Source organism: Bufo bufo, chromosome 5 (genome assembly GCF_905171765.1).
Source record: "Bufo bufo chromosome 5, aBufBuf1.1, whole genome shotgun sequence".
In the NCBI taxonomy this organism is placed as follows: Eukaryota; Metazoa; Chordata; class Amphibia; order Anura; family Bufonidae; genus Bufo; species Bufo bufo.
Window position 1 is genome coordinate 297,121,519 of NC_053393.1, and position 72,089 is coordinate 297,193,607.

A 72,089-nucleotide genomic window follows, 5' to 3' on the forward strand; every position below is an offset into this window, starting at 1 on the left:
TCCACTGATAGATGGATCGGATCCGCAAAACGCATACGGACGTCTGAATGAAGCCTTACAGGGGCGTGATCAATGACTGTGGTTATCACCCCATATAGACTCCCTGATCACCCCCCTGTCATTGATTACACCCCTGTCATTGATCAACCCCCTGTAAAGCTCCATTCAGATGTCCGCATGATTTTTACGGATCCAATGATAGATGGATCGGATCCGCAAAACGCATACGGACGTCTGAATGAAGCCTTACAGGGGCGTGATCAATGACTGTTGTGATCACCCCATATAGACTCCCTGATCACCCCCCTGTCATTGATCACCCCCCCCCCCTGTCATGCTGCATTCAGATGTTCATATGATTTTTACGGATCCACGGATACATGGATCGGATCCGCAAAACACATACGGACATCTGAATGGAGCCTTACAGGGGGGTGATCACCCCATATAGACTCTCTGATCACCCCCCTGTCATTGATCACCACCCCTGTCATTGATCACCCCCCCTGTCATTGATCACCCCCCTGTCATTGATCACCCTCTGTAAGGCTCCATTCAGACATTTATTTGGCCTAAGTTAGCGGAATTATTATTTTTTTTTCTTACAAAGTCTCATATTCCACTAACTTGTGTCAAAAAATAAAATCTCACATGAACTCACCATACCTCTCACGGAATCCAAATGCGTAAAATTTTTTAGACATTTATATTCCAGACTTCTTCTCACGCTTTAGGGCCCCTAGAATGCCAGGGCAGTATAAATACCCCACATGTGACCCCATTTCGGAAAGAAGACACCCCCAGGTATTCCGTGAGGGGCATATTGAGTCCATGAAAGATTGAAATTTTTGTCCCAAGTTAGCGGAAAGGGAGACTTTATGAGAAAAAAAATATATATATCAATTTCCGCTAACTTGTGCCAAAAAAAAAAAATTTCTATGAACTCGCCATACCCCTCATTGAATACCTTGGGGTGTCTTCTTTCCAAAATGGGGTCACATGTGGGGTATTTATACTGCCCTGGCATTCTAGGGGCCCCAAAGCGTGAGAAGAAGTCTGGTATCCAAATGTCTCAAAATACCCTCCTAAAAGGAATTTGGGCACCTTTGCCCACCTAGGCTGCAAAAAAGTGTCACACATCTGGTATCGCCGTACTCAGGAGAAGTTGGGGAATGTGTTTTGGGGTGTCATTTTACATATACCCATGCTGGGTGAGATAAATATCTTGGTCAAATGCCAACTTTGTATAAAAAAATGGGAAAAGTTGTCTTTTGCCAAGATATTTCTCTCACCCAGCATGGGTATATGTAAAATTACACCCCAAAACACATTGCCCAACTTCTCCTGAGTACGGAGATACCAGATGTGTGACACTTTTTTGCAGCCTAGGTGGGCAAAGGGGCCCATATTCCAAAGAGCACCTTTCGGATTTCACAGGTCATTTACCTACTTACCACACATTAGGGCCCCTGGAAAATGCCAGGGCAGTATAACTACCCCACAAGTGACCCCATTTTGGAAAGAAGACACCCCAAGGTATTCCGTGAGGGGCATGGCGAGTTCCTAGAATTTTTTATTTTTTGTCACAAGTTAGTGGAAAATGATGATTTTTTTTTATTTTTTTTTCATACAAAGTCTCATATTCCACTAACTTGTGACAAAAAATAAAAACTTCCATGAACTCACTATGCCCATCAGCGAATACCTTGGGGTCTCTTCTTTCCAAAATGGGGTCACTTGTGGGGTAGTTATACTGCCCTGGCATTCTAGGGGCCCAAATGTGTGGTAAGGAGTTTGAAATCAAATTCTGTAAAAAATGACCAGTTAAATCCGAAAGGTGCTCTTTGGAATATGGGCCCCTTTGCCCACCTAGGCTGCAAAAAGTGTCACACATCTGGTATCTCTGTATTCAGGAGATGTTGAGGAATGTGTTTTAGGGTGTCTTTTTACATATACCCATGCTGGGTGAGAGAAATATCTTGGTCAAATGCCAACTTTGTATAAAAAAATGGGAAAAGTTGTCTTTTGCCAAGATATTTCTCTCACCCAGCATGGGTATATGTAAAATGACACCCCAACACACATTCCCCAACTTCTCCTGAGTACGGAGATACCAGATGTGTGACACTTTTTTGCAGCCTAGGTGGGCAAAGGGGCCCATATTCCAAAGAGCACCTTTCGGATTTCACAGGTCATTTACCTACTTACCACACATTAGGGCCCCTGGAAAATGCCAGGGCAGTATAACTACCCCACAAGTGACCCCATTTTGGAAAGAAGACACCCCAAGGTATTCCGTGAGGGGCATGGCGAGTTCCTAGAATTTTTTATTTTTTGTCACAAGTTAGTGGAAAATGATGATTTTTTTTTTTTTTTTTTTTTCATACAAAGTCTCATATTCCACTAACTTGTGACAAAAAAAAAAAAACTTCCATGAACTCACTATGCCCATCAGCGAATACCTTGGGGTCTCTTCTTTCCAAAATGGGGTCACTTGTTGGGTAGTTATACTGCCCTGGCATTCTAGGGGCCCAAATGTGTGGTAAGGAGTTTGAAATCAAATTCTGTAAAAAATGACCAGTGAAATCCGAAAGGTGCTCTTTGGAATATGGGCCCCTTTGCCCACCTAGGCTGCAAAAAAGTGTCACACATCTGGTATCTCCGTACTCAGGAGAAGTTGGGGAATGTGTTTTGGGGTGTCATTTTACATATACCCATGCAGGGTGAGAGAAATATCTTGGCAAAAGACAACTTTTCCCATTTTTTTTATACAAAGTTGGCATTTGACCAAGATATTTATCTCACCCAGCATGGGTATATGTAAAAAGACACCCCAAAACACATTCCTCAACTTCTCCTGAATACGGAGATACCAGATGTGTGACACTTTTTTGCAGCCTAGGTGGGCAAAGGGGCCCATATTCCAAAGAGCACCTTTTGGATTTCACAGGTCATTTTTTACAGAATTTGATTTCAAACTCCTTACCACACATTTGGGCCCCTAGAATGCCAGGGCAGTATAACTACCCTACAAGTGACCCCATTTTGGAAAGAAGAGACCCCAAGGTATTCTCTGATGGGCATAGTGAGTTCATGGAAGTTTTTATTTTTTGTCACAAGTTAGTGGAATATGAGACTTTGTATGAAAAAAAAATAAATAAATCATCATTTTCCACTAACTTGTGACAAAAAAAAAAAAATTCTAGGAACTCGCCATGCCCCTCACGGAATACCTTGGGGTGTCTTCTTTCCAAAATGGGGTCACTTGTGGGGTAGTTATACTGCCCTGGCATTTTCCAGGGGCCCTAATGTGTGGTAAGTAGGTAAATGACCTGTGAAATCCAAAAGGTGCTCTTTGGAATATGGGCCCCTTTGCCCACCTAGGCTGCAAAAAAGTGTCACACATCTGGTATCTCCGTACTCAGGAGAAGTTGGGGAATGTGTTTTGGGGTGTCATTTTACATATACCCATGCTGGGTGAGAGAAATATCTTGGCAAAAGACAACTTTTCCCATTTTTTTATACAAAGTTGGCATTTGACCAAGATATTTCTCTCACCCAGCATGGGTATATGTAAAAAGACACCCCAAAACACATTCCTCAACTTCTCCTGAATACAGAGATACCAGATGTGTGACACTTTTTTGCAGCCTAGGTGGGCAAAGGGGCCCATATTCCAAAGAGCACCTTTCGGATTTCACTGGTCATTTTTTACAGAATTTGATTTCAAACTCCTTACCACACATTTGGGCCCCTAGAATGCCAGGGCAGTATAACTACCCAACAAGTGACCCCATTTTGGAAAGAAGAGACCCCAAGGTATTTCGTGATGGGCATAGTGAGTTCATAGAACTTTTTATTTTTTGTCACAAGTTAGTGGAATATGAGACTTTGTAAGAAAAAAGAAAAAATCATCATTTTCCGCTAACTTGTGACAAAAAATAAAAAGTTCTATGAACTCACTATGCCCATCAGCGAATACCTTAGGGTGTGTACTTTCCGAAATGGGGTCATTTGTGGGGTGTTTGTACTGTCTGGCCATTGTAGAACCTCAGGAAACATGACAGGTGCTCAGAAAGTCAGAGCTGCTTCAAAAAGCGGAAATTCACATTTTTGTACCATAGTTTGTAAACGCTATAACTTTTACCCAAACCATTTTTTTTTTACCCAAACATTTTTTTTTTATCAAAGACATGTAGAACAATAAATTTAGAGCAAAATTTATATATGGATCTCGTTTTTTTTGCAAAATTTTACAACTGAAAGTGAAAAATGTCATTTTTTTGCAAAAAAATCGATAAATTTCGATTAATAACAAAAAAAGTAAAAATGTCAGCAGCAATTAAATACCACCAAATGAAAGCTCTATTAGTGAGAAGAAAAGGAGGTAAAATTCATTTGGGTGGTAAGTTGCATGACCGAGCAATAAACGGTGAAAGTAGTGTAGGTCAGAAGTGTAAAAAGTGGCCTGGTCTTTCAGGGTGTTTAAGCACTGGGGGCTGAGGTGGTTAAAAATATGGTTTTGGAAATTTTGCTGAAAATTTGAAAAATAGCTTCTAAACTTCTAAGCCTTCTAACGTCTTAAAAAAATTAAATGACATTTACAAAATCATGTCAACATAAAGCAGACATATGGGGAATGTTGATTGATAACCATTTTATGAGGTATTACTACCTGTCTTAAAAGTAGACAAATTCAAATTTTGAAAATTGTGAATTTTTCCAATTTTTTGGTAAATTTTGGATTATTTTTATAAATAAAGGTGAAATATATCCACTAGGGTTGAGCAAACCTGAACTCGGACTTTTCCACTGAAGTTCGGGTTTGATGTTCAGGTGATTTAATTATTTTCTGTTATAACATGTTATAACGGAAAATAATAGCATTCTTAAGACTGATCGCGCAGGCTTGATCGCGCACGTCTTCTTTCTTCAGGACCTGCAAAAGGACCTGTGCGATCAAGGCTGCGCGATCAAGTGGATGAGGTGAGTTTTTTTTATTGTTTTAACCCCTCAATGTCCATTTTATTTAGCATTCTTTCTTAAGAATGCTATTATTTTATGTTATAACCATGTTATAACTGAAAATAATAAAGTGAAGTTCAGGTACCCAGTGACTTAAATGGGGCCCGGGTTCAGGGTGAACCCGAACTTTGACCTGAAGTTCGGCTGAACCCGGCGAACCCGAACTTCACCGGGTTTGCTCATCCCTAATATTGACTCAAATTTACCACTGTCATGAAGTACAATGTGTCACGAGAAAACAATCTCAGAATGGCTTGGATAAGTACCGTATTTTTCGCCCCGTAAGTCACATTTTTTCCCAAAAAAATGATGGAAGCGCTCAGTAGTAATGGAGGACCGGGAAGCGATGAAGGCTCTGTACTCACCGTTTCCTAGTCCTCGGCTGTCGACTGTGCAGTGGCTGCACACAGCGTGAGGGCGCTCTGTGACCTCACGCTGTGCATGCCAGTTCACAGCACAGCCGACAGCAGGAGGAAGAGGATCGCGCTGGAGGAGAGTGGCGGCATTTGGGAGCAGGAGAGGTAAGTGTTTTTTTGTTTTTGTTTTGTGTTCTGTGACTGATGAGATGAGGCTGAAATATCTCAATGGAGGCTGAAACATGGCAATGGATGCTGATATAGGGGCTGAAATATGGCCATGGGGGCTGATATAAGGGCTGAAATATGGCAGTGTAATTCACATTGGGGTCTGAGCTGAGGTATGATTGGGAGTCTAATCTGAGGATTTATTGGGGTCTTATTAACATTGGGGATCTGATTGGGGCTGTAATTAGTGATGAGCGGGAGGTGCCATATTCAATTTCTCGATATTTCGCGAATATTAGATTGAATATTCGTATTATATTCGTCGAAATCGAATATTCATAATTATTTCATTTATCGCGAATAATATGCGATTAAATTATTATTATTATTTTAGGCAACGTTCCTAAGACTATGGCTAGGCTAATATGTGTATTTTACGAATATTCTTAATATTGCTCTAACTTAGTCTTTTAGAATATTCGTAATATTCTAAAAGACGAAGTTAGAGCAATATTACGAATTTTCGGAAAATACACATATAGATTGTAATTTAGCTAATATAGTGCTATAATCCTTTTTTTTCTCCAATTTTTTTTGCCTCTTCTGAACTTCAGTTTTGGAAAATATGTACACTATTAAAAAAATTACTATAGCAGTATATTAGCTAAATTACAATCTATATGTGTATTTTACGAATATTCTTAATATTGCTCTAACTTCGTCTTTTAGAATATTCGTAATATTCTAAAAGACGGAGTTAGAGAAATATTACGAATATTCTAAAAGACGAAGTTAGAGCAATATTAAGAATATTTGTAAAATACACATATAGATTGTAATTTAGCTAATATACTGCTAAAGTAATTTTTTTAATAGTGTACATATTTTCCAAAACTGAAGTTCAGAAGAGGCAAAAAAAATTTGACAAAAAAAAAAGGATTATAGCACTATATTAGCTACATTACAATCTGTGTGTATTTTACAAATATTCTTAATATTGCTCTAACTTCGTCTTTTAGAATATTTGTAATATTGCTCTAACTCCGTCTTTTAGAATATTACGAATATTCTAAAATACGAAGTTAGAGCAATATTACGAATATTCTAAAATACGAAGTTAGAGCAATAATATTCCACTTTGGCATACTGCTCCCCGACAAGCGTCCCCGTCACCATGGGAACGCCTGTGGGTTAGAATATACCATCGGATCTGAGGTTTTACGATCTCAGGGAAAACTCAAATCCAATGGTATTTTCTAACCCACAGGCGTTCCCATGGTGACGGGGACGCTTGTCGGGGTGTTTGTTGTATGCTGAAGTTGATTAAATAACGATTTTGTCATGCGCTCGGGCACACATATTAACCATTACGATTTTTCTGTTGTAATATTCGTGAACTCGAATATTATAACCGAGATTATTGGTTTTGATTAGAATAGGACGAATATTCTAAAATTGAATATACAGCAATATATTCTTTATTTCGAATATTCCGGTCCATCTGAAAACGTGATTCCTTCCAGCTTCAATTCAGTTGCTTGTGGGCCAATGGCTCATTGACCCACGAGCAAGAAGCAGGGAGGAATCATATTTTCAGATAAAAAAAAAATATATGAATATTCGATTTCGCGAATATATGGAACTATATTCTAAATATTCGCGAAATCTCGAAATTGCGATATTCGAGATAAAAATTCGAAATTCAAATATTCGCGCTCAACACTAGCTGTAATCTGAGGTCTTATTAACATTGGGGGTCTGACTGGTGGTATGACCTGAGGTCTAATGAAAAAACATTTTTTTCTTATTGTCCTCCTCTAAAATCTATGTGCGTCTTATGGGCCGGTGCATCTTATAGGGCAAAAAAATACGGTAAATGCGTTTCAAAGTTATTACCACATAAAGTGACACAAGTCAGATTTGCAAAAAATCGGGAATATATGGTGAAAAGTGGCTTGGTACTGAAGGGGTTAAAGATTGAGGATCCCTGTGGACATATAACTTTCCTCTGGTCTCATTAGTTCAGCGCGTTCAGCCTTCTATCCCTCAGCTGCCAGCACGCGATGTGAACGTGTCAAACCAGCGCGCTCAGCCATGTATCTCTAGGCTGTCAGCGTGCAATGTACATGTGTATGAGAGCCCGCTAGGCCCGGGGTACATGGACTGCCAGTGCGCCTGTGTCTCTGTGATGCCAGAGAGGCAAGCAAAGTTGTACAAACTGCGCATGTGTCACGGTGGGGAATGGGGGAAACCCCACCGTGCGGTGTCAATGGGTAAAAGGGGATCAGCCTGGCCAAAAGGAGTAATAAGGAAGCAGGTCACCTCCTACAGCATCCCTAATCCTTTCCCTGACTCCTCACCATATGAGCGGACCCCGATGGTAGGACGGCTCATACTTTGGATTCCTAGAGACCCTGAGTCGCCCTGGTAATCCCTCACCAAGGAGCCGGGAAGAGACGACCTGTTCATCCCAATAATGGAGGAACAGGAGTCTCTATCTGAGGCTAGGCTGCAAGGAGAGGGGAACAAATACAACATATGGAGTTGGCAGGTAAGCGAAACCCATAACACACTTACCTGCCACAGACACACTGACTGGAACCCATGCACAAGTGCTGCTGTCCACACCAACATTAAAGGACACAGCACAAACCACAACGACACAGGAACCCAGGATATCCATAGCTGCAATAAACGTGAGACAGGGGAAAGTCTAGAAAACATGCTGAACACCAAACATCACCAGCCATGTAACACCACACAAGACATACAACACCCTGAACATAACACACACAAACGAAAAGATAGGAAGAGAAAGAGACACCATAATAACATCAATGACCACAAGGGTGGCCCTCACTGGGCAGATGTTAAAAGCAAGGAACAGTGAACCTCCCGCATACACCAAGACTGGAAGAACACTGAGCTTCAAACATCCAGCAGAGGCTAAATTACCCAAGCAGCCACACCCATGCACACAAAACACTAGGAAGGGAGTTAACCCTTCCAACACCAGACAGAGGAAGGAAGCCACTTAAAGGGGAAGTGCACACACAAGCATATCAAACCACACGTTACCACCGACAACAGCATGCGTGGCAACCATGTCATGGCAATCACCCAAAAGGCCGAGACACTGCCACCGCATGCTCTCACAACAACACGTTGCCGCGGGCAACCGCAAGTGTGGCAACAGTGTCACAGAGCAAACCAAAGGCCGTGACAGCATGCACCTGTTCACCAACACCGACACTGGGCTCAGCACAGCCTGTACAGTGTTGGTAGACATGTCCAGCAATAAATCTTCAGATCAATTCCAGTGAAATTCTTGTCCATGGAGATAACCAGTACATCATTAACATCAATTCTTGACTATAGATTAACCACTTCCAGACGGGGACATTTTCCCCCTTCCTGACCAGGCCTAATTTTGCAAATCTGACATGTGTCTCTTTATGTGGTAATGAATTTGGAATGTGTTTACTTATCCAAGCCATTCAAAAATTGTTTTCTCATGACACATTGTACTTCATGTTAATGTTAAATATGTAAATGGTAAAAATGGTCACTATGTTTTACCTTTATAAAAAATCCAAAAGTTAACGAAAATTTCAAAAAATTCACTGTTTTCTAAATTTGAATCTCTCGGCTTTTAAGACAGATACTGATACCTCATAAAATATTCATTAACATTCCCCATATGTCTACTTTATGTTGGCATAATTTTGGTATTGTAATTCAATTTTTTTAGTACGTTAGAAGTAGATGAGCTAATCGAAGCTGACGAAGTGGACTTCGATCCAAATTTCAGGAAAAATTTGATTTGCAACAAATGCAAATTTCCTCGCACTTCGTGGTACTGAATCACAATTTTTTTCCTAAAATGGAGGATACACGTGTGAGGACTGAGGACATGGGGCAAGGAACTCTGGGAAGGCAGGATCACCCAGATTGACATGCATGCATGCAGCCAATAAGCAGCCAGCCAGCCATGTGATGTCACAGCCCTATAAATACGGCAGACATTTTAGATTCTGCCATTTTCCAGCATTCTGAGTACACGGACAGACGTGAGAAGGCGCTAGTGACAGCAATAGGAAAAATATCATTGCAAACAAAGAAACTAAAAAAAACTATTTATAAGTGCAGGGAAAGGATAGGGAGGAATTATTTCATAGCATCTTAGCACAGAGAGACACGTCAGAAGGCACTAGGGACAGTGCTAGAAAAGCGATTTACAAGTGCAGGGAAAGATTATTTGGGGATACAAATAGCCATTATACAGCTCTGTCATTCCATCAATTTGTTCTTGGGGTGCAAGTGCTACGTTGAAAAGCCTTTAGTGGCTCATATCTGTGGAAAAAGAAAAATACACTGCTCAAAAAAATTAAGGGAACACTTAAACAACACAATGTAACTCCAAGTCAATCACACTTCTGTGAAATCAAACTGTCCACTTAGGAAGCAACACTGAGTGACAATCAATTTCACATGCTGTTGTGCAAATGGGATAGACAACAGGTGGAAATTATAGGCAATTAGCAAGACACCCCCAATAAAGGAGTGATTCTGCAGGTGGTGACCACAGACCTCTTCTCAGTTCCTATGCTTCCTGGCTGATGTTTTGGTCACTTTTGAATGCTGGCGGTGCTTTCACTCTAGTGGTAGCATGAGACGGAGTCTACAAACCACACAAGTGGCTCAGGTAGTGCAGCTTATCCAGGATGGCACATCAATGCGAGCTGTGGCAAGAAGGTTTGCTGTGTCTGTCAGCGTAGTGTCCAGAGCATGGAGGCGCTACCAGGAGACAGGCCAGTACATCAGGAGACGTGGAGGAGGCCATAGGAGGGCAACAACCCAGCAGCAGGACCGCTACCTCCACCTTTGTGCAAGGAGGAACAGGAGGAGCACTGCCAGAGCCCTGCAAAATGACCTCCAGCAGGCCACAAATGTGCATGCTCAAACGGTCAGAAACAGACTCCATTAGGGGGAGATGAGGGCCCGACGTCCACAGGTGGGGGTTGTGCTTACAGCCCAACACTGTGCAGGACGTTTGGCATTTGCCAGAAAACACCAAGATTGAAAAATTCGCCACTGGCGCCCTGTGCTCTTCACAGATGAAAGCAGGTTCACACTGAGCACATGTGACAGACGTGACAGAGTCTTGAGACGCTGTAGAGAACGTTCTGCTGCCTGCAACATCCTCCAGCATGACCGGTTTGGCATTGGGTCAGTAATGGTGTGGGGTGGCATTTCTTTGGAGGGCCGCACAGCCCTCCATGTGCTCGCCAGAGGTAGCCTGACTGCCATTAGGTACCGAGATGAGATCCTCAGACCCCTTGTGAGACCATATGCTGGTGCGGTTGGCACTGGGTTCCTTCTAATGCAAGACAATGCTAGACCTCATGTGGCTGGAGTGTGTCAGCAGTTCCTGCAAGACAAAGGCATTGATGCTATGGACTGGCCCGCCCGTTCCCCAGACCTGAATCCAATTGAGCACATCTGGGACATCATGTCTCGCTCTATCCACCAACGTCACGTTGCACCACAGACTGTCCAGGATGCTTTAGTCCAGGTCTGGGAGGAGATTCCTCAGGAGACCGTCCGCCACCTCATCAGGAGCATGCACAGGCGTTGTAGGGAGGTCATACAGGCACGTGGAGGCCACACACACTACTGAGCCTCATTTTGACTTGTTTTAAGGACATTACATCAAAGTTGGATAAGCCTGTAGTGTGTTTTTCCACTTTAATTTTGAGTGTGACTCCAAATCCAGACCTCCATGGGTGGAAAAATTTGATTTCCATTTTTTAATTTTCGTGTGATTTTGTTGTCAGCACATTCAACTATGTAAAGAACAAAGTATTTCAGAAGAATATTTAATTAATTCAGATCTAGGATGTGTTATTTTTGTGTTCCCTTTATTTTTTTGAGCAGTGTATATACGCAGTTCACTTCTGCAGTTATATGTGGTGAAAGCGTCCGGTGGCGTATTTTAGTACAAAAATAAAAATATACATGCAGTTCACTGTTGCAATTATTTTCGGTAAAAGCGTTTAGTGGCCTATTTCAGTACAAAAAGAAAAATATATAGACACTTCGCTGGTGCAGTATTTGTGGCAAAAGCATTTAGTGGCCTATTTCAGTACAGAAAGAAAAATATATTCTCAGTTCACTTCTGCAGTTACGTGTGTTGAAAGCGTTTAGTGGCCTATTTCAGTACAGAAAGAAAAATATATACGCACTTCACTGGTGCAGTTATTTGTGGCAAAAGTGTTTAGTGGCCTATTTCAGTACAGAAAGGAAAATATATATGTAGGGATGAGCGAACCCGAACTGTATAGTTCGGGTTCGTACCGAATTTTGGGGTGTCCGTGACACGGACCCGAACCTGAACATTTTCGTAAAAGTCTGGGTTCGGGTTCGGTGTTCGGCGCTTTCTTGGCGCTTTTTGAAAGGCTGCAAAGCAGCCAATCAACAAGCGTCATACTACTTGCCCCAAGAGGCCTTCACAGCCTTGCCTACTATTGGCATGGCTGTGATTGGCCAGTGCAGCATGTGACCCAGCCTCTATATAAGCTTGGGTCACGTAGCGCTGCACGTCACTCTGCTGATTCAAACATAGGGAGAGGTTGCTGCTGCGACGTTAGGGCGAGATTAGGCAGATTAACTCCTCCAAAAGACTTAATTTAGTGATCGATCTCCAGCTGTGGATCATTGAAGTGCTGATATTGAATTACTCACAAGTGCATTTAACCATCAATAGTGTGGTTATTTTTTGCTATATCCTACATCAGCTGCAGGCTGAGCCTGTGTCACCCAAGTGCATTTAACCATCAACGGTGTGGTTATTTTTTGGCCATATACTACATCAGGTGCAGGCTAAGCCTGTGTCACCCAAGTGCATTTAACCATCAACAGTGGTTATTTTTTGGCCATATACTACATCAGGTGCAGGCTGAGCCTGTGTCACCCAAGTGCATTTAACCATCAATAGTGTGGTTATTTTTTGGCCATATACTACATCAGGGGCAAGTTGAGCCTGTCACCCAGCGCCTAAAAAATAGCCCTGACATTTATATTCCTCCAAATCAGTACTGTTTTAGCTGTTCTATCCCAAAAAGGGTATATTAGATTCAAGGTGCTGATAGTGTCATTCTGAAAAACTTAACACACACGCTACAGTGCAGATACAAGTCTAATTCTGTGATTAAAGGTATACCTGTCACCCAGAGCCTAAAAAATAGCCCTGACATTTATATTCCTCCAAATCAGTACTGTTTTAGCTGGTCAAGTTATTTGTAATGACCGTAAAAGCACAGTTTTTGTTCTGGGTTGAAAAAGTATTCCCAAATTTGCCATTTTCTAAATTAGTAGTTTCTGCTATATTAGGCCTACTTTAAATCTATCCCAAAAAGGGTATATTAGATTCAAGGTGCTGATAGTGTCATTCTGAAAAACTTAACACACACGCTACAGTGCAGATACAAGTCTAATTCTGTGATTAAAGGTATACCTGTCTCCCAGCGCCTAAAAAATAGCCCTGACATTTATATTCCTCCAAATCAGTACTGTTTTAGCTGGTCAAGTTATTTGTAGTGACCGTAAAAGCACAGTTTTTGTTCTGGGTTTAAAAAGTATTCCCAAATTTGCCATTTTCTAAATTAGTAGTTTCTGCTATATCAGGCCTACTTTAAATCTATCCCAAAAAGGGTATATTAGATTCAAGGTGCTGATAGTGTCATTCTGAAAAACTTAACACACACGCTACAGTGCAGATACAAGTCTAATTCTGTGATTAAAGGTATACCTGTCACACAGCGCCTAAAAAATAGCCCTGACATTTATATTCCTCTAAATCAGTACTGTTTTAGTTGGTCAAATTATTTGTAGTGACCGTAAAAGCAGAGTTTTTGTTCTGGGTCGAATAACTATTCCCAAATTTGCCATTTTCAAAATTGTGGTGAACGGGAACAATGAGGAAAACATCTAGTAAGGGACGCGGACGTGGACATGGTCGTGGTGGTGTTAGTGGACCCTCTGGTGCTGGGAGAGGACGTGGCCGTTCTGCCACAGCCGCACTTCCTAGTGTACCAACTACCCAGTAGCCGCCAGAATTTACAGGGATATTTGGTGGGGCCCAATGCCGTTCTAAGGATGGTAAGGCCTGAGCAGATACAGGCATTAGTCAATTGGGTGGCCGACAGTGCATCCAGCACGTTCACATTATCTCCCACCCAGTCTTCTGCAGAAAGCGCACAGATGGCGCATGAAAACCAAGCCCATCAGTCTGTCACACCACCCCCATGCATATCAGGGAAACTGTCTGAGCCTCAAGTTATGCAGCAGTCTCTTATGCTGTTTGAAGACTCTGCTGCCAGGGTTTCCCAAGGGCATCCACCTAGCCCTTCCCCAGGGGTGGAAGAGACAGAATGCACTAACGCACAACCACTTATGTTTCCTGATGATGAGGACATGGGAATACCACCTCAGCACGTCTCTGATGATGATGAAACACAGGTGCCAACTGCTGCGTCTTTCTGCAGTGTGCAGACTGAACAGGAGGTCAGGGATCAAGACTGGGTGGAAGACGATGCAGGGGACGATGAGGTCCTAGACCCCACATGGAATGAAGGTCGTGCCACTGACTTTTAGAGTTCGGAGGAAGAGGCAGTGGTGAGACCGAGCCAACAGCGTAGCAAAAGAGGGAGCAGTGGGCAAAATCAGAACACCCGCCGCCAAGAGACTCCGTCTGCTACTGACCGCCGCCATCTGGGACCGAGCACCCCAAAGGCAGCTTCAAGGAGTTCCCTGGTATGGCACTTCTTCAAACAATGTGCTGACGACAAGACCCGAGTGGTTGCACGCTGTGCCATCAGAGCCTGAAGCGAGGCATTAACGTTCTGAACCTTAGCACAACCTGCATGACCAGGCACCTGCATGCAAAGCATGAACTGCAGTGGAGTAAACACCTTAAAAACAAGGAAGTCACTCAGGCTCCCCCTGCTACCTCTTCTGCTGCTGCCGCCGCCTCGGCCTCTTCCTCCGCCTCTGGAGGAACGTTGGCACCTGCCGCCCAGCAAACATGGGATGTACCACCAACACCACCACCTGCGTCACCAAGCATCTCAACCATGTCACACGGCAGCGTTCAGCTCTCCATCTCACAAACATTTGAGAGAAAGCGTAAATTCCCACCTAGCCACCCTCGATCCCTGGCCCTGAATGCCAGCATTTCTAAACTACTGGCCTATGAAATGCTGTCATTTAGGCTGGTGGACACAGACAGCTTCAAACAGCTCATGTCGCTTGCTGTCGCACAGTATGTTGTTCCCAGCCGCCACTACTTCTCCAAGAGAGCCGTGCCTTTCCTGCACAACCAAGTGTCCGATAAAATCAAGTGTGCACTGCGCAACGCCATCTGTGGCAAGGTCCACCTAACCACAGATACGTGGACCAGTAAGCACGGCCAGGGACGCTATATCTCCCTAACTGCACACTGGGTAAATGTAGTGGCGGCTGGGCCCCAGGCGGAGAGCTGTTTGGCGCACGTCCTTCCGCCGCCAAGGATCGCAGGGCAACATTCTTTGCCTCCTGTCTCCTCCTCCTCCTACTCAGCTTCCTCCTTCTCTTCTTCCACCTGCTCATCCAGTCAGCCACACACCTTCACCACCAACTTCAGCACAGCCCGGGGTAAACGTCAGCAGGCCATTCAGAAACTCAGGCCCCACACCGCACAGGAGTTGTGGCGGGGTATAGAACAACAGACCGACGAGTGGTTGCTGCCGGTGAGCCTCAAGCCCGGCCTAGTGGTGTGCGATAATGGGCGAAATCTCGTTGCAGCTCTGGGACTAGCCGGTTTGACGCACATCCCTTGCCTGGCACATGTGCTGAATTTGGTGGTGCAGAAGTTCATTCGCAACTACCCGACATGTCAGAGCTGCTGCATAAAGTGCGGGCCGTCTGTTCGCGCTTCCGGCGTTCACACCCTGCCGCTGCTCGCCTGTCTGCTCTACAGCGTAACTTCGGCCTTCCCGCTCACCGCCTCATATGCGACGTGCCCACCAGGTGGAACTCCACCTTGCACATGCTGGACAGACTGTGCGAGCAGCAGCAGGCCATAGTGGAGTTTCAGCTGCAGCACGCACGGGTCAGTCGCACTGCGGAACAGCACCACTTCACCACCAATGACTGGGCCTCCATGCGAGACCTGTGTGCCCTGTTGCGCTGTTTCGAGTACCACCAACATGGCCAGTGGCAATGTCGCCGTTATCAGCGTTACAATACCACTTCTATGTCTACTTGAGAAAACACTTAGGACGATGATGGAAGAGGAGGTGGCCCGGGAGGAGGAAGAGGAGGAAGAGGGGTCATTTTTAGCACTTTCAGGCCAGTCTCTTCGAAGTGACTCAGAGGGAGTTTTTTTGCAACAGCAGAGGCCAGGTACAAATGTGGCCAGACAGGGCCCACTACTGGAGGACGAGGATGAGGAGGAGGTGGAGGAGGATGAGGATGAAGCATGTTCACAGCGGGGTGGCACCCAAAGCAGCTCGGGCCCATCACTGGTGCGTTGACGAAACACAGGACGATGACGATACGCCTCCCACAGAGGACAGCTTGTCCTTACCTCTGGGCAGCCTGGCACACATGAGCGACTACATGCTGCAGTGCCTGCGCAATGACAGCAGAGTTGCCCACATTTTAACGTGTGCGGACTACTGGGTTGCCACCCTGCTGGATCCCCGGTACAAAGACAATGTGCCCACCTTACTTCCTACACTGGAGCGTGATAGGAAGATGCGCGAGTACAAACGCACGTTGGTAGACGCGCTACTGAGAGCATTCCCAAATGTCACAGGGGAACCAGTGGAAGCCCAAGGCGAAGGCAGAGGAGGAGCAAGAGGTTGCCAATGCAGCTGTGTCATGCACACCCCTCCACATACTGACTGATGGTTCGGCCCCATTCAACTTCTGGGTCTCCAAATTGTCCACGTGGCCAGAGCTAGCCTTTTATGCCTTGGAGGTGCTGGCCTGCCCGGCGGCCAGAGTTTTGTCTGAACGTGTATTCAGCACGGCAGGGGGCGTCATTACAGACAAATGCAGCCGCCTGTCTACAGCCAATGTGGACAAGCTGACGTTCATAAAAATGAACCAGGCATGGATCCCACATGACCTGTCCAACTCTTTTGCAGATTAGACATTAACTACCTCCCCTTAACAATATATTATTGTACTCCAGGGCACTTCCTCATTCAATCCTATTTTTATTTTCATTTTACCTTTATATTGCGGAGCAACCCAAAGTTGAATGAACCTCTCCTCTGTCTGGGTGCCGGGGCCTAAATATGTGACAGTGGCCTGTTCCAGTGGTGGGTGACGTGAAGCCTGATTCTCTGCTATAACATGAAGACTGATTCTGTGCTGACATGAAGCCAGATTCTCTGTTACGGGACCTCTCTCCTCTGTCTGGGTGCCAGGGCCTAAATGTGTGACAGTGGCCTCTTCAGTGGTGGGTGACGTGAAGCCTGATTCTCTGCTATGACATGAAGACTGATTCTGTGCTGACATAAAGCCAGATTCTCTGTTACGGGACCTCTCTCCTCTGTCTGGGTGCCAGGGCCTAAATGTGTGACAGTGGCCTCTTCCAGTGGTGGGTGACGTGAAGCCTGATTCTCTGCTATGACATGAAGACTGATTCTGTGCTGACATGAAGCCAGATTCTCTGTTACGGGACCTCTCTCCTCTGTCTGGGTGCCAGGGCCTAAATGTGTGACAGTGGCCTCTTCCAGTGGTGGGTGACGTGAAGCCTGATTCTCTGCTATGACATGAAGACTGATTCTGTGCTGACATGAAGCCAGATTCTCTGTTACGGGACCTCTCTCCTCTGTCTGGGTGCCAGGGCCGAAATGTGTGACAGTGGCCTGTTCCAGTGGTGGGTGACGTGAAGCCTGATTCTCTGCTATGACATGAAGACTGATTCTGTGCTGATATGAAGCCAGATTCTCTGTTACGGGACCTCTCTCCTCTGTCTGGGTGCCGGGGCCTAAATATGTGACAGTGGCCTGTTCCAGTGGTGGGTGACGTGAAGCCTGATTTTCTGCTATGACATGAAGACTGATTCTCTGCTGACATGAAGCCAGATTCTCTGCTATGGCATGAAGAGACTGATTCTCTGCTGACATAAAGCCAGATTCTCTGCTATGGCATGAAGAGACTGATTCTCTGCTGACGTGAAGCCAGATTCTCTGCTATGGGACCTCTGTCCAATTGATATTGGTTAATTTTTTTTTTTTTTTTTTTTTTTTAAATTCATTTCCCTATCCACATTTGTTTGCAGGGGATTTACCTACATGTTGCTGCCTTTTGCAGCCCTCTAGCTCTTTCCTGGGCTGTTTTACAGCCTTTTTAGTGCCGAAAAGTTCGGGTCCCCATTGACTTTAATGGGGTTCGGGACGAAGTTCGGGTCGGGTTCGCATCCCGAACCCGAACATTTCCGGGAAGTTCGGCCGAACTTCTCAAACCCGAACATCCAGGTGTTCGCTCAACTCTATATATATGCACTTCACTAGTGCAGTTATTTCTGGTAAAAGCATTTTGAGGCCTATTTGAGTACAAAAAGAGAAAAATATTCTCAGTTCAATTCTGTAGGAATATGTAAAGAAGAAAAATATAATTTGTGACGGCTCACCTAGTAGCTAACGTGGAACGGGTGCTCCAGCCAGTATAGACACACCCTGTCTATGGAGTAGATAATAGTATAAAGTAATAGATTCATTGTGCACACCTCATATGGAATATCGCATATATATCAGGAATTGTTTGGATAAGTACTCAATATTTATTGTACATAAATTAAAAAGGGTTATATAAATACACTTGATAGCTGAACAATGTGTTGACAGAATATCTTCTTATTTAAGAACTATGATAAAAATTCAATCCTAACGTGATGTTTGATGTGATCTGTAAACTATCTGTAAAAATATCAAAATGCACAAATATTATATAACAATATGCACAAATAATATATATAAAATATTGTAGGTGAGTATGTGTGATTCACACTAAAAACCATTTCAAAAATATATTATAAAAATCAATAATCGAAACGTGACCTATAAGCAAAATATCTAAAGTGAATTTACACTCATTGAAATATGTAATAAATATAATAAATGGTGAGAAGAGCTATAAAGTGCATATGTAGTAGGAAAAGCACAATGGAAGTACAGTCGTGGCCAAAAGTTTTGAGAATGACACAAGTATTAGTTTTCACAAAGTTTGCTGCTAAACTGCTTTTAGATCTTTGTTTCAGTTGTATCTTTGATGTAGTGAAATATAATTACACGCACTTCATACGTTTCAAAGGCTTTTATCGACAATTACATAACATTTATGCAAAGAGCCAGTATTTGCAGTGTTGGCCCTTCTTTTTCAGGACCTCTGCAATTCGACTGGGCATGCTCTCAATCAACTTCTGGGCCAATTCCTGACTGATAGCAACCCACTCTTTCATAATCACTTCTTGGAGTTTGTCAGAATTTGTGGGTTTTTGTTTGTCCACCCGCCTCTTGAGGATTGACCACAAGTTCTCAATGGGATTAAGATCTGGGGAGTTTCCAGGCCATGAACCCAAAATGTCAACGTTCTGGTCCCCGAGCCACTTAGTTATCACTTTTGCCTTATGGCATGGTGCTCCATCGTGCTGGAAAATGCATTGTTCTTCACCAAACTGTTGTTGGATTGTTGGAAGAAGTTGCTGTTTTGGTACCATTCTTTATTCATGGCTGTGTTTTTTAGCAAAATTGTGAGTGAGCCCACTCCCTTGGATGAGAAGCAACCCCACACATGAATGGTCTCAGGATGCATTACTGTTGGCATGACACAGGACTGATGGTAGCGCTCACCTTTTCTTCTCCGGACAAGCCTTTCTCCAGATGCCCCAAACAATCGGAAAGAGGCTTCATCTGAGAATATGACTTTGCCCCAGTCCTCAGCAGTACATTCACCATACTTTCTGCAGAAGATCAATCTGTCCCTGATGTTTTTTTTGGAGAGAAGTGGCTTCTTTGCTGCCCTTCTTGACACCAGGCCATCTTCCAAAACTCTTCGCCTCACTGTGCGTGCAGATGCGCTCACACCTGCCTGCTGCCATTCCTGAGCAAGCTCTGCACTGGTGGCACTCCGATTCCGCAGATGAATCCTCTTTAGGAGACGATCCTGGCGCTTGCTGGACTTTCTTGGACGCCCTGAAGCCTTCTTAACAAGAATTGAACCTCTTTCCTTGAAGTTCTTGATGATCCTATAAATTGTTGATTGAGGTGCAATCTTAGTAGCCACAATATCCTTGCCTGTGAAGCCATTTTTATGCAACGCAATGATGGCTGCACGCGTTTCTTTGCAGGTCACCATGGTTAACAATGGAAGAACAATAATTTCAAGCATCACCCTCCTTTTAACATGTCAAGTCTGCCATTTTAACCCAATCAGCCTGACATAATGATCTCCAGCCTTGTGCTCGTCAACATTCTCACCTGAGTTAACAAGACGATTACTGAAATGATCTCAGCAGGTCCTTTAATGACAGCAATAAAATGCAGTGGAAAGGTTTTTTGGGATTAAGTTAATTTTCATGGCAAAGAAGGACTATGCAATTCATCTGATCACTCTTCATAACATTCTGGAGTATATGCAAATTGCTATTATAAAAACTTAAGCAGCAACTTTTCCAATTTCCAATATTTATGTAATTCTCAAAACTTTTGGCCACGACTGTATATTTCTATGGTGAGCAGTGCCCAGAGAATCTACAGTTAGGCACACTACGCCACAATGGGCAATAACATTCGATCCACCAATATTAGAATCTTCAAGGAGGAACCATATATTCAAAAAGGTCCTCAAATTCAGTCACCACAATAGTCAAATGAAGAGATTAATAGTCCACCGTTTTGCGGCAATGTGTCACCTGAGGTGAACTATATTATATTGGACATTTTTGTACCCAACAGTATTGTAATTTTGATCCAGCAGTGCTGTTGTTGAGAAATAGTTCCTTCAGAAAGACAGCACTAATCAAAAAGCACTGATAAAAAAAAGCACTGATAAAAAACTGCACTATAGTGTAGCGAGGGTTAATTCATTCAACCGACTTATCCAGCTTTGTTAAGGTTTCAATATGTTGCGGTTAATTGCTTCTAAATAGATTGCTGTATATCTTTCAGATATTTTGCAATTGTATCAGTATATCAGGAATTGTGGCCTGCTGTACTCCTTAAATATAGATGCCGTTCTACGGTCTCATGATCACAGTCAAATGGACAGGCCACTTAGTTCACCTAGAGGTTAATATATTATAACTGCTACTCACGATTAGTTGGCCCTGATTGTAGATTGTAGTATAGGCGGCTTGGTACTTCCACTCTGTAACTGCAGGCTAATATTTGTTTGTCTCTGTGGCAGCGGCGTCCCACGTGCTCACAGAGGCGGCAGTGTTTAAATCTTTCAGAGTGTGGAATAGCTGCAAAGTCCGAAGGTGTCGGTTTGTTTCATACAGCTGTAAGTGCAGTAAGTCGGATTGGGACAGATGCACAGTGGCGCAATATTAATAGTTTTTAGTTCGTGACGCCAATTGCAATGTGCGCAGGTTATAGTCGCAGGGCCCTTTAAGATGTTATAACTCACGTACCAGTTGAGGAATCCAGAGGGGGATAATGTCTCTGTGTAATGTCAACGGTGTCTCCTACCTGGGTACGGCTGGACTCCTGTATCCTCGCTCACATGCAATAAATTGAGTGTGGTCAGTAAGAGTGTGCTCAAAGAAGAGGGGAGCTAAACACTGGAATGAACATTCCAGTCTAGCTATGCTAAACTGAACTAAACACATTGCTGCCACCTGCTGGTGTACATTGAAATTACAGCATAATATGAACAGGCATAGAAAATACATATAATGGAAAATGCAATGTTAGACTAACAAGATGACAATACATATGCACCTGACATATTGTAGCAGAGAGAAAGAGTTTAGTGACATACTCCAGGATGTTACATAAGTAGCAGAGAGTGATGCATCAAATGAATACTTGGAGCACTCGAAGACCTTGGGGATCCTGTATCAATATAGCATTAGGCTGGGGGTTATCTTTACACCAGACATACTTTTCAGAGATCTCTGTCTCCTTCCTCAGTGGTTCAACCAACCACTGAGAAGGGTATTTTAAGTATAAGTGTATTTTTATTACATTTTTATCATTTTACCATATGTTCATTGTAATCATTGGTCCAATAAGAAAATTCACCCCTGTTTTTGAGCTCTTTTTGAATTGTGTGGGTGAGTTACAGGGTATAAAAGAGGCACATGGATGCTCATAAAATTACCACTGAGAAAGGAGTAAGACCAAAATTGTACTCCGAAACGCGTTTGGTTCGTTCAAAGAAAACTGTAAGAAATACTGCCGGCAGCAAACATCTTGGAAAGACCAGCCTGATATGGAAATCAAGCAAAACCATCGTTAACAGATACCAAGCAACCAGGAAGTGAGACACAGAGGTGATCCAGCGATAATATACCCTGAACCTTCGGTTAATGAAAGCAATACACGCCGACAACATGGCGGTAAATTGGAAACCTTGGAACACGTGCAAGGTCGAAAATAATCGTGAGTACTTCATGAACATTGTTTTATCGTATCTACAAAAACTGCACGTAAGGCCGAAAAAACGCGAGAGGCCAAGAAAATCGTGAGTACTCTACGAACTCTGTTCTATTGTGTCTATATTAAATCTTGGCATTAGAAAGTCTGCATGAATAATATACATGAACTTATGCATCATAAAAATCGTGAGCACCTCATAAATACTGTCCCACTGGGTCTATATTGAATTTTCTGAACAAGAAGGTTTGCATAAACGCAATACGCGAACATTCGATATACTTATGAATATACAAGACTGGCCGTTTAAATAAATGTGTACACTGAACTTTTGATTCAGCAAGTTCTCAAGCCACTATAACAGAACTGTGTAGCCTTTTGCAAGTTATCCAGCTACCTCTGCTTGCCTTAAAGGGGCCACACCTCTGTTCACCTTAAAGGAGCCATTCACATACAATTTGTAACATTGATGAACCATTAGCCATACAGGGAGTGCAGAATTATTAGGCAAGTTGTATTTTTGAGGATTAATTTTATTATTGAACAACAACCATGTTCTCAACGAACCCAAAAAACTCATTAATATCAAAGCTGAATATTTTTGGAAGTAGTTTTTAGTTTGTTTTTAGTTTTAGCTATTTAGGGGGATATCTGTGTGTGCAGGTGACTATTACTGTGCATAATTATTAGGCAACTTAACAAAAAACAAATATATACCCATTTCAATTATTTATTTTTACCAGTGAAAACAATATAACATCTCAACATTCACAAATATACATTTCTGACATTCAAAAACAAAACAAAAACAAATCAGTGACCAATATAGCCACCTTTCTTTGCAAGGACACTCAAAAGCCTGCCATCCATGGATTCTGTCAGTGTTTTGATCTGTTCACCATCAACATTGCGTGCAGCAGCAACCACAGCCTCCCAGACACTGTTCAGAGAGGTGTACTGTTTTCCCTCCTTGTAAATCTCACATTTGATGATGGACCACAGTTCTCAATGGGGTTCAGATCAGGTGAACAAGGAGGCCATGTCATTAGATTTTCTTCTTTATACTCTTTCTTGCCAGCCACGCTGTGGAGTACTTGGACGCGTGTAATGGAGCATTGTCCCTGCATGAAAATCATGTTTTTCTTGAAGGATGCAGACTTCTTCCTGTACCACTACTTGAAGAAGGTGTCTTACAGAAACTGGCAGTAGGACTGGGAGTTGAGCTTGACTCCATCCTCAACCCGAAAAGGCCCACAAGCTCATCTTGATGATACCAGCCCAATCCAGTACTCCACCTCCACCTTGCTGGCGTCTGAGTCGGACTGGAGCTCTCTGCCCTTTACCAATCCAGCCACGGGCCCATACATCTGGCCCATCAAGACTCACTCTCATTTCATCAGTCCATAAAACCTTAGAAAAATCAGTCTTGAGATATTTCTTGGCCCAGTCTTGACGTTTCAGCTTGTGTGTCTTGTTCAGTGGTGGTCGTCTTTCAGCCTTTCTTACCTTGACCATGTCTCTGAGTATTGCACACCTTGTGCTTTTGGGCACTCCAGTGATGTTCCAGCTCTGAAATATGGCCAACTGGTGGCAAGTGGCATCTTGGCAGCTGCACGCTTGACTTTTCTCAGTTCATGGGCAGTTTATTTTGCGCCTTGGTTTTCCACACGCTTCTTGCGACCTGTTGACTATTTTGAATGAAACGCTTGATTGTTCGATGATCACGCTTCAGAAGCTTTGCAATTTTAAGAGTGCTGCATCCCTCTGCAAGATATCTCTATTTTTGACTTTTCTGAGCCTGTCAAGTCCTTCTTTGACCCATTTTGCCAAAGGAAAGGAAGTTGCCTAATAATTATGCACACCTGATATAGGGTGTTGATGTCATTAGACCACACCCTTCTCATTACAGAGATGCACATCACCTAATATGCTTAATTGGTAGTAGGCTTTCGAGCCTATACAGCTTGGAGTAAGACAACATGCATAAAGAGGATGATGTGGTCAAAATACTCATTTGCCTAATAATTCTGTACATAGTGTATATGCGAATTAGCGTTTTATATACAGTACAGACCAAAAGTTTGGACACACCTACTCATTCAAAGAGTTTTCTTTATTCATGACTATGAAGGCATCAAAACTATGAATTAACACATGTGGAATTATATACATAACAAACAAGTGTGAAACAACTGAAAAATGTCATATTCTAGGTTCTTCAAAGTAGCCACCTTTTGCTTTGATTACTGCTTGCACACTCTTGGCATTCTCTTGATGAGCTTAAAGAGGTAGTCCCCTGAAATGGTCTTCCAACAGTTTTGAAGGAGTTCCCATAGATGCTTAGCACTTGTTGGCCCTTTTGCCTTCACTCTGCTGTCCAGCTCACCCCAAACCATCTCGATTGGGTTCAGGTCTGGTGACTGTGGAGGCCAGGTCATCTGGCGCAGCACCCCATCACTCTCCTCATGGTCAAATAGCCCTTACTTTCAAAGTTTTCCCAATTTTTCGGCTGACTGACTGACCTTCATTTCTTAAATTAATGATGGCCACTCATTTTTCTTTACTTAGCTGCTTTTTTCTTGCCATAATACAAATTCTAACAGTCTATTCAGTAGGACTATCAGCTGTGTATCCACCTGACTTCTCCTCAACGCCACTGATGGTCCCAACCCCATTTATAAGGCAATAAATTTCACTTATTAAACCTGACAGGGCACACCTGTGAAGTGAAAACCATTTCAGGGGACTACCTCTTGAAGCTCATCAAGAGAATGCCAAGAGTGTGCAAAGCAGTAATCAAAGCAAAAGGTGGCTACTTTGAAGAACCTAGAATATGACATATTTTCAGTTGTTTCACACTTGTTTGTTATGTATATAATTCCACATGTGTTAATTCATAGTTTTTATGCCTTCAGTGTGAATCTACAATTTTCATAGTCATGAAAATGAAGAAAACTCTTTGAATGAGAAGGTGTGTCCAAACTTTTGGTCTGTACTGTGTGAGTCTCAGGACTAATGTATGTACAATGTTTTAAATATTGAGTATTGGCCAATACATACTGTGTTATTTTTATGTATAGGGAATTTGAACATAAATACACTTTAAATACTGTTGCATCTGCGTGACCCCTGTATTTGTGAGTGCCAATCTAATCATCCAATACATTTTATCTGGTAAACGGGGGTTTACATGAGATTGTGCACCTAACCAGACTTCCTTTTATTCAGTAGAGCCATCCTTATTTGATTAAAACTATTTGATTAGACCCCCATCTTAGGGTGAGCTCACTGAGTAGATAGGAATAATGGATATATGGAGTCACGCAGAAAATAAAAGATTAACTATGGAAACTTTCTCCTTTGGTGCCTTAGCCTCAGAGGAAACACCATGTATGGAATCAATGACTGATCTATTCAGGGAGACTGAATCATTACTCATTAAGCAACTAAAACAAAGATGGGAGATAAAATCCCTTCAACAATATATAGCACAAAAGCGAATTCCAAAAGGCCTTCGCCTTATAAAGACACCGACTCAGGACCTTATTACTCCGGAATTTGAGAATGATTGGAATAATTTTCTGAGTGAGCAGTCATTGGTTCTGATTAACATGATAGTGAGACGCAGATCCCAGATGCTAGAACAAATAGCAGGTAAATTGGACTCCTTAAAGGAGAGGATTGACACACTATCAAAAACGGAAGATTTTGAGAACTGGCAAAGGATATTATGTAGGAGTCTTGATAGAATGGAACAGGAAATTATAAAAAGAAAGAAAAAACTTAACACCAGACCTACTGATAATATCAGAGATGAGTATCCAAATAGCACGGTAATTACAGTAGGTGGTAAACAACATTCAGGTCAGACAAAAAAGCATGAAATACCAATTAAAAACAGATATGAAGCTTTAATAGAGGAGCCTTTTTTAGACAAAACTCCACCGCACCACAAAACCAGGAACAGAACAGCGACACACAGATCAGCGAGCCGACACGCCCTCTGAGGCCAAGCAATCATTATGTACAACACACAGAGGACACACACAGATACAATCTCAGGGACAGACCACCCAGAGACAACAAGAGCACAAGTTCACGGATCACAGATATATGTCACAAATACAACAGAGTCACACACACACACACAACAGAAACGTCATCACAGAACACAGAGACACGAAGAAAGAGAATGAAGGGGAGGGTGATATAAAAATAAGAAGGGACAGATATTAGCATCAGAGAATGATTCTATCGTAAATCTAAGCACAGTATCACTTACACCAGCACAAAAGTCAATCTTGAATAAAGGGTTAAAATTTGCCCCAACCAAGAAACTTAATAAGTTTGATGTATACATAGGGTGGAGAAATATATGCGTCAATTATTTCTAAAAGATACTATATTAAAAATCCAGTCATTAACCAGGAGGATAAATTAAGAAGTACTCCTTACCAACACACAGACCTGAAATTAAGATCCACAAAATATCCAAAACAGGAGTTAAGTGAGGAAATGACAACCTTTAGGAAAAATGTTGAAAATTACATCCGCAGGTTGAAACTTAAAGAAAAACATAAATATAACCTGACGTATAAAGAGGAGGCCATTAAACAACTGAATCGGAAGAGAATATAGTGATACACCCCGCCGATAAGGAGGGGCGATCGTTATTCTCGATAAAAATAAATATGTGGAGGAATGCCGGAGACAATTGGGGGATCCTAATACTTATAAGAAATTAACTAAGGATCCAACCCAACAATATCAACAAGAATTAATCAATTTGTGCAATAGGGGTTTGGACAGTGGAATCCTGAACGAACAGGAATACGGATACATAACCACAACTCAACAAAGACTACCTGTCTTTTATTGTATCCCCAAATTGCACAAAAACCCGGTGGATCCTCCGGGCCGCCCAATTGTCTCCGGCATTGGGTCATTATCTTCTAACTTATCCTGTTATATAGATAAATTACTCCAACCAACAGTTCAGAAACAGAAATCCTATTTAAAAGGTACTACACAGGCAATAGAAATTTTGGAGAGTCTGAGTTATGATCCAACATGGACAATTTGTACCCTAGACGTACAGTCATTATACACTGTAATCAATTATATCCAGGGTGTAACAGCAATGAAATTCATGCTGTCAGAAGAAAGTAGATTACCAATGGAGCAGATCGATTTTTTGGGAGACAGTGTAGGGTATATTTTTAGACCATAATTATATGTTTTTTGAATCTGAATATTACCTACAAATTCAGGGCACAGCCATGGGCACCAGGTTCGCCCCAAGTTATGCTAATTTTATTTATGGCATATTGGGAATATCAGAACATCGAACCCCTGCTTGGGGCGGACCTGGTGCTCTGGCTTCGTTACATCGACTATGTAATTTTCATATGGAGAAAGATAGACAATCCTTGGACAAATTTCTGGAAATGATTAATGTCAATGATTGAATATACAATTTACTGCTCATATGTGAAACATCCATAGAATTTCTGGATCTACAGGTAACTCCGAAAGATCAGCAAATAATCTGTAATACTTATTATAACCCCTTCACGCAACATCACGTACATGTACGTGGGGAATGTGGTTCCTCACCGCATCCCCACGTGCATGTACGTGATCGGCTTTCACTGTCAGCGCAGGGAGCGAAGCGCTGAAGGTTCAGTGAAGCCGCGTGCTGGGGTTGCTAGGCAACCAGAGAAGCTGAAGGAACAGCATCGGAGCTCTGACCCGCCCGCGATCGCTGTGATTAGTCCATTACTGCAGAGGGACCAATCGCAGCACATCGGGGCAGGTAAGGGGGGGTTAGGGAGGGACTATGCTTTTCCTTCTGATCGCCCCAATTCCTGTCAGGGAAGCGATCAGAGAAGGAGATAATGTGAAAATCTTCCCGATCTATGACGAGTATACTCGTCATGGAGCACTGCTACTTAGCGCGCCATGATGAGTATACACGTCATGGCATTCAACTATCGCGATCGCTGCAAACCGCAGGTCAATTCAGACCTGCGGTTTGTAGCGCTTTCTGCAGTTTCTGATCCCCGCGGTCCCTGACTGAAACTTTAGTATGTCCAAAATAAAGATTTTTCACCCCCCTGCACCCCTGAATGATATTATGTGGGCGGTGGTGCAGGGGGGGTGTCGCAGGGCGGTGCGGTAAGGTGCGGGAGGTGGGCGGTGCGGCAGGCGGGATCGCGATCCCCCGCCCGCCTCCCCTTGAATGATCGTTGGCGTCTAGTGGGTATACCAGGGTGCCAGCACATTGCTGGCACCTGGTGGTATAAACGGCTGACATCAGCGATGTCAGCGTTTAACCCTTTCCATACAGCGGTCCGTACGGACCGCTGTATGGAAAAGGTTATCAGTCAGGGAGCTCCTTCCCTCCCATCGGGGGGCTGCTGTGCCTTTGCAGCCCCCCGATGGGAGAGGGAGAGAGCCCCAGAGAGCCCCCCTCAGCCCTGTGCTTACCCTTCCCCGTCTGCACAGTTCTGACCAGTACTGAGCAGACAGGGAAGGTCCCAATGGCAACAGGACGCCTCTCAGGCGTCCTGCTGTCCATGTGCTGAACAGATCTGTGCTAAAAGGCATAGATCTGTTCAGACAAGTGTAAAATACAGTACAGTACAATATATATTGTACTGTACTGTATTATACAGACATCAGACCCACTGGATCTTCAAGAACCAAGTGGTCTGGGTAAAAAAAAAAGTGAAAAAAAGTGAAAAAAGTTTCAAAAAAACACATTTATCACTGAATAAAAAATAAATAAAAAAAATACACTACACATATTAGTTATCGCCGCGTCCGTAACGACCTGATCTATAAAACGGTCATGTTACTTTCCCGCACGGTGAACGCCATAAAAATAAAAAAATAAAAACTATGAGGAAATTGAAATTTTGCCCACCTTACTTCCCAAAAAAGGTAATAAAAGTGATCAAAAAAGTCGCATGTATGCCAAAAAAGTACCAATCAAACCGTCACCTCATTCCGCAAAAATGAGCCCTTACATGAGACAATGGCCCAAAAAATTAAAAAAACTATGGGTCTCAGACTATGGAGACACTAAAAACATGATTTTTTTTTGTTTCAAAAATGATATTATTGTGTAAAACCCTCATAAATTATAAAAAGGTAGACATATTAGGTATTGCCATGTCCGTAAGAACTGTTCTATAAAAATACTACATGACCTAACCCCTCAGGTGAAACACTGTAAAAAAAATTAAATAAAAACGGTGTCAAAAAAGCTATTTTTTTGTTACCTTACATCACAAAAAGTGTAATAGCAAGCGATCAAAAAGTCATATGCACCCCAAAATAGTACCAATCTAACCGTCATCTCATCCCGCAAAAATGATACCCAACCTGAGACAATCGCCAAAAAACTGAAAAAACTATGGCTCTCAGACTATGGAGACACTAAAAGATGTTTTTTTTTGTGTCAAAAATGATATTATTGTGTAAGACCTAAATAAATAAAAAAGTATACATATTAGGTATCGTCACGTCCGTAAGAACCTGCTCTATAAAAATAGCACATGATCTAACCTGTCAGATGAACGTTGTAAATAATAAAACATTGCCAAAATAGCTATTTTTTGGCAAATTTTCCATTTTAATCCATTTTTTCCATAACAAAGCAAGGGTTAACAGCCAAACAAAACTCAATATTTATTGCCCTGATTCTTTAGTTTATAGAAATGCCCCATATGTGGTTGTAAACTGCTGTATGGCCACACGGCAGGGCGCAGAAGGAAAGGAGCGCCATATGGTTTTTGGAAGGCAGTTTTTGCTGGACTGGTTTTTTGACACCATGTGCCATTTGAACCCCCCCCCCCCCCCCCCCCCGATGCACCACTAGAGTATAAACTCCAAAAAATGACCCCATTTTGGAAACTACACCCTCAAGGTATTCAAAACTGATTTTACAAACTTTGTTAACCCTTTAAGTGTTCCACAAGTGTTAATGGCAAATGGAGATGAAATTTCTGAATTTCTATTTTTTGTTACTTTGCCTCACAAAAGTGTAATATAGAGCAACCAAAAATCATATGTACCCTAAAATAGTACCAACAAAAACTGCCACCTTATCCTGTAGTTTCCAAAATGGGGCCACTTTTTTGGAGTTTCTAACCTAGGGGTGCATCAGGGGGCTTTAAATGGGACATGGTGTCTAAAAACAATCCAGCAAAATCTGCCTTCCAGAAACCATATGGTGTTCCTTTCCTTCTCCCTGCCGGCCGTGTGCCGTTTACGACCCCATATGTGGTCGTAAACTGCTGTACGACCACATATGGGGTGTTTCTGTAACTACAGAATCAGGGCCATAAATAAAGAGTTTTGTTTGGCTGTTAACCCTTGCTTTGTTACTGGAAAAAAAATATTAAAATGGAAAATCTGCCGAAAAAGTGAAATTTTGAAATTGAATCTCTATTTTCCATAATTCTTGTGGAACACCTAAAGGGTTAACAACGTTTGTAAAATCAGTTTTGAATACCTTGAGGGGTTTAGTTTCTTAGATGGGTCACTTTTATGGAGTTTCTACTCTAGGGGTGCATCAGGGGGGCTTCAAATGGGACATGGTGTAAAAAAAAAACAGTCCTGCAAAATCTGCCTTACAAAAACCGCATGGCATTCCTTTCCTTCTGCGCCCTGCCGTGTGCCCGTACAGCAGTTTACGACCACATATGGGTGTTTCTGTAAACTACAGAATCAGGGCCATAAATAATGAGTTTTGTTTGGCTTTTAACCTTGCTTTGTTACTGGAAAAAAATGGATTTAAAATTGTAAATTTGCAAAAAAATTGAAATTCTGAAATTTTATCTCCATTTGCAATAACTCTTGTGGAACACATAATGGTTAACAAAGTTTGTAAAATCAGTTTTGAATACCTTGAGGGGTGTAGTTTTCAAAATGGGGTTTTTTTGGGTTGTTTCATTATGTAAGCCTCACAAAGTGACTTCAGACCTGAACTGGTCCTTAAAAAATGGGTTTTGGAAATTCTCTGAAAAATGCTTCTAAATTTCTAAGCCTTGTAACGTCCCCAAAAAATAAATATATCATTCCCAAAATGATCCAAACATGAAGTAGACATATGGGGAATGTAAAGTAATAAACTATTTTTAGAGGTATTACTATGTATTATAGAAGTAGAGAAATTGAAACTTGGAAATTTTCAAATTTTTCCAAAATTTTGGTAAATTTGGTATTTTTTTTATAAAAAAAAAATGAAATTTTTTTGACTCCATTTTACCAGTGTCATGAAGTACAATATGTGACGAAAAAATAATCTCAGAACGGCCTGGATAAGTAAAAGCGTTTTAAAGTTATTCACACATAAACTGACACTGGTCAGATTTGCAAAAAATAGCCTGGTCCTTAAGGTGAAAAATGGCTTGGTCCTGAAAGGGTTAAACCAGTTTCAAAGAACAGATTCATCCTATTCAGCAGTTGCCACCTTCCTAGGTGGTAACTAAATGTGCCGGAGGGCCAATTTAGGAGACTGAAGCGCAATTGCACAGTAGAAACCGTCTTTGAACAGGAAGCAGCTCAGATGAGACAGAAATTTGTAGAGAAACAATATCCAATCGATCTGGTAAATACCTCACTGGACAAAATTAGACAAACAAAAAGGAGACGTTTTTTGGCAATAAGGAAGAGGCCGAAAAGACAAAAAAGAATAAGCAAATGAGGTTAATAATACATTTAACAATCAATACAGGATTTTTAAAAATAGTCAACAGACATTGGCATTATCTACAGAAAGATAAGCTCATAGGAGGAAATACCATCAAAACCCTGTGTAACGTTCTCCAAAGCCCCAAATTTAGGGATTCAGGTAGCACCCACAATTAAAAAACCTGGTCAACCACAATTGTCTGTACAAAAATGGATAGGCCTGAAAGGATTTCATAGATGTGGAGCATGCAGCGCATGTTCCATAACTTCTTTTCCGAAAAAAACGGAAATGATATCAAGTGTCAATGGACACACACATCAGATCAAGGAGTTTCTCACCTGCAATTCGAGCAGTGTGATCTACGTAATCACCTGCCCATGCAATAAACAGTACGTGGGGCGTACCAAAAGGACTTTGAAAAAGCGTATATCAGAGCAGATGGCAAATAGACGAAAAGGAGATATTAAACATACTTTATCCCATCACTTTAAAAGTGTACACAATAAAGATCCATCTGTTCTGACATACGCCGCAATAGAAAGTTAATAGACAATGGCGAGGTGGGGATCATATCAAGTGTATGTCCAGGCTAGAATCCCGGCGTATTTTTGAATTTGATTCTACTTGCACCGCAAGGTCTGAACGCCGACATGGAAGTATTCGGATTTCTGTGATTGTGGGGTGGGGCTCCGGAATTGATGGAGGACCTCGGAGGTGTTTTTATTCGACCTCGGGGTCCTTCCTTGGTTCCGAGGCCCTCCCTATATCATCCTGACATCAACATAACTAAGTGATAGGATCTCATCCATTTAGTTTGGGGTCCCTTCCTTCTATTGATGTGAGAGCATGTAGACTGGTCACACCATCGGAGAAAGTTTTCATTTTTCATGTTTTTAAGTTAAAGGATTATTAAATTGTGAAATTTGTGATTAGGCAAACATTATAATAGAAATGCTTCTTAGGGGTGAATCTCTGAAGTATTCTGCAGCATTGGCAAAAAAAAAAACGCATCTACATACAAAAAACGCATGAAAAACGCATGGAAACTGCACATGCGTTTTTTGTTTTTTTTTGGCAATGTACTAATGTGCAGAAATGTCTAGCCAAAAGATAGTGAAGATATATTAAGTATAAGTGTATTTTTATCACATTTTATCATTTTTACCATATGTTCATTGTAATCATTGGTCCAAAAAGAAAATTCCACCCCTGTTTTTGAGCTCTTTTTGAATTGTGTGGGTGGAGTTTACAGAGGTATAAAAGAGGGCACATGGAGGCTCATAAAAAATTACCACTGAGGAAGAGTGTAGGACCAAAAATTGTCCTCGAAACGCGTTTGGTTCGTCAAAGAAATCGGCTTCCAGTGCCAATGTAGAAACAAACAACTTAAGAAATTCTGCCGGCAGCAAACATCTTGGAAAGACCAACCTGATATGGGAAATCAAGCAAAACCATCGTTAACAGATACGAAGCAACCAGGAAGTGAGACACAGAGGTGATCCAGCGATAATATACCCTGAACCTTCGGTAATGAAAGCAATACACGCGACAACATGTGGTAAATTGGAAACCTTGGAACACGTGCAAGGTCGAAAATAATCATGAGTACTTCATGAACATTGTTTTATCGTGTCTACAAAAACTGTACGTAAGGCCGAAAAAATCGAGAGGCCAAGAAAATCGTTGAGTACTCTACGAACTCTGTTCTAATTGTGCCTATATTATATCTTTGGCATTAGAAAGTCCGCATGAATAATATACATGAAACTTATGCATCATAAAATCCCGCGAGCACCTCATAAATACTGTCCTACTGGGTCTATATCGAATTTTCTGAACAAGAAGGTTGCATAAAACGCAATACGCGAACATTCGATATACTTACTGAATATACAAGACTGGCCCGTTTAAATAATTGTGTACAACTGAACTTTTGATTCAGCAAGTTCTCAAGCCACTATAACAGAACCCGTGTAGCCTTTTGCAAGTTATCCAGCCTACCTCTGCTTGCCTTAAAGGGGCCACACACCTCTGTTCACCTATAAAGGAGCCATTCACAATACAATTTGTAAGATTTGATGAACCATTAGCCATATATATGCGAATTAACGTTTTATATATGAAGTCTCAGGACTAATGTATGTACAATGTTTTAAATATTGAGTATCGGCCAATACATACTGTGTTATTTTTATGTATAGGGAATTTTAAACATAAATACATTTTAAATACTGTTGCATCTGTGTGACCCCTGTATTTGTGGAGTGCCAATCTAATCATCCAATACAAACTATTAATTTATACTGTAGGAATATGTGTTGAAAATGTTTAGTGGCCTATTTCAGTACATATAAAGAAAAATATATACGCACTTCACTGGTGCATTTTACTTCTGGTAAAAGCGTTTAGTGGCCAATTTCAGTACAAACAGAAAAATATATTCTCAGTTCACTTCTGCAGTTATGTGTCAAAAGCGGTTTAGTGGCTTATTTCAATACAGAAAGAAAAATATATACGCTCTTGACTGGTGCAGTTATTGTAATAAAAGCGTTTATTGGCCTATTTCAGTACAAAAAGAAAATTATATTCTCAGTTCATTTCTGAAGCTATATGTGTTGAAAGCTTTTAGTGGCCTATTTCAGTACAGAAAGAAAAATATATACGCACTTCATTGGTGCAGTTATTTCTAGTAATAGCATTTAGTGGCCTATTTCAGTACAAAAAGAAAAATACATGCTCAGTTTACTTCTGCAGTTATGTGTGTTGAAAGCGTTAGTGGCCTATTTCAGTACAGAGAGAAAAATATATACGCACTTTACTGGTGCAGTTATTTGTGGCAAAAGCATTTAGTGGCCTATTTCAGTACAGAAAGAAAAAATATATGCACTTCACTAGTGCAGTTATTTCTGGTAAAAGCGTTAGTGGCCTATTTCAGTACAAAAAGAAAAAATATATTTTTTGTTCACTTCTGTAGGTATATGTGTTGAAAGCGTTTAGTGGCCTATTTCAGTACAGAAAGCAAAATATATATGCACTTCACTAGTGCAGTTATTTCTGGAAAAAGTGTTTAGTGGCCTAATTAAGTACAAACTGAAAAATATATTCTCAGTTCACTTCTACAGTTATGTGTGTTGAAAGCGTTTAGTGCCCTATTTCAGTACAGAAAGAAAAAAATATTTGCACTTCACTGGTGCAGTTAGTTGGTGTAAAAGCGGTTAGTGGCTTATTTCAGTACAAAAAGAAAAATATATTCTCAGTTCACTTCTGCAGTTATATATGTGTTGAAAGCGTTCAGTGGCCTATTTCAGTACAGAAAGAAGACTATGTGCACACTTCACTGGTGCATTTATTTCTGGTAAAGGCATTTAGTGGTCTATTTCAGTACAAAAAGAAAAATATATTCCCAGTTCACTTCTGCAGTTATATGTGTTGAAAGCGTTTAGTGGTCTATTTCAGTAAAGAAAGAAAAAAAAATATATATATACATGTCACTGGTGCAGTTATTTCTGGTAAAAGCATTTAGTGGCCTGTTTCAGAACAAAATAAAATATATTCTCAGTTTACCTTCTGCAGTTATGTGTTGAAAGCGTTTAGTGGCCTATTTCAGTACAGAAAGAAAAATATAAACGAATTTCACTGGTGCAGTTATTTCTGGTAAAAGCGTTTAGTAGCCTATTTCAGTATAAAAAGAAAAATACATTCTCAGTTCACTTCTGCAGTTATGTGTGTTGAAAGCGCTTAGTGGCCTATTTCAGTACAGAAAGAAAAATATATAGCACTTCACTGGTGCAGTTATTTCTGGTAAATGCGTTTAGTGGCCTATTTCAGTGCAGAAAGAAAAATATATACGAATTTCACTGGTGCAGTTAATTTTGGTGAAAGCGTTAGTGGCCTATTTCAGTACAAAAAGAAAAATATATTCTCAGTTCACTTCTGCAGTTATATGTGTTGAAAGTGTTTAGTGGCCAATTTCTGTACAGAGAGAAAAATATATACGCAATTCACTGGTGCAGTAATTTCTGGTAAAAGTGTTTAGTGGCCTATTTCAGTACAGAAAGAAAAAAAATATATGCACTTCACTGGTTGCAGTTATTTATTGTAAAAGCGTTTAGTGGCCTATTTCTGTAGAGAATAAAAAATATATGCGCACTTCACTGGTGCAGTTATTTGTGGCAAAAGCATTTAGTGGCCTATTTCAGTACAGAAAGATTTATATATACGCATTTCACTGGTGCACTTATTTCTGGTAAAAGCCTTTGGTGGCCTATTTCAGAACAAAATTAAAATATACTTCTCAGTTCACTTCTGCAGTTATATGTGTTGAAAGCATTTAATGGCCTATTTCAGTACAGAAAGAAAAATATATATGCACTTCACTGGTACATTTATTTCTGGAAAAAGCATTTAGTGGCCTATTTTAGTACAGAAAGAAAAATATATACGCACTAAACTGGTGTAGTTATTTTGTTTAAAAACGTTTAGTGGCCTGATTCAGTGCAGAAAGAAAATATATTTGTCGCTTTTATGTGAGTTTTAATTTGCTTTTAATTAGGGATGAGCGAACCCGAACTGTATAGTTCGGGTTCGTACCGAATTTTGGGGTGTCCGTGACACGGACCCGAACCCGAACATTTTCGTAAAAGTCCGGGTTCGGGTTCGGTGTTCGACGCTTTCTTGGCGCTTTTTGAAAAGGCTGCAAAGCAGCCAAATCAACAAGCGTCATACTACTTGCCCCAAGAGGCCATCACAGCCATGCCTACTATTGGCATGGCTGTGATTGACCAGTGCAGCATGTGACACAGCCTCTATACAGGGAGTGCTGAATTATTAGGCAAGTTGTATTTTTGAGGATTAATTTTATTATTGAACAACAACCATGTTCTCAATGAACCCAAAAAACATTAATATCAAAGCTGAATATTTTTGGAAGTAGTTTTTAGTTTGTTTTTAGTTTTAGCTATTTTAGGGGGATATCTGTGTGTGCAGGTGACTATTACTGTGCATAATTATTAGGCAACTTACAAAAAACAAATATATACCCATTTCAATTATTTATTTTACCAGTGAAACCAATATAACATCTCAACATTCACAAATATACATTTCTGACATTCAAAAACAAAACAAAAACAAATCAGTGACCAATATAGCCACCTTTCTTTGCAAGGACACTCAAAAGCCCTGCCATCCAAGGATTCTGTCAGTGTTTGATCTGTTCACCATCAACATTGCGTGCAGCAGCAACCACAGCCTCCCAGACACTGTTCAGAGAGGTGTACTGTTTTCCCCTCCTTGTAAAATCTCACATTTGATGATGGACCACAGGTTCTCAATGGGTTCAGATCAGGTGAACAAGGAGGCCATGTCATTAGATTTTCTTCTTTTATACCCTTTCTTGCCAGCCACGCTGTGGAGTACTTGGACGTGTGTGATGGAGCGTTGTCCTGCATGAAAATCATGTTTTTCTTGAAGGATGCAGACTTCTTCCTGTACCACTGCTTGAAGAAGGTGTCTTACAGAAACTGGCAGTAGGACTGGGAGTTGAGCTTGACTCCATCCTCAACCCGAAAAGGCCCCACAAGCTCATCTTTGATGATACCAGCCCAAACCAGTACTCCACATCCACCTTGCTGGCGTCTGAGTCGGACTGGAGCTCTCTGCCCTTTACCAATCCAGCCACGGGCCCATCCATCTGGCCCATCAAGACTCACTCTCATTTCATCAGTCCATAAACCTTAGAAAAATCAGTCTTGAGATATTTCTTGGCCCAGTCTTGACGTTTCAGCTTGTGTGTCTTGTTCAGTGGTGGTCGTCTTTCAGCCGTTCTTACCTTGGCCATGTCTCTGAGTATTGCACACCTTGTGCTTTTGGGCACTCCAGCGATGTTGCAGCTCTGAAATATGGCCAAACTGGTGGCAAGTGGCATCTTGGCAGCTGCACGCTTGACTTTTCTCAGTTCATGGGCAGTTATTTTGCGCCTTGGTTTTTCCACACGCTTCTTGCGACCCTGTTGACTATTTTGAATGAAACGCTTGATTGTTCGATGATCACGCTTCAGAAGCTTTGCAATTTTAAGAGTGCTGCATCCCTCTGCAAGATATCTCACTATTTTTGACTTTTCTGAGCCTGTCAAGTCCTTCTTTTGACCCATTTTGCCAAAGGAAAGGAAGTTGCCTAATAATTATGCACACCTAATATAGGGTGTTGATGTCATTAGACCACACCCCTTCTCATTACAGAGATGCACATCACCTAATATGCTTAATTGGTAGTAGGCTTTCGAGCCTATACAGCTTGGAGTAAGACAACATGCATAAAGAGGATGATGTGGTCAAAATACTCATTTGCCTATAATTCTGCACTCCCTGTATAAGCTTGGGTCACATAGCGCTGCACATCACTCTGCTGTTACAAGTGTAGGAGAGGTTGCAGCTGCGACGTTAGGGCGAGATTAGGCAGTGATTAACTCATCCAAAACACTTAAGACAGTGATCGATCTACAGCTGTGGATCATTGAACTGCTGCTATTCAATTGCTCACTGTTTTTAGGCTGCCCAGAGCGTTTTTCAGTCACTTTTTTTCTGGTCTGATCGGCGGCCATTTTGTGGCTTGTGGTGCGCCAGCACAAGCTGCCACCAAGTCCATTTAACCATCAATAGTGTGGTTATTTTTTGGCTATATCCTACATCAGGGGCAAGCTGCCACCAAGTCCATTTAACCATCAATAGTGTGGTTATTTAAATCTATCCCTAAAGGGTATATTAGATTCAAGGTGCTGATAGGGTCATTCTCAATAACTTCACACACACGCTACTGTGCATATCCAAGTCTAATTCTGTCCGTAAACGTATACCTGTCACCCAGCGCCTAAATAATAGGCCTCAAATTTATATTCAGCTAAATCTCTGGCTATTGCTGTAGCTGGTTAAGTTATATTGTGTCTGTCAAAGCACAGTTTTTGTTCTGGTTTGAAATAAAATTCCCAACCAAGCAATTTCCTAAATTAGTGGTTTCTGCTGTATCAGGCCTACTTTAAAATCTATCCCTAAAAGGGTATATTAGATTCAAGGTGCTGATAGGGTCATTCTCAATAACTTCACACACACTATACTGTGCATATCCAAGTCTAATTCTGTCCGTAAACGTATACCTGTCACCCAGCACCTAAATAATAGGCCTCAAATTTATATTCAGCTAAATCACTGGGAATTGCTGTAGCTGGTTAAGTTATATTGTGTCCGTCAAAGCACAGTTTTTGTTCTGGTTTGAAATACAATTCCCAACCTAGCAATTTCCTAAATTAGTGGTTTCTGCTGTATCAGGCCTACTTTAAATCTATCCCTAAAAGGGTATATTAGATTCAAGGTGCTGATAGGGTCATTCTCAATAACTTCACACACACGCTACTGTGCATATCCAAGGTCTAATTCTGTCCGTAAACGTATACCTGTCACCCTGCGCCTAAATAAATAGCCTCAAATTTATATTCAGCTAAATCTCTGGCTATTGCTGTAGCTGGTTAAGTTATATTGTGTCCGTCAAAGCACAGTTTTTGTTCTGGTTTGAAATACAATTCCCAACCTAGCAATTTCCTAAATTAGTGGTTTCTGCTGTATCAGGCCTACTTTAAATCTATCACTAAAAGGGTATATTAGATTCAAGGTGCTGATAGGGTCATTCTCAATAACTTCACACACACGCTACTGTGCATATCCAAGTCTAATTCTGTCCGTAAACGTATACCTGTCACCCAGCGCCTAAATAATAGGCCTCAAATTTATATTCAGCTAAATCACTGGGTATTGCTGTAGCTGGTTAAGTTATATTGTGTCCGTCAAAGCACAGTTTTTGTTCTGGTTTGAAATACAATTCCCAACCTAGCAATTTCCTAAATTAGTGGTTTCTGCTGTATCAGGCCTACTTTAAATCTATCACTAAAAGGGTATATTGGATTCAAGGTGCTGATAGGGTCATTCTCAATAACTTCACACACACGCCACTGTGCATGTCCAAGTCTAATTCTGTCCGTAAACGTATACCTGTCACCCAGCGCCTAAATAATAGGCCTCAAATTCATATTCAGCTAAATCTGTGGCTATTGCTGTAGCTGGTTAAGTTATATTGTGTCCGTCAAAGCACAGTTTTTGTTCTGGTTTGAAATACAATTCCCAACCTAGCAATTTCCTAAATTAGTGGTTTCTGCTGTATCAGGCCTACTTTAAATCTATCCCTAAAAGGGTATATTAGATTCAAGGTGCTGATAGGGTCATTCTCAATAACTTCACACACACGCTACTGTGCATATCCAAGTCTAATTCTGTCCGTAAACGTATACCTGTCGCCCAGTGCCTAAATAAGAGGCCTCAAATTTATATTCAGCTAAATCTCTGGCTATTGCTGTAGCTGGTTAAGTTATATTGTGTCCGTCAAAGCACAGTTTTTGTTCTGGTTTGAAATACAATTCCCAACCTAGCAATTTCCTAAATTAGTGGTTTCTGCTGTATCAGGCCTACTTTAAATCTATCACTAAAAGGGTATATTAGATTCATGGTGCTGATAGGGTCATTCTCAATAACTTCACACACACGCTACTGTGCATATCCAAGTCTAATTCTGTCCATAAACGTATACCTGTCACCCAGCGCCTAAATAATAGGCCTCAAATTCATATTCAGCTAAATCTGTGGCTATTGCTGTAGCTGGTTAAGTTATATTGTGTCCGTCAATGCACAGTTTTTGTTCTGGTTTGAAATACAATTCCCAACCTAGCAATTTCCTAAATTAGTGGTTTCTGCTGTATCAGGCCTACTTTAAATCTATCCCTAAAATGGTATATTAGATTCAAGGTGCTGATAGGGTCATTCTCAATAACTTCAGACACACGCTACTGTGCATATCCAAGTCTAATTTTGTCTGTAAACGTATACCTGTCACCCAGCGCCTAAATAATAGGCCTCAAATTTATATTCAGCTAAATCTTTCATTACTGCTATGCCTGTATTAGTGTAATACGGTACCTAAATAGATAGCCAGATAGTGTTAGGTGTCTGTAAAAAAAGGCCTGAATTTGAATTCAATACATTGGGCCAAATAATATTTTTCTTATTGTGGTGAACGGTAACAATAAGGAAAACATCTAGTAAGGGACGCGGACGCGGACATGGTCGTGGTGGTGTTAGTGGACCCTCTGGTGCTGGGAGAGGACGTGGCAGTTCTGCCACAGCCACACGTCCTAGTGAACCAACTACCTCGGGTCCCAGTAGCCAGCAGAATTTACAGTGAAATTTGGTTGGGCCCAATGCCGTTCTAAGGATGGTAAGGCCTGAGCATGTACAGGCATTAGTCAATTGGGTGGCCGACAGTGGATCCAGCACGTTCACATTATCTCCCACCCAGTCTTCTGCAGAAAGCGCACAGATGGTGCCTGAAAACCAAGCCCATCAGTCTGTCACATCACCCTCATGCATATCAGGGAAACTGTCTGAACCTCAAGTTATGCAGCAGTCTCTTATGCTGTTTGAAGACTCTGCTGGCAGGGTTTCCCAAGGGCATCCACCTAGCCCTTCCCCAGGGGTGGAAGAGATAGAATGCACTAACGCACAACCACTTATGTTTCCTGATGATGAGGACATGGGAATACCACCTCAGCACGTCTCTGATGATGACGAAACACAGGTGCCAACTGCTGCATCTTTCTGCAGTGTGCAGACTGAACAGGGAGGTCAGGGATCAAGACTGGGTGGAAGACGATACAGGGGACGATGAGGTCCTAGACCCCACATGGAATGAAGGTCGTGCCACTGACTTTCAGAGTTCGGAGGAAGAGGCAGTGGTGAGACCGAGCCAACAGCGTAGCAAAAGAGGGAGCAGTGGGCAAAAGCAGAACCCGCCGCCAAGAGACTCCGCCTGCTACTGACCGCCGCCATCTGGGACCGAGCACCCCAAAGGCAGCTTCAAGGAGTTCCCTGGCAAGGCACTTCTTCAAACAATGTGCTGACGACAAGACCTCAGTGGTTTGCACGCTGTGCCATCAGAGCCTGAAGCGAGGCATTAACGTTCTGAACCTTAGCACAACCTGCATGATCAGGCACCTGCATGCAAAGCATGAACTGCAGTGGAGTAAACACCTTAAAAACAAGGAAGTCACTCAGGCTCCCCCTGCTACCTCTTCTGCTGCTGCCGCCTCGGCCTCTTCTGCTGCTGCCGCCGCTTCGGCCTCTTCCTCCACCTCTGGAGGAACATTGGCACCTGCCGCCCAGCAAACATGGGATGTACCACCAACACCACCACCTGCGTCACCAAGCATCTCAACCATGTCACACGGCAGCGTTCAGCTCTCCATCTCACAAACATTTGAGAGAAAGCGTAAATTCCCACCTAGCCACCCTCGATCCCTGGCCCTGAATGTCAGCATTTCTAAACTACTGGCCTATGAAATGCTGTCATTTAGGCTGGTGGACACAGACAGCTTCAAACAGCTCATGTCGCTTGCTGTCCCAAAGTATGTTGTTCCCAGCCGGCACTACTTCTCCAAGAGAGCCGTGCCTTCCCTGCACAACCAAGTATTCGATAAAATCAAGTGTGCACTGCGCAACGCCATCTGTGGCAAGGTCCACCTAACCAGAGATACGTGGACCAGTAAGCACGGCCAGGGACGCTATATCTCCCTAACTGCACACTGGGTAAATGTAGTGGCGGCTGGGCCCCAGGCGGAGAGCTGTTTGGCGCACGTCCTTCCGCCGCCAAGGATCGCAGGGCAACATTCTTTGCCTCCTGTCTCCTCCTCCTCCTACTCAGCTTCCTCCTCCTCTTCTTCCACCTGCTCATCCAGTCAGCCACACACCTTCACCACCAACTTCAGCACAGCCCTGGGTAAACGTCAGCAGGCCATTCTGAAACTCATATGTTTGGGGGACAGGCCCCACACCGCACAGGAGTTATGGGGGGGGGTATAGAACAACAGACCGATGAGTGGTTGTTGCCGGTGAGCCTCAAGCCCGGCCTGGTGGTGTGTGATAATGGGCGATATCTCGTTGCAGCTCTGGGTCTAGCCGGTTTGACGCACATCCCTTGTCTGGCGCATGTGCTGAATTTGGTGGTGCAGAAGTTTATTCACAACTACCCCGACATGTCAGAGCTGCTGCATAAAGTGCGGGCCGTCTGTTCGCGCTTCCGGCGTTCACATCCTGCCGCTGCTCGCCTGTCTGCGCTACAGCGTAACTTCAGCCTTCCCGCTCACCGCCTCATATGCGACGTGCCCACCAGGTGGAACTCCACCTTGCACATGCTGGACAGACTGTGCGAGCAGCAGCAGGCCATAGTGGAGTTTCAGCTGCAGCACGCACGGGTCAGTCGCACTGCGGAACAGCACCACTTCACCACCAATGACTGGGCCTCCATGCGAGACCTGTGTGCCCTGTTGCGCTGTTTCGAGTACTCCACCAACATGGCCAGTGGCGATGACGCCGTTATCAGCGTTACAATACCACTTCTATGTCTCCTTGAGAAAACACTTAGGGCGATGATGGAAGAGGAGGTGGCCCAGGAGGAGGAGGAAGAGGGGTCATTTTTAGGACTTTCAGGCCAGTCTCTTCGAAGTGACTCAGAGGAAGGTTTTTTGCAACAGCAGAGGCCAGGTACAAATGTGGCCAGACAGGGCCCACTACTGGAGGACGAGGAGGACGAGGATGAGGAGGAGGTGGAGGAGGATGAGGATGAAGCATGTTCACAGCGGGGTGGCACCCAACGCAGCTCGGGCCCATCACTGGTGCGTGGCTGGAGGGAAACGCAGGACGATGACGATAAGCCTCCCACAGAGGACAGCTTGTCCTTACCTCTCTGCAGCCTGGCACACATGAGCGACCACATGCTGCAGTGCCTGTGCAACGACAGCAGAGTTGCCCACATTTTAACGTGTGCGGACTACTGGGTTGCCACCCTGCTGGATCCCCGGTACAAAGACAATGTGCCCACCTTACTTCCTACACTGGAGCGTGATAGGAAGATGCGCGAGTACAAGCGCACGTTGGTAGACGCGCTACTGAGAGCATTCCCAAATGTCACAGGGGAACAAGTGGAAGCCCAAGGCGAAGGCAGAGGAGGAGCAAGAGGTCGCCAACGCAGCTGTGTCACGGCCAGCTCCTCTGAGGGCAGGGTTAGCATGGCAGAGATGTGGAAAAGTTTTGTCACCACGCCACAGCTAACTGCACCACCGCCTGATACGGAACGTGTTAGCAGACGGCAACATTTCACTAACATGGTGGAACAGTACGTGTGCACACCCCTCCACGTACTGACTGATGGTTTGGCCCCATTCAACTTCTGGGTCTCCAAATTGTCCACGTGGCCAGAGCTAGCCTTTTATGCCTTGGAGGTGCTGGCCTGCCCGGTGGCCAGCGTTTTGTCTGAACGTGTATTCAGTACAGTAGGGGGGCGTCATTACAGACAAACGCAGCCGCCTGTCTACAGCCAATGTGGACAAGCTGACGTTCATAAAAATGAACCAGGCATGGATCCCACAGGACCTGTCCATCCCTTGTGCAGATTAGACATTAACTACCTCCCCTTAACCATATATTATTGTACTCCTGGGCACTTCCTTATTCAATCCTATTTTTATTTTCATTTTACCATTATATTGCGGGGCAACCCAAAGTTGAATAAACTTCTCCTCTGTCTGGGTGCCGGGGCCTAAAAATATCTGACAGTGGCCTGTTCCAGTGGTGGGTGACATGAAGCCTGATTCTCTGCTATGACATTAAGACTGATTCTCTGCTGAGTCGCTGACATGAAGCCAGATTCTATGTTATGGGACCTCTCTCCTCTGTATGGGTGCTGGGGCCTAAATTATATGACAATGGACTGTTCCAATGTTGGGTGACATGAAGCATGATTCTCTGCTATGACATGAAGACTGATTCTCTGCTGACATGAAGCCAGATTCTCTGCTATGGGACCTCTCTCCTCTGCCTGGGTGCCTGGGCCTAAATATCTGACAATGGACTGTTCCAGTGGTGGGTGACGTGAAGCCTGATTCTCTGCTATGACATGAAGACTGATTCTCTGCTGACATGAAGTCAGATTCTCTGCTATGGGACCTCTCTCCTCGGCCTGGGTGCCTGGGCCTTAATATCTGACAATGGACTGTTCCAGTGGTGGGTGACGTGAAGCCTGATTCTCTGCTATGACATGAAGACTGATTCTCTGCTGACATGAAGCCAGATTCTCTGTTATGTGACCTCTCTCCTCTGCCTGGGTGCCAGGGCCTATATATCTGACAATGGACTGTTCCAGTGGTGGGTGACATGAAGCCTGATTCTCTGCTATGACATGAAGACTGATTCTCTGCTGACATGAAGCCAGATTCTCTGCTATGGGACCTCTCTCCTCTGCCTAGGTGCCTGGGCCTAAATATCTGACAATAGACTGTTCCAGTGGTGTGTGACGTGAAGCATGATTCTCTGCTATGACATGAAGACTGATTCTCTGCTGACATGAAGCCAGATTCTCTGCTATGGGACCTCTCTCCTCTGCCTGGGTGCCTGGGCCTAAATATCTGACAATGGACTGTTCCAGTGGTGGGTGACGTGAAGCATGATTCTCTGCTAAGACATGAAGACTGATTCTCTGCTGACATGAAGCCAGATTCTATGTTATGGGACCTCTCTCCTCTGCCTGGGTGCCGGGGCCTAAATATCTGACAATGAACTGTTCCAGTGGTGGGTGACGTGAAGCCTGATTCTCTGCTATGACATGAAGACTGATTCTTTGCTGACATAAAGCCAGATTCTCTGCTATGGGACCTCTCTCCTCTGCCTGGGTGTCTGGGCCTAGATATCTGACAATGGACTGTTCCAGTGGTGGGTGACGTGAAGCATGATTCTCTGCTATGACATGAAGACTGATTCTCTGCTGACATGAAGCTAGATTCTCTGCTATGGGACCTCTCTCCAATTGATATTGGTTAATTTTTATTATATTTTTATTTTAATTCATTTCCCTATCCACATTTGTTTGCAGGGGATTTAACTACATTTTGCTGCCTTTTGCAGCCCTCTAGCCCTTTCCTGGGCTGTTTTACAGCCTTTTTAATGCCGAAAAGTTCGGGTCCCCATTGACTTCGATGGGGTTCGGGTTCGGGACGAAGTTCGGGTCGGGTTCGGATCCCGAACCCGAACATTTCCGGGAAGTTCGGCCGAACTTCTCGAACCCGAACATCCAGGTGTTCGCTCAACTCTACTTTTAATTTATTTAGCTTAGCTAAAAGAAGTAGTGCCAGGCCATGCACAGAGGAGTGGAAGAGGCATAAATGTTTCTAGCGTAGGCAGAGGTCGCAGCAGAGTAAGGGGGCATGTCAGCAGGAGTCCCAGAGAGAGGCCTGAGCTCCTGGTGTCATCTAGCGGTTGTGTCTTGACCAGCAACCCAGCGGTTCTTGATTGATTAACTCGGTCATCCACTACATCCCAAGTGACATCAGACACCCCCAGCTAACAGTCGGTGGGTTCGTCAGACACAACCCTTAGTTGGCATGGCCCGGGAGCAGGCCCTGTGCTCTCACCTGTCCTCAACCTGCCTCTGTCCTTTTCTGTTCCCTCACCACGAGAAGTATTATATGCTGTAGGCTCAGCTCCACTTTTCAGCAGCTACTAGATGACAGTCAGCAGCTACTGCCCAGCCAAGATCTGGACGAGACATTCACTGCTTCCTCCACTAGGCTGGCAAATAGTCATGAGGAGAGTGGCGTGGGAGATGCTGTTGCGAGCGGTCAGGCTCTTGACCCAGAGACTGTAGAGGAGGACATCAGTGACATGCAGACACTACTCGATGATGATGAAGCCGATTGCACTTGGGAGCCAGGTGCAGAAGGGGATTCATCATCATCCGGAGAAGAGGGTGGCGGCTTGCCCGTGAGGCAGTGTCTGAGCCAGCAAGGTGGTAGCATGGCTGGGTGTCAGCAGAGTTGCAGCAGTGGGAGGTCAGGAGCCAAACGTGCCCGTGGTAGACCACCTGCTTTTCAGCAGCCTACCTGCCCAGCAAGTAGTGGTGCAGGGGTTCAGGGAGGCAGCGGAGGTAGCAGTCAGTCAGTGCGGAATGTTGGTGGGAAAATCACCTACTCGGTGTGCAGTTGTTTGTTAAACCGCCGGAGGAGGTTAACTTGGCCATATGTAGATTATGTGGGTAGAAGGTTAAGCGTGGCCAGGGTGCCAATGTTGGCACCACAGCCCTGAGTCAACATATGCAACGTCACCATAAAGTGGCCTGGGAGAACCATGGCTCCGATGTGGTGGTCCAGCCTGCCGCAGCAACCGCTACATCACCCAGTGGATCACATCCGGTTTCAGCCAGTCAATGCTCCACCACCTCAGCTGAAGGGATATTTCTGTCATTCCCATCTTCTGCTGGTCCAAATTCTCCTTCTCCTCCTCCTCATCAGTCATTCCGTCAGCAATGGATCACCGAAGCGATTGTCAAGAGACAGCAGTATGCGTGCACTCATCCAAGGGCGCAGAAGCTGAAAGTGCCCCTGTTCAATTTGCTGGTGCTCCAGTCCCTCCCTTTCCAAGTGGTGGACTCTGCACCTTTCAGACAACTGATGGCTTTTGCCGAGCCGAGGTGGAGAGTCCAAAGCCGTAATTTCTTTGTGAAAAAGGCAGTACCAGCCTTGCACAAATATGTATAACATGAAGTTGGGCCAGTCCTTGAGCCTGTTGGTGTCTGGCAAAGTGCATGGCAGCGCCGACGTGTGGAGCTGTAACTACAGTCAGGGATAGTACATGTCCTTTACGGTCCACTGGGTGAATGTGGTTCCTGCACAGCCACACCAGGAACTTGGCCAGGTCACGCTGCTTCCGCCTTCACATTGTCACTCCGTTGGTCGTGCGACAATGTATGCCTCTGCCTCCTTATCCTCCACCGTGTCCTCAGCCTCCACTGCAGGGACAAGTCACAGTGCCCCTCCAGCATACCACATGTGCAGGGTACGGCGGTGTCACGCTGTTCTGCACCTCGTTTCCCTGGGAGAACGGATTCACACAGGGGAGGAACTGCTCCGTGTCCTTCGCCAAGAAATCGAATCCTGGCTTTCTCACTGACAACTCAAAATTGGAACCATGGTGAGCAACAATGGGAAAAACATTGTGTCGGCGCTGCGTCAAGGAGGCCTGAGCCATGCGCCCTGCATGGCACACGTGTTCAATCTGGTTGTCAAAAGGTTCCTGAAGTCTCCCACCTATCTGCAAGACATCCTAAAAATGGCCAGGAAACTTTGCATGCACTTCAGCTACTTGTACACCGCAAAGCACACCCTCCTTGAGATTCTCAATGGGGTTAAAGTCTGGACTCTGTAGTGGCCAATCCATGTGTGAAAATGATGTCTCATGCTCCCTAAACCATTCTTTCACAATTCGAGCACGGTGAATCCTGGCATAGTCATCTTGGAATATGCCTGTGTCATCAGGGAAGATCAAATCCATTGATGGAATAACCTGGTCATTCAGTATGTACAGGTAGTCAGCTGATCTTATTCTTGGAGCACATACTGTTGCTGAACCTAGACTTGACCAACTGCAGCAACCCCAGGTCATAGCACTGCCCCCACAGGCTTGTACAGTAGGCACTAGGCATGATGGGTGCATCACTTCATCTGCCTCTCTTCTTGCCCTGATGTGCCCATCACTCTGGAACAGTGTAAATCTGGACTCATCAGACCACATGACCTTGTTCCATTGCTCCAGAGTCCAATCTTTATGCTCCCTAGCAAATTGAAGTCTTTTTTTCTGGTTTGCCTCACTGATTAGCAGTTTTCTTACGGCTACACAGCTGTTCAGTCCCAATCCCTTGAGTTCCCTTCACATTGTGCATGTGGAAATGTTCTTACTTTCACTTTATAAACATAGACCTGAGTTCTACTGTTGTTTTTCTTTGATTTGATTTCACCAAACTTTTAAGTGATCGTCAATCACGATCATTCAGGATTTTTTTTCGGCCTCGAATACGATGGGTCACCACTAGGGATGAGCAAACCCGAACTGTAAAAGTCCGGGTTCGGGTTCGGTGTTCGGCACTTTCTTGGCGCTTTTTGAAAGGCTGTAAAGCAGCCAATCAACAAGCATCATACTACTTGCCCCAAGAGGCCATCACAGCCATGCCTACTATTGGCATGGCTGTGATTGGCCAGTGCAGCATGTGACCCAGCCTCTATATAAGCTTGGGTCATGTAGCGCTGCATGTCGCTCTGCTGATACAAGTGTAGGGAGAGGTTACAGCTGCGACGTTAGGGCGAGATTAGACAGTGATTAACTCCTCCAAAAGACTTCATTCAGTGATCGATCTACAGCTGTGGATCATTGAACTGCTGCTATTCAATTGCTCAGTGTTTTTAGGCTGCCAAGAGCGTTTTTCAGTCACTTTTTTTTGGGGTGATCGGCGGCCATTTTGTGGCTTGTGGTGCGCCAGCACAAGCTGCCACCAAGTACATTTAACCATCAATAGTGTGGTTATTTTTTGCTATATCCTACATCAGGGTCAAGCTTTCATCAAGTGCATTTAACCATCAATAGTGTGGTTATTTTTTGGCCATATACTACATCAGGGGCAAGCTGAGCCTGTCACACAAGTGCATTTAACCATCAATAGTGTGTTTTTTTTTTGGCTATATCCTATATCAGGGTCAAGCTGTCATCAAGTACATTTAACCATCAATAGTGTGGTTATTTTTTGGCCATATACTACATCAGGGGCAAGCTGAGCCTGTCACCCAAGTGCATTTAACCATCAATAGTGTGGTTATTTTTTGGCTATATCCTACATCAGGGTCAAGCTGAGCCTGTCACCAAGTTATTCTCAATAACTTCACACACACGCTATAGTGCAGATCAGAGTCTAATTCTGTGATTAAACGTATACCTGTCTCCCAGCGCCTAAAAAATAGCCCTGACATTTATATTCCTCCAAATCAGTACTGTTTTAGCTGGTCAAGTTATTTGTAGTGACCGTAAAAGCACAGTTTTTGTTCTGGGTTTAAAAAGTATTCCCAAATTTGCCATTTTCTAAATTAGTAGTTTCTGCTATATCAGGCCTACTTTAAATCTATCCCAAAAAGGGTATATTAGATTCAAGGTGCTGATAGTGTCATTCTGAAAAACTTAACACACACGCTACAGTGCAGATACAAGTCTAATTCTGTGATTAAAGGTATACCTGTCACACAGCGCCTAAAAAATAGCCCTGACATTTATATTCCTCTAAATCAGTACTGTTTTAGTTGGTCAAATTATTTGTAGTGACCGTAAAAGCAGAGTTTTTGTTCTGGGTCGAATAACTATTCCCAAATTTGCCATTTTCAAAATTGTGGTGAACGGGAACAATGAGGAAAACATCTAGTAAGGGACACGGACGTGGACATGGTCGTGGTGGTGTTAGTGGACCCTCTGGTGCTGGGAGAGGACGTGGCCGTTCTGCCACAGCCGCACTTCCTAGTGTACCAACTACCCAGTAGCCGCCAGAATTTACAGGGATATTTGGTGGGGCCCAATGCCGTTCTAAGGATGGTAAGGCCTGAGCAGATACAGGCATTAGTCAATTGGGTGGCCGACAGTGCATCCAGCACGTTCACATTATCTCCCACCCAGTCTTCTGCAGAAAGCGCACAGATGGCGCATGAAAACCAAGCCCATCAGTCTGTCACACCACCCCCATGCATATCAGGGAAACTGTCTGAGCCTCAAGTTATGCAGCAGTCTCTTATGCTGTTTGAAGACTCTGCTGCCAGGGTTTCCCAAGGGTTTGGGATACAATTCCCAATTTTGCAATTCTCTAAATTAGTGGTTTCTGCTGTATCAGGCCTACTTTAAATCTATCCTTAAAAGGGTATATTGGATTCAAGGTGCTGATAGGGTAATTCTCAATAACTTCACACACACTCTACACTGCAGATCCAAGTCAAATTCTGTGATTAAACGTATACCTGTCACCCAGCGCCTAAAAAATAGGCCTCACATTTATATTCATCCAAATCTGTCATTACTGCTTTAGCTGGTCAAGTTATTTAGTGTCCGTCAAAGCACAGTTTTTGTTCTGGGTTGAAATACAATTCCTAATTTTGCAAATCTCTAAATTAGTGGTTTCTGCTGTATCAGGCCTACTTTAAATCTATCCCTAAAAGGGTATATTAGATTCAAGCTGCTGATAGGGTAATTCTCAATAATTTCACACACACGCTACAGTGCAAATCCAAGTCTAATTCTGTGATTAAACGTATACCTGTCACCCAGCGCCTAAAAAAAAGACTCACATTTATATTCATCCAAATCTGTCATTACTGCTTTAGCTTGTCAAGTTATTTAGTGTCCGTCAAAGCACAGTTTTTGTTCTGGGTTGAAATACAATTCCCAATTTTGCAATTCTCTAAATTAGTGGTTTCTGCTGTATCAGGCCTACTTTAAATCTATCCCTAAAAGGGTATACTAGATTCAAGCTGCTGATAGGGTAATTCTCAATAATTTCACACACACTCTACAGTGCAAATCCAAGTCTAATTCTGTGATTAAACGTATACCTGTCACCCAGCGCCTAAAAAATAGGCCTCACATTTATATTCATCCAAATCTGTCATTACTGCTTTAGCTTGTCAAGTTATTTAGTGTCCGTCAAAGCACAGTTTTTGTTCTGGGTTGAAATACAATTCCCAATTTTGCAATTCTCTAAATTAGTGGTTTCTGCTGTATCAGGCCTACTTTAAATCTATCCCTAAAAGGGTATATTGGATTCAAGGTGCTGATAGGGTAATTCTCAATAACTTCACACACACGCTACAGTGCAGATCCAAATCTAATTCTGTGATTAAACGTATACCTGTCACCCAGCGCCTAAAAAATAGGCCTCACATTTATATTCATCCAAATCTGTCATTACTGCTTTAGCTGGTCAAGTTATTTAGTGTCCGTCAAAGCACAGTTTTTGTTCTGGGTTGAAATACAATTCCCAATTTTGCAAATCTCTAAATTAGTGGTTTCTGCTGTATCAGGCCTACTTTAAATCTATCCCTAAAAGGGTATATTAGATTCAAGCTGCTAAAAGGGTAATTCTCAATAATTTCACACACACGCTACAGTGCAAATCCAAGTCTAATTCTGTGATTAAACGTATACCTGTCACCCAGCGCCTAAAAAATAGGCCTCACATTTATATTCATCCAAATCTGTCATTACGGCTTTAGCTGGTCAAGTTATTTAGTGTCCGTCAAAGCACAGTTTTTGTTCTGGGTTGAAATACAATTCCCAATTTTGCAATTCTCTAAATTAGTGGTTTCTGCTGTATCAGGCCTACTTTAAATCTATCCCTAAAAGGGTATATTAGATTCAAGGTGCTGATAGGGTAATTCTCAATAACTTCACACACACGCTACAGTGCAGATCCAAGTCTAATTCTGTTATTAAACGTATACCTGTCACCCAGCGCCTAAAAAATAGGCCTCACATTTATATTCATCCAAATCTGTCATTACGGCTTTAGCTGGTCAAGTTATTTAGTGTCCGTCAAAGCATAGTTTTTGTTCTGGGTTAAAATACAATTCCCAATTTTGCAATTCTCTAAATTAGTGGTTTCTGCTGTATCAGGCCTACTTTAAATCTATCCCTAAAAGGGTATATTAGATTCAAGCTGCTGATAGGGTAATTCTTAATAACTTCACACACACGCTACAGTGCAAATCCAAGTCTAATTCTGTGATTAAACACATACCTGTCACACATCGCCTAAAAAATAGGCCTCACATTTATATTCATCCAAATCTGTCATTACTGCTTTAGCTGGTCAAGTTATTTAGTGTCCATCAAAGCACAGTTTTTGTTCTGGGTTGAAATACAATTCCCAATTTTGCAATTCTTTAAATTAGTGGTTTCTGCTGTATCAGGCCTACTTTAAATATATCCTTAAAAGGGTATACTAGATTCAAGCTGCTGATAGGGTAATTCTCAATAATTTCACACACACGCTATAGTGCCGATCCAATTATAATTTTGCGATTAAACGTATACCTGTCACCCAGCGCCTAAAAAATAGGCCTCACATTTATATTCATCCAAATCTGTCATTACTGCTTTAGCTGGTCAAGTTATTTAGTGTCCGTCAAAGCACAGTTTTTGTTCTGGGTTGAAATACAATTCCCAATTTTGCAATTCTCTAAATTAGTGGTTTCTGCTGTATCAGGCCTACTTTAAATCTATCCCTAAAAGGGTATATTAGATTCAAGGTGCTGATAGGGTAATTCTCAATAACTTCACACACACGCTACAGTGCAAATCCAAGTCTAATTCTGTGATTAAACACATACCTGTCACACATCGCCTAAAAAATAGGCCTCACATTTATATTCATCCAAATCTGTCATTACTGCTTTAGCTGGTCAAGTTATTTAGTGTCCATCAAAGCACAGTTTTTGTTCTGGGTTGAAATAGAATTCCCAATTTTGCAATTCTTTAAATTAGTGGTTTCTGCTGTATCAGGCCTACTTTAAATATATCCTTAAAAGGGTATACTAGATTCAAGCTGCTGATAGGGTAATTCTCAATAATTTCACACACACGCTATAGTGCCGATCCAATTATAATTTTGCGATTAAACGTATACCTGTCACCCAGCGCCTAAAAAATAGGCCTCACATTTATATTCATCCAAATCTGTCATTACTGCTTTAGCTGGTCAAGTTATTTAGTGTCCGTCAAAGCACAGTTTTTGTTCTGGGTTGAAATACAATTCCCAATTTTGCAATTCTCTAAATTAGTGGTTTCTGCTGTATCAGGCCTACTTTAAATCTATCCCTAAAAGGGTATATTAGATTCAAGGTGCTGATAGGGTAATTCTCAATAACTTCACACACACGCTACAGTGCAGATCCAAGTCTAATTCTGTGATTAAACGTATACCTGTCACCCAGCGCCTAAAAAATAGGCCTCACATTTATATTCATCCAAATCTGTCATTACTGCTTTAGCTGGTCAAGTTATTTAGTGTCCGTCAAAGCACACTTTTTGTTCTGGGTTGAAATACAATTCCCAATTTTGCAATTCTCTAAATTAGTGGTTTCTGCTGTATCAGGCCTACTTTAAATCTATCCCTAAAAGGGTATATTGGATTCAAGGTGCTGATAGGGTAATTCTCAATAACTTCACACACACGCTACAGTGCAGATCCAAGTCAAATTCTGTGATTAAACGTATACCTGTCACCCAGCGCCTAAAAAATAGGCCTCACATTTATATTCATCCAAATCTGTCATTACTGCTTTAGCTGGTCAAGTTATTTAGTGTCCGTCAAAGCACAGTTTTTGTTCTGGGTTGAAATAGAATTCCCAATTTTGCAATTCTTTAAATTAGTGGTTTCTGCTGTATCAGGCCTACTTTAAATCTATCCCTAAAAGGGTATACTAGATTCAAGCTGCTGATAGGGTAATTCTCAATAATTTCACACACACGCTATAGTGCAGATCGAAGTCTAATTCTGTGATTAAACGTATACCTGTCACCCAGCGCCTAAAAAACTAAAAAATAGGCCTCACATTTATATTCATCCAAATCTGTCATTACTGCTTTAGCTGGTCAAGTTATTTAGTGTCCGTCAAAGCACAGTTTTTGTTCAGGGTTAAAATACAATTCCCAATTTTGCAATTCTCTAAATTAGTGGTTTCTGCTGTATCAGGCCTACTTTAAATCTATCCCTAAAAGGGTATATTAGATTCAAGGTGCTGATAGGGTAATTCTCAATAACTTCACACACACGCTACAGTGCAGATCCAAGTCTAATTCTGTGATTAAATGTATACCTATCACCCAGCGCCTAAAAAATAGGCCTCACATTTATATTCATCCAAATCTGTCATTACTGCTTTAGCTGGTCAAGTTATTTAGTGTCCGTCAAAGCACACTTTTTGTTCTGGGTTGAAATACAATTCCCAATTTTGCAATTCTCTAAATTAGTGGTTTCTGCTGTATCAGGCCTACTTTAAATCTATCCCTAAAAGGGTATATTGGATTCAAGGTGCTGATAGGGTAATTCTCAATAACTTCACACACACGCTACAGTGCAGATCCAAGTCAAATTCTGTGATTAAACGTATACCTGTCACCCAGCGCCTAAAAAATAGGCCTCACATTTATATTCATCCAAATCTGTCATTACTGCTTTAGCTGGTCAAGTTATTTAGTGTCCGTCAAAGCACAGTTTTTGTTCTGGGTTGAAATAGAATTCCCAATTTTGCAATTCTTTAAATTAGTGGTTTCTGCTGTATCAGGCCTACTTTAAATCTATCCCTAAAAGGGTATACTAGATTCAAGCTGCTGATAGGGTAATTCTCAATAATTTCACACACACGCTATAGTGCAGATCCAAGTCTAATTCTGTGATTAAACGTATACCTGTCACCCAGCGCCTAAAAAACTAAAAAATAGGCCTCACATTTATATTCATCCAAATCTGTCATTACTGCTTTAGCTGGTCAAGTTATTTAGTGTCCGTCAAAGCACAGTTTTTGTTCAGGGTTAAAATACAATTCCCAATTTTGCAATTCTCTAAATTAGTGGTTTCTGCTGTATCAGGCCTACTTTAAATCTATCCCTAAAAGGGTATATTAGATTCAAGGTGCTGATAGGGTAATTCTCAATAACTTCACACACACGCTACAGTGCAGATCCAAGTCTAATTCTGTGATTAAACGTATACCTGTCACCCAGCGCCTAAAAAATAGGCCTCACATTTATATTCATCCAAATCTGTCATTACTGCTTTAGCTGGTCAAGTTATTTAGTGTCCGTCAAAGCACAGTTTTTGTTCTGGGTTGAAATACAATTCCCAATTTTGCAATTCTCTAAATTAGTGGTTTCTGCTGTATCAGGCCTACTTTAAATCTATCCCTAAAAGGGTATATTGGATTCAAGGTGCTGATAGGGTAATTCTCAATAACTTCACACACACGCTACAGTGCAGATCCAAGTCTAATTTTGTGATTAAACGTATACCTGTCACCCAGCGCCTAAAAAATAGGCCTCACATTTATATTCATCCAAATCTGTCATTACTGCTTTAGCTGGTCAAGTTATTTAGTGTCCGTCAAAGCACAGTTTTTGTTCTGGGTTGAAATACAATTCCCAATTTTGCAAATCTCTAAATTAGTGGTTTCTGCTGTATCAGGCCTACTTTAAATCTATCCCTAAAAGGGTATATTAGATTCAAACTGCTGATAGGGTAATTCTCAATAATTTCACACACACGCTACAGTGCAAATCCAAGTCTAATTCTGTGATTAAACGTATACCTGTCACCCAGCGCCTAAAAAATAGGCCTCACATTTATATTCATCCAAATCTCTCATTACTGCTTTAGCTTGTCAAGTTATTTAGTGTCCGTCAAGGCACAGTTTTTGTTCTGGGTTGAAATACAATTCCCAATTTTGCAAATCTCTAAATTAGTGGTTTCTGCTGTATCAGGCCTACTTTAAATCTATCCCTAAAAGGGTATACTAGATTCAAGCTGCTGATAGGGTAATTCTCAATAATTTCACACACACGCTATAGTGCAGATCCAAGTCTAATTCTGTGATTAAACGTATACCTGTCACCCAGCGCCTAAAAAACTAAAAAATAGGCCTCACATTTATATTCATCCAAATCTGTCATTACTGCTTTAGCTGGTCAAGTTATTTAGTGTCCGTCAAAGCACAGTTTTTGTTCAGGGTTAAAATACAATTCCCAATTTTGCAATTCTCTAAATTAGTGGTTTCTGCTGTATCAGGCCTACTTTAAATCTATCCCTAAAAGGGTATATTAGATTCAAGGTGCTGATAGGGTAATTCTCAATAACTTCACACACACGCTACAGTGCAGATCCAAGTCTAATTCTGTGATTAAACGTATACCTGTCACCCAGCGCCTAAAAACTAGGCCTCACATTTATATTCATCCAAATCTGTCATTACTGCTTTAGCTGGTCAAGTTATTTAGTGTCCGTCAAAGCACAGTTTTTGTTCTGGGTTGAAATACAATTCCCAATTTTGCAATTCTCTAAATTAGTGGTTTCTGCTGTATCAGGCCTACTTTAAATCTATCCCTAAAAGGGTATATTGGATTCAAGGTGCTGATAGGGTAATTCTCAATAACTTCACACACACGCTACAGTGCAGATCCAAGTCTAATTTTGTGATTAAACGTATACCTGTCACCCAGCGCCTAAAAAATAGGCCTCACATTTATATTCATCCAAATCTGTCATTACTGCTTTAGCTGGTCAAGTTATTTAGTGTCCGTCAAAGCACAGTTTTTGTTCTGGGTTGAAATACAATTCCAAATTTTGCAAATCTCTAAATTAGTGGTTTCTGCTGTATCAGGCCTACTTTAAATCTATCCCTAAAAGGGTATATTAGATTCAAACTGCTGATAGGGTAATTCTCAATAATTTCACACACACGCTACAGTGCAAATCCAAGTCTAATTCTGTGATTAAACGTATACCTGTCACCCAGCGCCTAAAAAATAGGCCTCACATTTATTTTCATCCAAATCTGTCATTACTGCTTTAGCTTGTCAAGTTATTTAGTGTCCGTCAAAGTACAGTTTTTGTTCTGGGTTGAAATACAATTCCCAATTTTGCAATTCTCTAAATTAGTGGTTTCTGCTGTATCAGGCCTACTTTAACATCTTAAGGACACATGACGTACAGGTACGTCATGATGTCCTGGTACTTAAGGACACATGACGTACGGGTACGTCATGTGCTGTTCCGATCACTGCCGCCCAGCCGGCAGTGATCGGAACCCGGTGCCTGCTCAAATCATCGAGCAGGCACCTAGGCTAAATGCGCGGGAGGGTCCCGTGACCCCTCCATGTCGGCGATCGCAGCAAACGGCAGGTCAATTCAGACCTGCGGTTTTCTGCGATTTCTGCAGTCTCTGGTCCCCGCGGTCCCTGACCGCGGGGATCAGAAACTTTATATGCCTAAAATAATGTTTTATTAACCCCCCCTGCACCCACGAATGATTTTATGGTGGCGGGAGGTGCAGGGGGAGGGTTGCGGGCGGTGTGGGCGGTGGGGGAGGCGGGCTGTGCGGCAGGCGGGATCGCGATCCTCCGCCCGCCTCCCCTTCTATAATCGTTGGTTTCTAGTGGGTATACCAGGGTGCCAGCACATTGCTGGCACCCTGGTATAAACGGCTGACATCTGCGATGCGATGTCAGCCGTTAACCCTTTCCATACAGCGGTCCGTACGGACCGCTGTATGGAAAAGGTTAACAGCGCAGGGAGCTCTCTCCCTCTCCCATCGGGGGGCTGCTGTGCCTTTGCAGCCCCCCGATGGGAGAGGGAGAGAGCCCCAGAGAGCCCCCCTCAGCCCTGTGCTTACCCTTCCCCGTCTGCGCAGTTCTGAGCAGACGGGGAAGGTTCCCATGGCAACAGGACGCCTCTCAGGCGTCCTGCCGTCCATGGTGCTGAACAGATCTATGCTAAAAGCATAGATCTGTTCAGTGTAAGTAAAATACAGTACAGTACAATATATATTGTTCTGTACTGTATTATACAGACATCAGACCCACTGGATCTTCAAGAACCAAGTGGGTCTGGGTAAAAAAAAAAGTTAAAAAAAGTGAAAAAAAAGTAAAAATCAAAAAACACATTTATCACTGATTAAAAATGAAAAAAATAAAATTCCCTACACATGTTTGGTATCGCCGCGTCCGTAACGACCTGATCTATAAAACGGTTATGTTACTTTACCCGAACGGTGAACGCCATAAAAATAAAAAATAAAAAACTATGATGAAATTGAAATTTTGCCCACCTTACTTCCCAAAAAAGGTAATAAAAGTGATCAAAAAAGTCGCATGTACGCCAAAATAGTACCAATCAAACCGTCATCTCATCCCGCAAAAATCATACCCTACCCAAGATAATCGCCCAAAAACTGAAAAAACTATGGCTCTTAGACTATGGAAACACTAAAACATGATTTTTTTGTTTCAAAAATGAAATCATTGTGTAAAACTTACATAAATAAAAAATAAAGTATACATATTAGGTATCGCTGCGTCCGTATCTACCGGCTCTATAAAAATATCACATGATGTAACCCCTCAGATGACCACCGTAAAAAAATTAAAATAAAAACGGTGTAAAAAAAGCCATTTTTTGTCATCTTACGTCACAAAAAGTGTAATAGCAAGCAATCAAAAAGTCATATGCACCCCAAAATAGATGCCAATCAAACCGTCATTTCATCCCGCAAAAAATGAGACCCTACTTAAGATAATCGCCCAAAAACTGAAAAAACTATGGCTCTTAGGCCTCATGCACACGAACGTTTTTTTTCACGGTCCGCAAAAACAGGGTCCGTAGGTCCGTGATCCGTGACCGTTTTTTCGTCCGTGGGTCTTCCTTGATTTTTGGCGGATCCACGGACATGAAAAAAAAGTCATTTTGGTGTCCGCCTGGCCGTGCGGAGCCAAACGGATCCGTCCTGAATTACAATGCAAGTCAATGGGGACGGATCCGTTTGACGTTGACACAATATGGTGCCATTTCAAACGGATCCGTCCCCATTGACTTTCAATGTAAAGTCCGGAGTCCCTTTTATACCATCAGATCGGAGTTTTCTCCAATCCGATGGTATATTTTAACTTGAAGCGTCCCCATCACCATGGGAACGCCTCTATGTTAGAATATACTGTCGGATATGAGTTAGATCGTGAAACCTCATTTCCGACAGTATATTCTAACACAGAGGCGTTCCCATGGTGATGGGACGCTTCTAGTTAGAATATACTACAAACTGTGTACATGACTGCCCCCTGCTGCCTAGCAGCATCCGATCTCTTACAGGGGGCCGTGATCAGCACAATTAACCCCTCAGGTGCCGCACCTGAAGGGGTTAATTGTACTATCATATCCCCCTGTAAGAGATCAGGGCTGCCAGGCAGCAGGGGGCAGACCTCCCCCCCCCCCTCCCCAGTTTGAATATCATTGGTGGCCAGTGCGCCCCCCCCCCCTTCCTCCATTGTAATAAATCGTTGGTGGCACAGTGTGCGCCCCCCCCTTCCTCCCTCTATTGTAATAATTCGTTGGTGGCACAGTGTGCCCCCCCCCCCCCTCCCCCCCCCCCTTCCTCCCTCTATTGTAATAATTCGTTGGTGGCACAGTGTGCGCCCCCCCCCCCCTTCCTCCCTCTATTGTAAAAAATCGTTGGTGGCAATCATTGGCCCCCCCTCCCTCTATAGCATTTTCAACATTGGTGGCCAGTGTGCGGCCTCCCATCTTGCGCCCCCCCCCCCCCCCCCGCCCCCCCCCCCCCCCCCCGATCATTGGTGGCAGCGGGTTACTAGCAATAGTACAAGATTCATACTTACCTGGGAGCTGTGATGTTCGTGTCCGGCCGGGAGCTCCTCCTACTGGTAAGTGACGGTTCATTTAGCAATGCGCCGCACAGACCTGTCACTGTCACTTACCAGTAGGTGGAGCTCCCGGCCGGACACGAACATCGCAGCAGCAGGTAAGTATTAATCTTCTACTATTGTACTATTGCTAAGTAACCATGGCAACGAGGACTGTAGTAGCGTCCTGGTTGCCATGGTTACCGATCGGAGCCCCAGCGAATAAACTGGGACTCCGATCGGAACTCCGCTGCCACCAATGATGATGGGGGGGAGGGGGGGGGGAGATGGGAGGCTGCACACTGGCCACCAACGTTGTTAATGCTATAGAGGGGGGGGGGGGGGGGCAATGGGGGGCGCACACTGTGCCACCAACGATTTATTACAATAGAGGGAGGAAGGGGGGGGGGGGCGCACACTGTGCCACCAACGAATTATTACAATAGAGGGAGGGGGGGGGGGCGCACTGGCCACCAATGATATTCAAACTGGGGAGGGGGGGGGAGGGTCTGCCCCCTGCTGCCTGGCAGCCCTGATCTCTTACAGGGGGATATGATAGTACAATTAACCCTTTCAGGTGCCGCACCTGAAGGGGTTAATTGTGCTGATCACGGCCCCCTGTAAGAGATCGGGTGCTGCCAGGCAGCAGGGGGCAGTCTTGTACACAGTTTGTAGTGTATTCTAACTAGAAGCGTCCCCATCACCATGGGAACGCTTCTGTGTTAGAATATACTGTCGGTTCTGAGTTTTCACGAAGTGAAAACTCAGCTTTGAAAAAGCTTTTATGCAGACGGATCTTCGGATCCGTCTGTATAAAAACTAAACTACGGCCACGGATCACGGACACGGATGCCAATCTTGTGTGCATCCGTGTTCTTTCACGGACCCATTGACTTGAATGGGTCCGTGAACCGTTGGCCGTGAAAAAAATAGGACAGGTCATATTTTTTTCACGGCCAGGAAACACGGATCACGGATGCGGCTGCAAAACGGTGCATTTTCCGATTTTTCCACGGACCCATTGAAAGTCAATGGGTCCGCGAAAAAAAACGGAAAACGGCACAACGGCCACGGGTGCACACAACGGTCGTGTGCATGAGGCCTAAGGCTGGGAAAACAAGATCCTTCCTCAAATTTCAGGAAGAGATCATCGAGAACCTCCTGTATCCAGGAGGTTCCGTGGCCCCAACCACCAGTGTAGTGAGCCGTCTACACGAGCGACATTTCCCCAATGTTGTTGCTGGTACCTCAACCCAAGCGCCACCCCGAAAAAAATGTTGAGTCTGTAGCAGGAGTGGAATAAGGCGTGACACCCGCTATTTCTGTCCTGACTGCCCTGACCACCCTGCCCTATGCTTAGGGGAGTGTTTCCGGAAGTACCACACACAGGTACACTATTAGTATAGGGATTGCGTAACACAGGACAGGCACACAGGGGTCTTAGGGCCCTTTCACACAGAGCTGCTGCAAACCTCTCCTTTCACCTGGGACAAAGTGCATAATGTACTTTGCCAGATCTCTGGGCGATTTTCGCTTTGCACATTGTCCCATGGGGAAGGAGAGGTTTGTCCTATAAAGGTGAAAAAAAAAAATCACAGGTAAGCAAAAAAGTTAATGTTACAAAAGTTCAATAAAGTTTATAAAAGTTAATGTTCTGTTTCAAATGTTATATAAAGTTAATGTTAATAAATTTATTGCGTTGCGGCCTGTTTTTTTTTTTGTTTTGTTTTGTTTTTTTACCTTCTAGGTGGACCAACCGATCGACCAGCTGCAGCACTGATGTGCATTCTGACAGAAGCATTGCGCTGCTGTCAGATTACACAAAAGTCGGTGTATGCGGCGCTGCAAGACGAGATTTCTCCTCTGCAGTAAAAAAGATACGTTTGCCGAGGCTTATGAGCTGAGGGGCGGTGTTCATATGCTTTGGCAAACATTTTTTATAAAAAATAAATAAATTCCGGCAATGATTTATTCATCCACATCGATTGATGTGAATGGAGAAATCGGGTTAGCCAGGGCATATGAGCTGAGTGGGTTTGGATGTTGGGCGGAGCTCCTAAGTCCTGGCAGACGCCTTTCCCCTCTTTTTTTTTTTTGCACATTTTTTGGCAGAGATTTTTTCATCCACATTGATCGATGCGAATGAAGAAATCTGTACCGTTCATTTTTTCTTTCAGCCCAGCGGCTGAACGAAAAAAAAAAAATCTCATTACCCGTATGCTCAATATAAGGAGAATAGCAGAAACTTCTAATGTTGGCCATACATGTAATGATTGCGGAGACCCTCAAATGCCAGGGCAGTACAAACACCCCACAAATGACCCCATTTTGGGAAGAAGACACCCCAAGGTATTCGCTGAGGGGCATATTGAGTCCATGAAAGATTGAACTTTTTGTCCCAAGTTAGCGGAAAGGGAGACTTTGTGAGAAAAAAATAAAAATAATAAATTTCCGCTAACTTGTGCCAAAAAAAATAAATCTTCTATGAACTCGCCATGCCCCTCACGGAATACCTTGGGGTGTTTTCTTTCCAAAATGGGGTCACATGTGGGGTATTTATACTGCCCTGGCATTTTAGGGGCCCTAAAGCGTGAGAAGAAGTCTGGAATCCAAATGTCTATAAATGCCCTCCTAAAAGGTACTCATTGGAATTTGGGCCCCTTTGCGCACCTAAGCTGCAAAAAGGTGTCACACATGTGGTATCGCCATACTCAGGAGAAGTAGGGCAATGTGTTTTGGGGTGTATTTTTACATATACCCATGCTGGGTGACAGAAATATCTCTGTAAAATGACAACTTTGTATAAAAAAATGGGAAAAGTTGTCTTTTACAGAGATTTTTCTCTCACCCAGCATGGGTATATGTAAAAATACACCCAAAAACACATTGCCCTACTTCTCTTGAGTACGGCGATACCACATATGTGACACTTTTTTGCAGCCTAGGTGCGCAAAGGGGCCCAAATTCCAATGAGTATCTTTCTGATTTCACAGGGCATTTTTTACGCATTTGGATTCCAAACTACTTCTGACGCTTTAGGTCCCCTAAAATGCCAGGGCAGTATAAATACCCCACAAGTGACCCCATTTTGGAAAGAAGATACCCCAAGGTATTTCGTGAGGGGCATGGCGAGTTCATGTAAAATTTATTTTTTGGTCACAAGTTAGTGGAATATGAGATTTTGTAAGAAAAAATAAAAAAATAAAAAAAAATAATAATTTTCCGCTAACTTGTGACAAAAAATAAAAACTTCCATGAACTCACTATGCCCATCAGCGAATACCTTAGGGTGTCTACTTTCCGAAATGGGGTCATTTGTGGGGTGTTTCTACTGTCTGGGCATTGTAGAACCTCAGGAAACATGACAGGTGCACAGAAAGTCAGAGCTGCTTCAAAATGCGGAAATTCACATTTTTGTACCATAGTTTATAAACGCTATAACTTTTGCGCAAACCAATAAATATACACTTATTGCATTTTATTTTATCAAAGACATGTAGAACAATAAATTTTGAGAAAAATTTATATAGAAATGTAGTTTTATTTGAAAAATTTTACAACAGAAATTGCAAAATTTCATTTTTAAAAAAATTTTTCGGACAATTTTGATTAATATCAAAAAAGTAAAAATGTCAGCAGCAATGAAATACCACCAAATGAAAGCTCTATTAGTGAGAAGAAAAGGAGGTAAAATTCATTTTGGGTGGTGAGTTGTATGACCGAGCAATAAACCGTGAAAATAGTGTAGTGCAGAATTGTAAAAAGTGGTCTGGTCATTAAGGGGGTTTAAGCTAGGGGAGCTGAGGTGGTTAAAGGGGTTCTGCACTTTCATTTAACTGATGATCTATCCACTGGATAGATCATCAGCTTCTGATCGGCGGTGGTCCGACACCCGGGACCCCCGCCGATCAGCTGTTTGAGAAGGCAGCGGCGCTCCAGCAGCGCCGCGGCCTTCTCACTGTTTACCACCGGGCTGCCTGCCCACTGACGTCACGACTAGTATCAACTAGCGTGGGCGCGGCTAAGCTCCATTCAAGTGAACAGAGCTTAGCCCCGCCCACGCTAGTTGTTACTAGTCGCGACGTCAGTGGCCCCGCGGCCCGGCTGTAAACAGTGAGAAGGCCGCGGCGCTGCTGGAGCGCCGCTGCCTTCTCAAACAGCTGATCGGCGGGGGTCCCGGGTGTCGGACCCCCATCGATCAAAAGCTGAAGATCTATCCAGAACTGTGAGCCCACTGGGCCTCAATGAGATCCTCTCTTTTGGATGTTTCATTTGATTTCTTTTTTGTCAGTGCCTCTGGAGGAGTATACTGAGAGACCTCTGTGTATTTAATATAAATTGACCCGTCAGAAAAAATGAGTTGTATCTGACCGTAAAAGGTCTAATTAATTTGATTTATGCGGTGATCTAGGTTATCAATGGATGGACTGATGGAACCCAGTAAACATCCGTCCGTCTCCCTATGATCACCAATCCCCATCTATATGTATTTAGATTAGGGTATCCCATGATTTTTGAATACGCCAAAATAATCTCCGGTGATAATATTTACAAAATACATATATATGATGAACTGTCTACCCTAATAAGGCAGTAATTATTTATCAATATGCATTTTTTTATTCTCTATAACCGGGTATAAATGTTTTGCATAAATGTAAGACAGGTATCCGGTTCTGCGGTTCATATGCGTTCCATTCGTTCTGGGCGCACTTCCGCTTCCTTTTGAGGTATTTTGCATGTGATCACCGCCTGGACGTGCGTTCCAGATGCGGTTCACGCATGGGATGTATTGTTTCCTGTCTATCATGACGCACTTCCGGGACGCTTTGTGAAGACGTCACATGCGTTCCACCACTCGCTCCTATGGCGGAAGTTGGCCTTGTCTGGAACGCACGCCGACAGAAGCACACCGGTATGGATTTGCCAATTATTTTATTGGGGTATTTAGTAGCAGCAGTTCCAGACATCGTTCCACTCAGGCCACTTGGTTTTTTGACTATCAGGCCATTTATCCATCATTCTTATCCCCTGATGATTCTGCCGCAGATTTTGTGACAGAGGAAACGCGTCGGGTTTTTGTGTATTTTTTATGGGAGTAAAACGTTTTTAGGGTCAGCTATCCAGGGTCAGCCACCGATAAGTGGGGTCGCTCTAATAGGGGGTGATGCTTCCACATTTAGGTGGGGTCCTCTCCACTTTTAGGCAGGGCCTTTATAGTTCTATAGGGCCAGCGCTCCCCTCTGTATCCTATTTTTTTCATCCTGAACCCTTTGGAATATTTTCTGCAGTGGAAGGACTATATCCACAATCGAAAAAAGAAAAAAAAGAAATCTAAAGCATTGGAAGCCGTGACCTTGGATCCAGCACAGATATCCTAACTATCACACATCTGAACCGCGTGAGTGGTTGCAAGCGACCAAGTGTGTTTATTCTATTTATATGTCCTTAGGCACTGTATACCCTATCAACATACTCCGCTAGATAATTATCTGCAGTTATCTAAAACATATATTTTCTAGTGGGATTTAATTTTAATAATTATATGATATAAAAGTTAAGTTTTAAAGTATGTTTAATTTTTCAGTGACTTACAGACCATATACCTACCCAAATATGTATTAACACTACTGTGAACCCCTTTAAGGACCAGGCCATTTTTTGCAAATCTGACCAGTGTCACTTTATGTGGTGATAACTTTAAAACGCTTTGACTTATCCAGGCCATTCTGAGAATGTTTTCACATCATATATTGTACTTCATGACACTGGTAAAATGGAGTAAAAAAAAAACATTTTTATTTATAAAAAATACAAAATTTACCAACAATTTGGAAAAATTAGCAAATTTCAAAGTTTCAATTTCTCTACTTATATAATACATAGTAATACCTACAAAAATAGTTATTACTTTACATTCCCCATATGTCTACTTCATGCTTGGATCATTTTGGGAATGCCATTTTATTTTTTGGGACGTTAGAAGGCTTAGAAGTTTAGAAGAAAATCTTGAAATTCTTCAGAAATTTTCAAAAACCCACTTTTTAAGGACCAGTTCAGGTCTGAAGTCACTTTGTGAGGCTTACATAAAAAAAACACCCAAAAATGACATAATTCTAGAAACTAAACCCCTCAAGGTATTAAAAACTGATTTTACAAACGTGTTTGGTGTTTGGGGTTAATTGCAAATGGAGATAAAATTTCAGAATTTCGATTTTTGGGCAAATTTTCCATTTTAATCCATTTTTTCCAGTAACAAAGCAAAGGTTAACAGCCAAAAAAATATCAGTATTTATTGCCCTGATTCCATAGTTTGCAGAAACACCCCATATGTGGCCATAAACTACTGTACAGGCACATGGTAGGGCGTAGAGGGAAAGGTGTGCCGTGTGGTTTTTGGAAGGCAGATTTTGCTGGACTGGTTTATTTACACCATGTCCCATTTGAAGCCCCCCTGATGCACCCCTAGAGTAGAAACTCCATAAAAGTGACCCAATTTTGGAAACAACGGGATAAGGTGGCAGTTTTGTTGGGATTATTTTTAGGGAAAAGATGATTTTTGGTTGCTCTATATTACATTTTTGTGAGGAAAAATAGAAATTCTGAAATTTCATATCCACTTGCCATAAACTGTTGAGGAACACTTAAAGGGTTAATAAAGCTTATAAAATCCGTTTTAAATACCTTTATGGGTGTAGTTTCTTAGATGGGGTCACTTTTATGGAGTTTCTACTCTAGGGGTGCATCAGGAGTTCTTCAAATGGGACATGGTGCCAAAAAAAAGGCCATCAAAACCTGCCTTCCAGAAACCATACGGTGTTCCTTTCCTTCTGCGCCCTGCCGTTTGGTCATACAGCAGTTTGCGGCCACATATGGGGTGTTTCTATAAACTTCTGAATCAGGGTAATAAATATTTTAAAAAATTGGCTGGTAACACTTGCTTTGTTACTGGAAAATGGAACAGTTTCAAATGGAAAATTTGCCAAAAATAGCCCAATTGTTTTGGCACCATTTTTTTTTTTTGACCTTGTTAATCTGAGGTGTTAGGTCATGGGGTATTTTTATAGAGAAGATTCTTACGGACGTGGCAATACCAAATATGTCTACTTTTTTATTTTTTATTAAGGTTTTACACTATATTATCCTTTTATAAAAAAAAATAACATTTTAGTATCTCCATAGTCTGAGTCTTTTTTTTTTTTTTTTTAGCCAATAATCTTAGGTAGGGGCTCATTTTTTGCGGGATGAGAGGACGGTTTTATTGGCACTATTTAGAGGGGCATATGACTTTTGGATCACTTGCTATTACACTTTTTGTGATGTAAGGTGACAAAAAAAGACCTTTTTTTTGCACCGTTTTTATATATTTCTTTGACCGTGTTCATCTGAGGGGTTAGGTCATGGGGCAATACCTAATATGTCAACTTTTTTATTCATTTTAGTTTTACAAAATAATATTTTTGGGGAAAAAAATTGTTTCAGTGTCTCAAGTCGGAGAACCATAGTTTTTTTTTTTTCTGATTGTCAGTGGCTAAATGGAATTAAAATTGGGGAAGGGGATTATAAATTTAGTACTCCATTGAAGTGTGGTACTCCCTGAAGCAACCGTCAATGCAGAGACCCGGATGATCGGGGCACTTGTCACACTGAGTGGTGGTGTCCTTCCGTATCCCCCTCCTGTGACACACTCTGCACTTTTTTGGGGACCGTACCTTCTTTCCAGTATGTGGGACCACACCTGGAAAGTGTTGGCCAGGGATGATCCGGGCGCCTCCAGTTCCCGAGATACTCCGGCCTGCTCTTTCCCGGTCAGAAAAGATCAGGGCCTTCAGGACTGCCTCATAGAACTGCAGGAATTTCCCTGTGTTGCCAGTGCTCCGGGACAGCACAAAAGAGTTGTACAAGGCAACCTGTACCAATTAGACCGCAACTTTTTTGTACCATGCCAGGATTTTGCGCATGGCATTATATGGCTTGAGGACTTGATCAGAGAGATTAACTCCTCCCATATACCGATTGTAGTCGACGATACAATCGGGCTTGAGGACCGTTGCCACGGTACCTTGCACAGGGACAGGGGTGATGGCGTTACCGTGAATTGTGCACAGTACAAGGACATCCCTCTCGTCCTTATATCTGACTAGCAGCAGGTTTCCACTGGTAAGGGCACGGGTCTCAACCCTGGGGATATGTACCTAAAGGGGGCGGGTAGGGAGGCCACGTTGATTTTTCCGCACGGTCCCACAAGCGGGTGTAGATCTGGCAGCGAGCGACTGGAACAAAGGGATACTACTATAAAAGTTATACATGTACAGGTGGTAACCTTTATCTAGCAGTGGGTGCATAAGGTCCCACACAAGTTTCCCGCTAACACCCAGAGTGGGTGGACATTCTGGGGGTTGAATATGGGAATCTCGCCTCTCGTACACACAAAACTTGTAAGTGTACCCTGGGGTACTCTCACAAAGTTTGTACAGCTTCACGCCATACCTCGCCCGCTTAGAGGGAACATACTGGCGGAAAATGAGTCTCCCCTTGAACGCAATGAGAGACTTATCAACCGCGACCTCCCTACAAGGTACATAGGGCTCCAAAAATTTGTCCTCAAAGTGATCGATGACCAGCCTGATTTTGTACAGGCTGTCATATGCAAGATCACCTCGGGGGGGACATGCTGCATTATCTGCATAATGCAGGCATTTCTGGATGGCCTCAAACCGGGTACGTGTCATTGCCGTACTGTAAAGTGGGGTCTGGTAGAGGACGTCCCCACTCCAGTAATGCCTGACACAGTTTTTTTTTGACTAGGCCCATGTGCAGCACGAGGCCCCAAAACGTCCTCATGTCGGCTGTACTGACCGAAGCCCAGCTACCGGCCCTAGCCAAAAAGGAGCCTGGGTGTTGAGCAATGAACTGTTGTGCGTACAGGTTCATTTGCTCCACCATCATATTCACAAAGTGGTCACTGAAAAAAAGACTAAGGTCCCTTTCACACGGGCGAGTATTCCGCGCGGATGCGATGCTTGAGTTGAACGCATTGCACCCGCACTGAATACCGACCCATTCATTTCTATGGGGCTGTTCACATGAGCAGTGATTTTCACGCATCACTTGTGCATTGCGTGAAAATCGCAGCATGCTCTATATTCTGCGTTTTTCATGCAACGCAGGCCCCATAGAAGTGAATGGGGTTGCGTGAAAATCGCAAGCATCCGCAAGCAAGTGCGGATGCGGTGCGATTTTCACGCATGGTTGCTAGGTGACAGTCTATTCACTGTATTATTTTCCCTTATAACATGGTTATAAGGGAAAATAATAGCAAAATAGCGCTGGAGGGGTTAAAAAAAAAACTCACCTTCTCCTCTTCTTCGCGTAGTTCCCGGTCTCTTCTTTACTTCTTTAATGATGAACTACCGGCTAGGACCTGTGGTGACATCAGATCACATGCTCCAATCACATGGTCCATCACCACGGTGATGGACCATGTGATTGGAGCATGTGATCTGACGTCACCAAAGGTCCTTTAGCCCACAGCTCATCATTAAAGAAGTAAAGAAGAGACCGGGAACTACGCGAACAAGAGGAGAAGGTGAGTTAATTTTTTAAATTTTTTTTAACCCTCAATTGATCACCTACTAAGCATTCTGTATTCAGAATGCTATTATCTTCCCTTATAACCATGTTATAAGGGAAAATAATAACATCTACACAACACCTAACCCAAGCCCGAACTTCTGTGAAGAAGTTCCGGTTTGGGTACCAAACATGCGTGATTTTTCTCACGCGAGTGCAAAACGCATTACAATGTTTTGCACTCGCGCGGAAAAATCGCGGGTGTTCCCGCAACGCACCCGCACATTTTCCCGCAACGCCAGTGTGAAAGAGGCCTAAAATAGTCATATTCAGTGAAGCCCACTGTGGGAATCTGGATTCCTGCTTGGCCAACAAAATCAGGAATCACAGGCTCAAAATGCTCTGGGGTACACCAGACAAGTTCACCAGGAGGGGGCTCAGGTGGACTTATCTGGTGGGCCGGAAAACTAGTACGAGCCCCAGAGCTGCTCATGTGGGCCACAGGGTCCCTGGCATGGCGGTCCCCTTGCTCCGTCTGCCGGCGTCTACACCGACTTGGGGGCTCATCATCATCGCTAGATGATGAAGAACACGCGGATGACAAGAGGAAAGTGGGGTCATCATCGTCCTCACTGGGACGCTCGGATTCGGAGGCAAGCAGGGCGTATGCCTCCTCGACCGAGAACGTCCGGCGAGCCTTAGGGGAGTGTGTGTGCGTGGAAAATTTTATTCAGTGTGCGTGTGTATGAAGGACGGGTGTTCACGTACTTATCCTAAACCTAACAGAAAAAATATATAAAAAATAACCCCAAAAAATTGAAAATCCCAAAAAAGTGTAAAAAAAATTTAATAAAATATTCAAATGCGCTGATCAGCGGTACGAAGCTGATCAGCGGTGGGCGATGCGCTAACAGTGGCCGGACGCTAAGAGTGCCGTCCACAGTCAGCGCATGAAAAAAAATAAAAATATTTGCCCCAAATAAATGTGTCTGTGGGGATGGATCCCCTGGGGGGGTCTAGGGTCACATAGCTGAGTGCTGTGGACCCCAGATACCCGATCCGGTGCGACAACCCAATAAAAAAACTCATTTTTTTTCCCTAAATCTCCCTCACTATCACTGCCTAATCTACCACTCCCTACCTTACCAAAATACACAGATTTGTGCCTGATGGCACAAAAAAACTCACATTACAGCCGAGCTTCTCTCTCTCCCGCTCCACAGACCTGTATTAGCGGGGAGAGGAGCTTCGGCAATTCAAAATTGCCACTGCGCCTGCCCACCTGCCCAGCCGGCCAATCAGAAGCGATCCTGAGAGGTGGCGTGACCGCCACCTCTCAGGATCGCAGGACGGTGAATGGTGGTGTATTATCACACCACCGATCACCGTCCTATTCCGGGTTATCAGGTCACCAGAGACCAGAATAACCCGGAAACGCGAATTGACCTGCGGTTTGCTGAGATCGCCGACACGGGAGGGTCACAGGGCGTCCCTGGGCATTGTACCAAGATGCCTGCTCAATGATTTGAGCAGGCACCTTGTTCGGATCACCGCCCGCCGCGCGGCGGTGATCGTAAGTACACATGGCTTACAGGTACGCCCTGTGTCCTTAAGTACCAGGACATCAGGTTAAACCTTTATTTTGTGGTGCATATGACTTTTTGATCGCTTGCTTTTACACCTTTTTGTGATAAAAGTTGTCAATAAAATGCCTTTTTGGAGAGTTTTTATTTTTTTGTTTTTAAAGGTGCCCGCCTGAGGGGTTACTTTGTGTGATACTTTTATACAGGTGGTTGTTACAGATGCGGCAAGACGTAATATGTTTCCTTATTTTTTATTTATTTCCATTTTACACAATAAAAGCATTGTTGAAACAAAAACAATTCATGTTTTAGTGTCTCCATAGTTTAAGAGACATATATATTTTTTTATTTGGCTATTTTTTAATGGTAGGGGCTCATTTTTGGCCGAATGAAATGACAGATTGGTACTATTTTAGGGTCATATGCCTTTTTTGATAACTTGGTGTCGCACTTTTAGTGACAAAATTATTAGTTTTTTTTTAAATGTTTCTATTTTTTATTTTTACAGTGTTCACCTAAGGGGTTAGGTCATAGGATATTTTTATAGAGACGGCCGATATGTACACGGCGGTACAAAATATGTCTGTTTTTCTATTTTTTACCTTTTTTTTACATTTAAA